This window comes from Schistocerca piceifrons, unplaced genomic scaffold (genome assembly GCF_021461385.2).
Source record: "Schistocerca piceifrons isolate TAMUIC-IGC-003096 unplaced genomic scaffold, iqSchPice1.1 HiC_scaffold_522, whole genome shotgun sequence".
NCBI lineage: Eukaryota > Metazoa > Arthropoda > Insecta > Orthoptera > Acrididae > Schistocerca > Schistocerca piceifrons.
In genome coordinates, this window is record NW_025728758.1 from 10,000 (window position 1) to 82,088 (window position 72,089).

Genomic DNA, 72,089 nt, shown 5'->3' on the forward strand with positions numbered 1-72,089 from the left:
AATTTTTAACAATTAAAATACATTGCCCTTCAATATTCTCATAATTAGAAAATTAATGACTATGTTAAATGCTGACAGGAATGAAACTGGAAGTCATATGTTCTAGATCTTATTTAAAACTAAGCCTCGCACCTTGTTCACTACATAAGAAGATTCTGGAGATTAAAATGTCAGGAATATGAAATGCAGCTAAAAGAATATTTGCAAGCCCTAGAGAGCATACCAGTGTATCTAAATGTATCAAGTACTTCAGGAAATGTCAATTAATTCAGGTATTAAAGAAACCTGCTTTGAACACTCTTATTATTTTATGCCTGTATTATACAGAGGCAGCAGCATTTATATCGTGTATGCTGATGGCTAGCAATAATCAACAGTTGATTTAACAGACCTGTTGAGCAGTAGCAGCTTGAAAGGTAAGTCCTCCCATGGGACAGGGGACGTCTGATGAGTACCGAGGGCAGCTGCGCTTTGTGAGGAACTGTCCACCATTGAAGACATCTATGTAATAGACTGGGCTACCACCATCTGGTGCAGTATCAGTTCTGTAAAAATCCAAATTACCAACAGTCCCAGACCCACAATGCAAGAATGTCAAACCATATTCATATTATTTGGTACTGTGATATCCAAAGTGGAATACAAACAACAGATTCCGTCAGAAAAACTCACTGTAGTGGAGGACTAAGCAGGCACTTTACAACATCTATGTATACACACACACACACATGTACATATTCTAGATCATCCCCCCCCCCCCCCCCCCCCCCCCCCCACACACACACCACACACACACACACACACACACACACACACACACACACACACCACACACACCACACAAAGAGAGAGAGAGAGAGAGAGAGAGAGAGAGAGAGTTGCTTACAATGTTCCATATAGCTACAGCAGCCTTTTCACTCATTGAAAACAACGGGAACAAGCAATGGCCAATACAAAGCGTTCAGTAATGCCTACAGCAACTGCTTGTTGAGTTTTGCAATACCACAAACAACCTAGTGCCAGCTCAATTATACTGATATCTAACACAACCAACACTAGCCAACACAAAATCTTCACATTAAAGTGACTCCACAATAATCAATGTAATATCACCACTGATGTTAATATGACATTTTAACTAGTCGCAGAATATAAAACACAATACTGACCCATAATGATCTCTCCATCGCAATAAGAAATGTGCAGGAAAACTAACTGGTTCACACCTCACACCCAGGCGTCTCGCAATACTTTCAAACAGAATACTAAGAGTAATGGGTATGCCACGTCGATACTTGCAGTACCTGGTTTGTGAAAAAGCAATAATCACATATTAAGAACTGACAACACACAATTACAATATCTAAGCATTGTGAGTACCATTTATAAGTAATTCAAAGACATGGACACATTACCTGATCCAAGCAAAAAGTATCCTAAAAGTAATAGAACACAAATATACCTTAAGTTCTGCTTATGGGCTGATCTGAGCAGCAGTTATATAGTATCAATCACCTGCACTTTTAATAGGAAGATATTTAAGGAATATCCTATTTCAATTTTACAGATTTTCCATTCCCTTTACACTAAATGCAACTGTGTGGATCTTGATTGCAATAGAAAATCAAAGGATGGCCCCCAATAATAAAGGCTTCTAATTTGGATCTGAAAGAAGAGGTATTTGATTTTCTCTTTTCACTGGTAATGATGCATGCATAATAATACACTTTTGTGCATTATTTTCAGAACTATGCAAAAAAATTACAACTCTCTTCTCATTACATAAATAATCCACGTTCTAGGGTAGGCAGGATACAAAACTAAATGTTAATAGCATCCATACAACAAATTTTTATTTTCTAGAATACTGATTGTGTGAACTGTGTATTACATTTAATTAAATCGTAAGTACATCTGAAAGCCACCACATACAATCTGAAAATTAAATTAAAAAAGCTTATTAAAATTGCAAAACCAGAGAAGGAAAGTCGCTACTCACCATATAGCGGAGATGCTGAGTCGCGATAGGCACAATAAAAAGATTCTCACACACACACACACACACACACACACACACACACACACACACACCTGCAGTCTCAGAGCTGAAACTACACTGCAAGCAGCAGCACCAGTGCATGATGGGAGTGGCGACTGGGTGGGGGTAAGGAGGAGACTTGGGCGGAGAGAGGGAGTGCCCTCCGTCTAAACTGCAACACTTCACTGTCTGCCACTCCCACCATTCTATCCCTCCCCCTCCCCACCCCAGCCTCCTCCTTACCCACACCCAGTCGCCACTCCCATCATGCACTGGTGCTGCTGCTCGCAGTGTAGTTTCAGCTCTCTGAGACTGCAGATGTGTGTGCAAGTTGCGTGTGTGTGTGTGTGTGTGTGTGTGTGTGTGTGTGTGTGGGCGCGCAGCGCGCACTGCTAACAAAGGCCTTAATGGCTGAAAGCTAAGAGTGTGTGAATCTTTTTATTGCACCTATCGGGACTCAGCATCTCTGCTATATGGTGAGTAGCAACTTTCCTTATGGTGAGTAGCAACTTTCCTTCTCTGGTATTGTTACATTCCAGCCTGGATTTTCCATTGTTTAATTTTGTAAAGAGACAGGAAAACTGGTCAGTACTTAACCTTCAGGAGGCACAACTCTCAATATTCCTAATATAAACACTTAATATGGGAAGCAGTATGTCTTGCTATTAGAACTATACACTCCTTCCTCAGGGAAGGAGGGGTGACTGGTTGAAGTTCAGAAAGGATTGGACAGGGGAGTGAATTCAGGTCACTCAGTCCTCGCACTAAGGTGTAAGAGCCCTTCCCCTTTTCCTCCCACTTCACTCACACAACACCCCCCCCCCCCCCCCCCGCTCTCTCTCTCTCTCTCTCTCTCTCTCTCTCTCTCTCTCTCTCTCCCCCCCCCCCCCCTCCCCCCTCCTAAAAGGAGGAATGTATAGCTTCGAAAGTCACTATTATTTTCTACTTAAAAAGTTACAATTATTGCTTTCTACTTAAAACATTTCTACCATATTTCTACCGCCAGTTTGTAATTGCACCATTGAAGATAAGCATGATCAGCCTTTCTACCTCTGTAATTGTGGTAACTATCTGAAATATCACTGTTTGCCTTTTATCTGCATGCATAATAAGCACATAGATGGCCTACAATTCTACCAATAAACATTAAGCTCTCCATCCTACCAGATCAATGAGGCAGACAAGTATTCTGCCAGTGTTTACACACTGTATCAACCTAAATTTATGATGATTTACCTAATAGTAGGAGTGATGAGTCATCAACAGACGAGATAAGCTAGCTTTCAGAATACAGTGAAACCTCTATATAACGTTTTTCAAGGGACCACAAATTCTGAACACTATACAGAGGAAAACACTATACAGAGGAAGGCTTCCAAATAATAATTATAGGGCATTACTGAAGATCAGGATACCACTAATCAGCTTTGACAAATAGATGACGTTTTAAATTTTCATAACATATGATATTCATTGCAAATTATCAATGTATCAACTGATTAGTTTTTTAATTAAAACATGGGGCTCGGTAGGTGGATGGGTGAAAGTAAATTGATCAGTTTGTACAGTAAAAAGTTATAACAGATTCTTAAGATTGACATCATTCTCCAAAGCTGACAGGTGGTATCCCATTTTTCAGTTGACCCAATTATAGAATATGAGCCAAATTTTGTTTATGATATACTGAACATATTACATAAAAACACAGTAAATGGGACAGATTAAAAAAGAATTAGATACAAAAAAATTACTTCAATAATTGAATTATCAAATGGAACTTAAATTTGCACAAAACTCTAGGAACCTAAGCAATCTGAAAATAACATACCTATGATTTTTTAAAATATTCAAGCAGGCTTGCTTGTTTTCTGTTTCTCCTAGACTCTATGGCAATCATTTCTTGCTCCAAATGAGCAAGTTGAACTACTGTTCTGTCCTCAAGTCTATGGGCCATCATGTACCTCCTGAATGTTTCAAAGGCTTCAGCTGCCTTAGTATATGAGGGCACAGGGTCATCTTCCTTGTCACTGTCACTTTCACTACCACTATTACTCTCCAAACTTCTCTCTGCAGTCAGCTCCTCAATACTTTGTACTCCTGTGGTTGCCACGTTGTCATCCACAGCCACAAAGTCCTCAAAAGTGACAGAATCACTGCCTATTAATTGGTGAAACTCTTGCAAATCACTTGCAACTTCTTCCACAGGAGCTGCCATCTCATTCTCACAGAATCCCGCTTTTGTGAAACAGTTTTTAATAGTTTCAGCACTTACTTCCCTCCACGAGTACATAATTAAATTTATTGCCTGTAAAATGTTCAGTTTCAGCTGTGAGCTTTGCTGGCTCCCCGGTTGCCTTTGATCCATCAAATTCGAGGCCTTTTTTACAAGGGCTGTCCTATATTTAACCTTAAGGGTGTGTATTATGCCCAAGTCCAAAGGTTGCAGACGGCTGGTGCAGTTGGGTGGCAGGAAAATTACTTTAACATTTCTCAGAAAGGGTACGTCTGGTGGATGTGCCGCACATCTATCCACAAACAGCAGCACTTTTCTTGCAGCACTCCCCATTTTGGCGTCAAATTCTCTTAGAAAACGCAAAAATATTTCACTCGTCATCCATGCCTTGGCATTGTTTGTATATTTGCACGGAAATGTGGAAATGTTTTTGAAGCACCTCGGATTTTTTGGCTTCCCGATAACCAAAGGTTTCAGTTTTTCACTGCCATCAGCGTTTGTACACAACAAAACGGTAAGACGTTCCTTGCTCTTCTTACCGCCATGGCAATTTTCCCCACGAAAAGTAAATGTCTTATCCGGCATTAAATTGAAAAACATGCCGGTTTCGTCAGCGTTATAAATGTCACACAGTTTGTAGCCCTGTATCAGATTAGGGAGATTCTGTATCCACTGAGCTACAGTTGGTTCGTCCACACTTTTACTTTCTCCACATTCCGATTTGTACACAACACCATGACGCTGTCAAAATTTATCAATCCATCCATTGGACGCCTTAAAATTGTCCATTCCTAGCTGAAGTGATATTTGAAGCGCCTTCTCCTTCAAAATAGTTCCGTTTATAGGAATGTTTGCAGCACGTGCTTGCTGAAACCAGGTTAATAAAACTTTCTCCATTTCGTCGTAAGTGGATTGTTTCAAACGTATACGTTTCGAATTTCCACAATTCTCAAACCCTTCTATTATCGACGATCTGTTTTTCATGATAGTGTTGAGTGTTGAAGGGGCCAGTCCCAATTGCTTCGCTAGCTCCACGCGACTCACGCCAGGAGATGCCTCCACTTTTTTAATAATAGAAACCTTCTCTTCCAGAGAAATATTCTTCCGCTTTTCACCCATGTCCACTGATGAAAGCTTTAAAAAAACGTTATACCGAAGACACACACGCTACTAAGTACTAATACAAAGCATCGACTGAAATGGCGCCAAAAAGATCGCAAGCAGAATGTGCGTCACATGTCACGTGACCGGGTTTTGCCGCTGACATATATGCTGAGCGCGGGCTTCCCGAGCCAGTGCAAAAAACCACATAACGGAAAACGATGCGTCTACATCCAGTCACTTAAACGTTACAAAGAGGTAAATAATTGACCAGTGTTCCAAAAATATGAGCGTTACATGGAGGGAACTGTAATACAGAAGAAACGCAGTAAAGAGGAAAATTTAACATTGTTTATATGGGCTTTTAGTCGGGACCGAAAAAAACGGACGTAACATAGAGGAAAACATTATATGGAGGGACATTATAAAGAGGTTTCACTGTATACCCTTTGTCCAGGCAGTGTGTGTATGTGTGTGTGTGTGTGTGTGGGTGTGGGCACACACACACACACACACACACACACACACACACACACACACACGGCAGGGCACGTACACAGGCCAGGCATTCGACACACACAGTTACTGAAGGCTGTGAGGTGTGGTGCACTATGGAGATGACTAAGGCACGGATTTGAAGGCGTAATAGGACAGAGAAAGGGGAAACTGTTGGGCAGAGTGTGTGGGGACAGTGGGTTAGTGGAGATGGAAACCAGAAGTGTTACAGCAGAGTGCCGTGTCAGTGCATGGTTAACTTTGTCCTTGACCAATTTGGCAGCAGCCATTCATTCTGGTGAAAAGTTGCTTGGTGGTCATGTCCACATAAAATGCTATACAGTACTTGCAGCAGAGCTAGTTATGGCACGGCAGCTCCCACAGGTGGTCTTGCTTTTGATGGTATAGGCTATGACTGTGTCAGGGCTTGAGTGGGATGTGCAGGGTGGGTGAATCTGGTAGGATTTGCATCTGGGTCTTCCACAAGGCTATGATTCCTGTGGTTGGGAGTTGAGAGTGGGAGTGTGACTAAACAAGCTGGGATATTTTTACTTCCCCTCTTGTTTTGCCATCTGTCTCCTTAAAATTCCTTTTTCATTATGAATTAATTACCCTTAACATACATGAGTATAATCTACATTTTCATAGATGAGAAAGATTGGGCCTAGATGAGAAAGATTGGGCCTCAGTTCTAAAGAATATAACACCAGGTCTAATTTTGTGCTTAATTTTATGTATGTCATTTATTTTCTAAATTATTTTCACTATTACTAGTTAGTATCTTTCATTACAGAGCGAGATCAGCAATTGCTTCGTAACTTAAATTCTATTGCTGACTTACAAATAAATATAAATTCTGTACTAATTATAAACATTTGGAGGAACAACTAACAGTATTCTTGAAGGATCTATCTGGCTCTATTTGAAAACATGTTAGCGAAGCCAGCCCTTAATTCCAAAGTAATTAACAGTTTTGTCAAAAGTATTGTTTGTGTAACTATATATGTTAATTTCATGATTTAAACAAATAATTCAGCTTAACCCTTTTAGTAGAAGAAACTACAAAAAAAGAACCAATTTTTTGATGTATTCAGTTAATTTAATGAATTAAGTTTTAATTGTAATTTCTGCAAATTAAACTTTGAACAATGTGTAGTTTCAGAAACTATTACTGTAAGGCTATATAAGGGCCCGATTTCTGGTCCCGAGTCAGTCAGTCCACGGCCAAGTTTCAGACAAGAACCTGTGTTGGCTGAAACAACAACAACAATGCATCAACTTAACTGTGGAATAAGTTTAACAATTATGCAGTGTGTTAAACCAATGACAGACTGTGAAATGTGTGGTTAGATTTTTACTGCTTGTAGGTGTTCAACAGTAATCTATTGTAGCAGTATGTGGGTGTTTGCCTGAGAACTATTAATGAGGCTTTTTGAAAGTTAAACAATAGCACACTGGCCATATAGCTGTATATTATTTGGTGGTTGGGGGGGGGGGGGGGGGGGGGGGGGGGGTTGCGAACAGTGAAAGTAAAGAACCATGAAATGCAACTGTGCACCTGTCTGCTACATTATTTACAGTAGTCAGTGTCGAAATTACAAACCCATATGTCAGCCAATGTAGCAACGCAGTACATTGACACTGAGGACAATCAATTAAGAAATAAAGCAGGTCACTGTCACAATGGGTCAGGACATTGTGTAGGTTGGGTGGATGGTGGAATATCCCTTCAGGAAAGGTGGGAGGATCTTTGGCAGGGCAGCCCTCATTTGGGCATGGCTCCAGAAGTATTTACATTAAATTTATGATACATCTTTTACTCCTGACTAAAATGTCCTGTACTAAAATGGGAGGGGGGTAACTTACACAGAGGACACTGACAAAGTGCTACACACCAAAGGGTGACAAGTGCAAAACCCTTTTCACAATAATTGTGCTCATTTAACTCCATGAATGTGACTGTAGCACCATAAATAACTGTCTTAATAGTTGGCTTTACAGGTGCAACTTGTCTGTTAGAAGAATGAAAACCAAAATTTTTAGCAAATTGGTAATTTGAATGTTCAGAGGAACATTCTCAATAATCCTCATCACACACACTCAAAGGAACACAAGACAGACAAACATCAAAGACGTCGAGCAGATGAGAATCTTCCCCTATAGCTGCAGTTCATCACCTCATGTGCATTTTGGATGTTCTACATCCTATACAATATTCATTTCATCGCACTGAAAAAACCTAGGAGATAACTACATTTCAGAAACACCAACTTTGGATGAAAGTTTTGCTGCAGTTAGGTATAACAATTCATATATAAAATCATGGTAAACATCTGAAGTACAATTAAAAATAGATTTATAATTCTTTACTGTGAGAATACAGTACCTCATTTTTTGTCATTTCTGACAACAATGTGTGATTTTTTAATGACAAAAAGCATCTACCTACATGATACAGATAAAAATTGGTACTGGCCTTCCCGAGTATGGATTCTAAAAGTTTTTGTTTCATGTGAGTTATTTACAGACAACCACAGAAAACTATTTCCAGAGAAACCACCTCACAGAATGGGGACTCATAGGTCTGTACTAGACACCAGACAGGTTCAACAAGCACAGGTTATCAGAATACTTCCTTGTGTATGATTGAACACCACTTCATGAGAGGTGGGAAGGATTTTGTGTAGGATGTCCCTCAGTTTAGGGCATCATGATAGGTAATCAATGCCCTGACAAAGGATGTGGTCCAACTGTTCCAGTCCCAGTGGTATTAGGGTGACGAGATGAGTGCTCCTTCGTAGCTGGTTCTTGGGGGTGGTGGGAAATTTGGGAGTGTGTGAGAATGACTTGGGAAATCGTTTGCGGATTAAGTGTGGGGGATAGTGTCTGTCTACGAAAGCCTTTGAGAGACCCTCAGCATACTGGGCAAGGGAGTTCTTGTCGCTGCAGATATAACATACCTGGATGGCCAGGCTGTATGGGAGGGATCTTTTGGTATTGAATGGATGGCAGCTGTTGAAATGCAGATACTGTTGACGGTTGGTGAATTTAATGTGGGCAGAGGTGTGGATGGAACCATCACAGATGAAAAAGTCAACATCCAGGAATGTTGCACACCGAGTTAAACAGGATCAGATCATGAAAACAAGGTGTTTGGAATTTTGGAAGGCTAGGAAGGTTTCCTCTACATGACCCATAAAAGGTGGCCAACAAGGGGTACCATTTGGGTGCCCATGGCTGTGCCACAGATTTGTTTGTATACCTAAACTTCAAAGGAGTAGTAGTATTCTGTTACAATTAAGTTGTTAAGGTGTACGAGGCATGAGGAACTGGGTTTGTAGCCTCAACGATGCGGGGAAAGGTAGTGTTCAACAGTTGCAACACAATGGACACAGTGTATGTTCGTGTATATGGAAGTGGCAAGAGTATGGACACAGGAGGTGAAGGGATGGGGTTGGCTGAGAGTCTGTGAATTAAGTGGTTCTTATACTTGACATGGGAGGCTACATTTCGGGCAACTGGTTGGAAGTATTGGGCAATGAGGGCCGAAATGTTTTCAGAACGAGCACAATATCCAGCTACAATAGCAATTCCAGGAGTGTTGGGTTTGCAGATTTTGGGGAGCATGTAGAAAGCATGTATGTGGGGTTGTGTTGTATGAGGAGGGAAATTTTATGTTATACTTCTGGAATGAGATCACTATGACGGAGTTTATAGGCAGTGGACTCAGACATCTGGCTAAGGTCTTCTGCCAGGTAATCACGGGAATTCATAATGACAGTAGTGGAACCTTTGTCTACAGGTAGAATGATCAGGTCGGTATCTGTTCCGAGGCTGTGTATGGCTGTCCTTTCTTCTTCTGGAAGCTTAAGTGTTCTTAGGAAGGGTCTTGAGGAAGGACAGCGAGGCCCAAGTTGGAGGTAAGAAATTGCTGGAACGTGACCAGGGGGTGGTTACGTGGGGGTGAGGGGAGAGGATCACAGCTGGATGATGGTATGAACTAGAAGAGGTGGGGTTCATTGTTGGAATTAGGTTGGCTTTGGATGGAGGGACTAGTGGCAGAGAAGCGTTTCTATTGCAGGGGTTAGGAGAAGGGAAGTAGATGTTTTATAAGTCCAAAATGGTTAACCTTGGGTATGAGGCTAAATGTCAGGCCTCTGGATAGGACAAACTTCTGTGGGGCTGAGATTTTGGTGGAGATGTTAACAACAGTATTCTGGGAATGTTTCAGCTCTGGATTTAGTCGAGTATTGGTAGAAAGTTTTGGGGAAGCAGCAAGTTGAAAACGTCAGTTAGGCAGGTGTTATGAGAGGTTGATGAGGAGGAACACTATGGGTAGGATAGGGACTGGATAATGGTGCCTCAAGGCAGCAGTAGGATGTCAGCAGGCTGAATAACTTATGGAGGTGGTATCTAGAATGCTCTTCCAGGTGCTGAAGAACACGGGACTCAGAGATGGGATGTATGTAGTAGGGATTACAGAGCAGCAGTATCTTACAGAGGGAGCAGAAAAAGTTCTGGGATTCCTGGGTCATGGATGTGTTTTCGCAGACCAGGTTTGCGAGGGACAGGGTTGGCAGAAACTGGAAAGGTGAAGGTCATTGTGAAAGGAAGGGTGGAATCCAGCTAGGCCATTGGGGATTCATGCTTTAAGCAGATTTAAAGAACAAGATTTATGATTATTTTAGCTAGGAGAAGGAATACTCTTCTGAACTGGTGCAGAAACATAGAAAAGGGATCCACTGAGGCAGGGATGGCATTGGAGAAACAGGAAATGATTTAGGAAATGGGCAAATGAAGGTGTAGCAGTTGTGAGGGAAGACGGAATAACAAAACGACAAGTAAAAATACATACAGATACATAAAAAGACACAAATTCATAAAAAACGTAGTAAAAGTGGCAGAACAGATGAAGTATGGGAATATGTGCAGGGTGGGATAAGTGAGGAGAAAGAGAAGGGGTGGGGGAAATTGGTTAAGGCAACATTCGCAAATTAGTGTGGCACAGGTAGAAGAGGAAAATAACACACAACAACAGAGAAAGACGAGGGAAGAAATGTGATCAATAGGAATAATTATGACCATCAGCTGGCAGAGATACTGCCCTGACCACCCACATTGTCACACAGTGGTGTGTTGAGTGTAGACGAGACTGTTGGTTCAGTGTTGCTTGGACATCAGAGCAATTTCAGTTTGGAAAGCAATTAAAATACACAGGAAGGAAGATAACGAACAGACAGTGAGTAATAACAAAATAAACATCACTGGGTTGTGGGATGGAAGGAAAGCTGTTAGGCAAAATCAAACAATGTAATACTGTCACATACTGAGCATCATGCACCATGACCACTCTCTCCAGCCAGAAATGAACTGTGTAACTGAAGCAGCAGGAAGAGTCCAGTGGGTGTATTGGCAGAGAATGGTGTACAATGGGAGTGAGGAGACATGAACTGGGAGGGGGTTGATAGGAAAAAGGGTGTGGAAACTGTTGGATGGAAGGTGTGGTGACCGTAAATACTCTTATGTTGACACCACGGTGATTCTGGAAGAGGAGAATGTGTTGTAAGGATAACTCCAATCTGCACAGATCAGAAAAGTTGGTAGTGGAGGTGAGGACCCACATGGCCCAGGTTGTGAAGCAGCCATTGAAATCAAGGATTTGATGTTCAGCTGTATGTTGTATATGCTAATAACCTACTATGAACTCCAGGCCCGTGACTCCAATTCCAATTACATTTCCATAATTAGCACATTGCAACTCTATGTCTACAATTCTGATAACATTCTTGAGATTAATTCACATCATGTTAATGGCGTACACTCATTTTACTCTTAATCCGCAACTGAGCACTCCAAATATGGTCTCCTACTGCAGGTATACTATCCACACAACTTAAGTAAATACTCACCACTGCAGGTACAATAAGCCACCGTCTAGAGCTGGCATGGCTATGAATTTGGCTCACGAGTCATGCCCGAAATGAGTGTCGTAGCACTCAGCCTTGCTGCATACTTTCCCCACCATCATATCATGCTGTCTGAACCTGAGGGGCTCGAGCAGAGGGCGGGGGGGAGGGGGGGGGGGGAGGACCATTTAAATGCCAATGCAGTCGCACTGCACAACTTGGTTTTATACTTCACATCCTCCACAACATAGGTCACAAACAAAAAAGATCTTCAGTATTATTTTCAGTGAACTGAAAGCATAACATAATTTTTATCTGGTACAAACTGTCGGGATATGGGCAGCCATAGGCAATTTCTCTCAGGTTGTCATGTATGATTAATATGGTTTCATAATTGATAAAAGGTCTTTCACACAAATATGTTGCTCAAAATATTGTACCACATTTGCAACCTCATTATGGAGAATTGGAAACTGTACCTGAGAAAAGCAATGTGGACACTTTTAATGCAAAAGGATTTGTCATTAAAATCGGAATTACTTAGCAAGTCAATCAGCTATATCTGCAATCCACAGGGACACCTTCAAGTGGAACAGCAAACAGTCTCAAAAAAAAAAAAAAACACCTTGAAAACAGAAAAAAAAAAAAACCTTGAAAACAGCCATCATCAGAATGGCAGCGACCCCAAAATTTTCACGAAACTATTATTTTAATTCTTTCAAGGCCACAATAAAGCCTTTAAACATCACATTTTCACCTCATGACAGTAAGTTAAATGAACTGGAATGCATTTTCCAGTATGTCTCTGCTCTATAATGGAATTCTCTCTTTAAATTTGCTGTCATCAAATCAGTAAGAAATTTTTCACCTTGCTATGTCTTACTATAGGCAGTGTGCAATCAAGTCCAATTTAAATGTGACATTTCCAATCCATTCTAATAATTCTACTTTTCATTCCTGCACTCTTTTCCTAGTTCACACATTCAATAACATCGAATTTTAAATCTAAAAGTAATTTGAGACATGCCCTTTCACTTGACCAATGTACTTTTCAGTAATATATAAAATCTCCATATTCCACTCCACTGAAAATGGCTACAACTGACAGTATAACAATGAGTGTGATTATGAAAACTTTACTATTCATATCACTAATTTCATCAAGTGCTGCATGCCTGCAAATTTATCACAAAGTGCTTTTTGGTGTACAGAACAATGAATCTTTTTTGTCAAACACTGTTTTCATTGTCAGCTAATTCTTTAAACTCTTTCTACTTGGTATTGTAACATTGTTTCATAACAACTCTGCAATACCTGTCACCTATGCAGTTGCATTATATACGCTGAGAATTTTCATCCCTTTATTTCGTAATTCAAATAAATTTTTTAAAACCTTACGATGACAGATCACTAGAGTGCCTCTTTTAGTGCAAATAGTAATCAGACCTGTTAACATGCTTCATACCACAAACAAACAACAGAAAATCCAGGATGGAGTGTAACAATATTAGGAAAAGGAAAGTTGCTGCTCACCATATGGTGGAGATGCTGAGTCACAGACAGGCACAACAAAATGATTGTCATAAATAAATAAAGCTTTCGGCCATTAAGGCCTTCATCAACAATAGATGTAGACAACACAACATAACGTAGTGGAAAAGGAGAGAAGTAAAAAGACTGAGTGTGGTGGTGGAATGAAGGCTGTGTAGTGCTGGAATAGGAACAGGGAAGAGGCTAGATAGGTGAGGACAGTGACTAATGAAGGTCAAGGCCAAGAGGGTTAGGGAACATAGAATGTATTGCAGGTGCAGGGAGAGTTCCCAACTGCACAATTCAGAAACGCTGGTGTTGGTGGGAAGGATCCGTATGGTACAGGCTGTGAAGCAATCATTGAAATGAAGTATATCATGTTTAGCAGTGTGTTCAGCTACAGGGTGAGCCACTTGTTTCTTTGCCACAGTTTGTCGGTGGCCATTTGTACAGATCGACAGCTTGTTGGTTGTCATGCCCACATAGAATGCAGCACAGTGGTTGCAGCTTACCTTGTAGATGACATGACTCGTTTCACAAGTAGCCCTCCCTTTGATGGGATGGGTGCTGTTTGTGACCGGCCTGTAATAGGTGGTGATGGGAGGATATACGAGACATGTCTTCTAACTGGTCCATTATAGGCGTATGAGCCATGAGGTAAGGGGTTGTGTAAGGATGGTGTAGGTTTGGTGGACAGCGAATACCACTGTGGGCGGGGTGGGGAGGATAGTGGACAGAAAATCTCATTTCCGGGCATGACGAAAGGTAAACAAGGAGCAAGTGAATTACATTCTCTGTCAGGGTATCTACTACCTTTCGCCGTGCCCAGAAATGATAAGTGTCCTGCCCACTATCCTTTCCAACCCTCTCACAGTGGTATTTCTCTGTCCACCAAACCTTCACAATATACTCGTCCATCCTTACACAACCCCTGCTCCCAACCCCTTACCTCATGGCTCATACCCCTGTAATAGACCTAGATGCAAGACCTGTCCCATACATTCTCCCACCACCACCTACTCCAGACCAGTCACAATCACCACCTATCCCATCGAAAGCAGGGCTAACCTGTGAAGCCAGTCATGTGATCTAGAAGCTAAGCTGCAACCACTGAGCTGTATTCGATGTGGACATGACAACCAACAAGCTGTCTGTCCGCATGAATGGCCACGAAACAAGTGCAGCACCCAGTTGCTGAACACGCTGCCTAACATGACATCCTTCATTTCCATGAGTGCTTCACAGTGTGCCATATAGACCTTCCCATCTACACCAGCTTTTCTGAATAGCACAGGTGGGAACTCTTCCTGCAATGCATTCTATGTTCCCGTAACCCTCCTGGCCTCAACCTTCATTAGTCACTGTCCTCACCCATCCAGCCCCCTTCCCTGTTCCCATTCCAGCACTACACTGCCATCATTCCACCATCACACTCAGTCTTTTTACTTTACTCCTTTGCCACTACTTCCCCCTCTCCCCTGCCCTTCGTCTAACATGCAGCCCTTCACTGTCTGCCCACCCCGCATCCCACATACTATCCCTCCCCTCTCCTCACCTGGCTCCTCCTTACCCCCACCCAGTCACCACTCCCATCATACACTGGTACTGCCACTTGCAGTGTGGTTTCAATTGCCTGAGAGTGTGTGTGTGTGTGTGTGTGTGTGTGTGTGTGTGTGTGTGTGTGTGTGTGTGTGTGTGTGTGTGTGTGTAGGGCGGGGGGGGGGGGGGGGGGGGGGGGGGGCGGGCACTCGACACTCTTTATTGTGCTTATCTGCGACTCAGCATCTCCGCTATGGTGCACAGGAACTTTCCTTTCCATCATTCCATGAACAAATAGCTGAGGGTGAACGGTGCTGATAAGACAATTCTCCCAGACCAAAGAGTGTTTTCTCGCCTGAAAAATCCCATACCACAATACTTAACAAAATGTTGCACTGTAGCAAGTATTTCCACGAAGGAACGAGTGAAGCCAACAGGCTGAGCCAGGTCCACATGTGGCCTGCAGACCCAGTCTGTCTGAAGTTTGTCACAGTGTAACCAGGCCTGGCCTACAGGCACTAGCACACAACAGCTTCATTTTGCTTGCAAATGGCTCATACCAGTGTCTTTGGGATGAGTGATTTGTATTCTAAGTGCATTTTTGAGGGGTTTAAGCATTCAGCATCATTAATTTCCCTTGTTAGTATTTCTGTTGCAATTCATTTTTCCTCACCCTCATAATTCTTTCACCCTCATAATTCTTAACATTGCTATAGTTTTTCTAAATAATGCTAGAGTTTCTCGAGAAAGGGTGATCTGTATCTTCACAGTGACCTTTAAATTTAGACTGACAATCTTTGTTCTCCAATGAACAAGCTGCCCTCTGTGTACCCGCCAGCAGCTTTGTGACTCATCATAACCAATTGTCATTTCAACTGTCCATTTTTTGGGCAGTGGCTGTCCACCTTAGGAGAAATTACCATGAACTTTCACAATGGAGCAGCCATAAAACTCCACAACCTTGTTTTCCCAATCTTCACTTCAGCTCCCTGATGTTCATGAAGCCCCAGTGAATGTTTTACTTTTAACAGTGCTAATAGTGCCTTTTTTTCAACACAGATAATAATAAAATGAGGTGGCACCACAGGTGGATAAGTTAACCACAAAGCTCAGTTCTGATTTGTTTCCACTAAGAAATATCCCATTCTGTTGCCTGCTGGTAGGGCTGCTAGCACAGGTTGCATACTTTCGCTCAACAATGCCCACAGGAATACTCTTCTTGGGCACTATAATTAAGGTCAAAGACCATTTTACAGAAATCTGCAGTAAGAATATTGCATGAAGTTCATAACCAAACTTTTTATGTAGTCTCTTCAAAGCCTCTGGTGAATAAGTTGAAAGCTGCAATTCAGAACTTAAATACCAGTAATAAAAACAGAGATCATGTAACTGTATTTCGTGTTCCGAATACAGTTTTATATTATGGTGCAAAAGTATACACAAAAGGTTGCTGTATACATCAGGCAGGAAGTTTGAAACACCCAAATATCGAAAAAAGAAGTAACAGAATATCTGATTAGCCAGCCTTATAATTTACGAGAATAATTAGCCCCTTGATTGTAAAATTTCATTTAACTATAATGATATGTACTGAGCAGATCTTGACTTTACCAGTATATACACTATTTGATAAAAAGAATCTGGACATCTATCTAGTAGTAGACATTAACAAGGGGTGTGCCCACCCTTCAACTTTACAACAGCTTGAACTCTACTGGGAAGCATTTCAATTAAGTGTCTGAATATACGTGGAGGAATGGCATCCCATTCTTCCTCAACAGCCAAAGCCAGAAAAAGTAGTGATGCCCAATGCCAGGATCTGAAGCGAAGTTGACGTTCTAACTCATCCCAAAGATGGTTCACTGGGTTCAGGTCGGGGCTCTGGGGAGGCCAGTCCATGTCAGGAATGTTATTATCCACAAACCAATGCTCCACAGATGCTTTATTGGAGAAGATTAATGTTTAATGTCCCGTCAACAATAATGAGGTCATTAGAGATGGAGAACAAGCACGGATTAGGAAAGGCTAGGGAAGGAAATTTGCAGTGCCCATTCAAAGACCCCATCGCAGCATTTGCCTGAAGCGATTTAGGGAAATCACGAAAAACCTAAATCAGGATGGCGTGTTTGAACTATCATTCCCTCGAATGCAAGTCCAGTGTGCTAACCAATGTGCCACCTTGCTCGGTCAGATGCCTTATTACAGGCTGCATTGTCATGCTGATACAGTCATCATCTCTGGATTGTTTCTTTACTATATGCAGCACACAATATTATAAAATGTGTTCTTATCCTTCCTCATTTAGCATTTTCTTAATAATATTAAAAACAGACCACATCACAGCCATGAAGGACACTCCTATAAAGTAACACCAAAACCACCATACTTCACTGCTGACATTACACACGATTGCAGGTAATGTTATCCAATCATTTGCCAAATCCAAACCCTTCCATTCGATTGCCACAGGGTATTGCCCAGTTCATCGCTCCAAATCACACTTTTCCTGTCATCCACTATCGAGTGGCATCATTCTTGACATCATCTCGTGTTGCTTAGCACCAACTATAGAAATTTGTGGTTTATTGTACCACATTCCTTTTAGCTCTTTACAGTCTCTGTGTCAGCTGGATTGCTGGTAGCACTTTGGAACTCTCAAGCAATTCCTTTAGCCAATTTCACATGGAATTTTTTTTTTTCAGTCGCCCAATGCAATGCTTGGCAGTCCCCGTCCACCAGTGTATAAGGGCTGCTTGGTCTCTTTTTAGCTGCAACTGTTCCTTTGCATTTCCACTTCACAATCACATTACCAACAGTCTATTTTGACATCTTTAGAAGGGATGACGTTTCGCTGACAGATTTGTTGCTCAGACGGTATCCAATGACTAATCTACATTCAAAGTTACCGAGACCTCCTAATTGACCCAATATTCTATTACTGCTTCTCTATTGGAAACACAATACTCTCGGCCTCTTTTTTATATGGGCGGTCTGCCTCACAACATGCAGTGGTCAATTGCGCACTACATAGGAGCGTCTGGATTGTAGAGGTCTACGTTGCATAAATGCTTTGTCTGAACTATTAGATAAAAAACAGCTGAGCAGAATAGGCAGAAGAGCAGTACATTTCTTTCAAAGCTGTTCTCCTAGTATTTATAAGCATGTACAAAGTAATCTAGCAGTAATTCCCATAATTATCACTGTGTAAGATCAGCACTGGTCATAATTTGTCATTACTATATTTGATAGAAGTAGCTAGTAGTTAATGTGTCCACATCCCTGAAGATATCTTTCACAATGAAACTGACTGAACACAAAATATGAAAGAATCTATGAACGAATGAGTACACTTTCAGGCTGAAATACTTACACCATTATTTGGCATGCAGTCTTTATCTCTCTTGTGTAATATTCCCAACAAATTGCAGAAGACAAAATTTCTATGGCTGAGTTGCTGCCTTTTTTGCAACATGGCTGAGAGCTAGGTGGTCTAACAGAGACTCAGTTCATAAAGCAGAACATCTTAATCTTTTCCTTTTTTAATGGAGAATTAGCCAAAGCATCATTAAGCAAATTGCTGAAGGTAATTAATTTGAGCTACATTTTACCAATAGACTTTGCAAATTAATTTCAAGTTATTTGATTCTAGAGATGAAAAGGCTTTAGAATAAAGAGCAATTAAAAAAAATATATTTTTTTGTCCTCTCCCCTCTCAACAGGTTCTAGGAACACACATTAACATTTATAACCAAAATATTCAATGTTTCATAATGACCAGTAACTGTAACTGTGAGCACACAAAATTCACCAATCATAACTGGAGCAAACCACTTTTCTCTAAATTTGCACCTTTAATTTTTGAGTTGCAGCCTTTTGCATGTGAGGAAAAACCACAAATATTTACCTTGTCAATGTAAGAATTATCTGCAGAATAATACATTGTACTGTTGCCATGGAATCCCATCTCCTGGAACAGAACATGGCATACAGCACTGAGGACTTCTTGTGATTCACTTGGCTTCCACTGATTATCTGGAATATTGCACTCCCGGAAACGGTGCAGGTCCTCAACAGATGCTGATAAAAGGGGATGATTCGGGTGTTCTTCTTGCAATACTTCTTTAGCACGAGCAGCTATTGAATCAAGCTGTGTAGCAATAGACTGGTATGGAACCTGTATTACAATGTAAATCATAGAACATGAATAACAGAAAATGCAGTCAAATAACTATCTGATTAAAGTGAGTTAAAAATTCAACTAAAAATATATGTGTATAAAACAGTCCTCAAGATTACACATTACAACACATTTATTAAAAGAATAATGCAATGTTCCTGGTCTTACATTCACTAAAATACACTCCCATGGTGCACAATGAAAACACACTTTACATATGGCGTACAATATAGAGAGAACTCTTTCTTGTTTAAATAGCGGCGACAAATATAGGGGACCAACTTTGTTTCATCATAATGGTTTGCTCAGGATTTCTCAGATGAAATTCCCAACTCCAATATTGTTGTATGTGAACTCTAGTTTTACTTCAGTAGTTTTCGTAGCTGCAGATGACTATTTCATTTACCACAGTGCTTAATGATTATTCCACAGTTAGCTAAAATTTACTGTTTGATCAACAATTCAGCAGGTTATAAAGTCTTGGCACCCCTGGACATTCCTTCATTAGGATCATCCCTCACCATTTCATGCCATGTCATTTTCTCTTACAATACCCTCAAATATAGATAAAACATCACAAAAACATGCTTCAAATTTTCACCCGAGTGTACTATCAACAAACTTGATAGCAACAACACATCACATTTCAGCCCATATTACATTAAGTATACTTAGCTCCATACATTCATAATGAGGAGATCCTCAAAGACAAAGAACATGTCATAAAACAAGAATACGTAACACCCTTTTAAAAGAAAAAGTTATCCTAACATTCCTTAAACAATCCATAAGTGAAATAAAACTCACAGTTGTGGAAAAAGGCAAAAATCTGAAACATTTTCATTTAAGAAGCAATAACAAATGTGTGATAGAATATGTAAATGTACAACACAGTATAGTTCTAATAGAGGGAAACATTCCACATGGGAAAAATATACCTAAAAACGAAGATGATGTGACTTACCAAACGAAAGCGCTGGCACGTCGATAGACACACAAACAAACACAAACATACACACAAAATACTAGCTTTCACAACCAACGGTTGCTTCGTCAGGAAAGAGGGAAGGAGAGGGAAAGACGAAAGGATTTGGGTTTTAAGGGAGAGGGTAAGGAGTCATTCCAATCCCGGGAGTGGAAAGACTTACCTTAGGGGGCAAAAAGGACAGGTACACACACACACACACACACACACACACACACACACACACACACACACACACACACACACACACACACATATATATACGGACACAAGCAGACATATACAGAGGCAAAGCGTTTGGGCAGAGATGTCAGTCGAGGCGGAAGTGCAGAGGCAAAGATGATGTTGAATGACAGGTGAGGTATGAGTGGCGGCAACTTGAAATTAGCGGAGATTGAGGCCTGGTGGATAACGAGAAGAGAGGATATATTGAAGAGCAAGTTCCCATCTCCGGAGTTCGGATAGGTTGGTGTTAGTGGGAAGTATCCAGATAACCCGGCTCCGTTAATTTCAAGTTGCCGCCACTCATACGTCACCTGTCATTCAAAAACATCTTTGCCTCTGCACTTCCGCCTCGACTGACATCTCTGCCCAAACTCTTTGCCTCTGTATATGTCTGCTTGTGTCTGTATATGTGTGGATGGATATGTGTGTGTGCGAGTGTATACCTGTCCTTTTTCCCCCCTAAGGTAAGTCTTTCCGCTCCTGGGACTGGAATGACTCCTTACCCTCTCCCTTAAAACCCAAATCCTTTCGTCTTTCCCTCTCCTTCCCTCTTTCCTGATGAAGCAACCGTTGGTTGTGAAAGCTAGTATTTTGTGTGACATCTCTGCCCAAACTCTTTGCCTCTGTATATGTCTGCTTGTGTCTGTATATGTGTGGATGGATATGTGTGTGTGCGAGTGTATACCTGTCCTTTTTCCCCCCTAAGGTAAGTCTTTCCGCTCCCGGGATTGGAATGACTCCTTACCCTCTCCCTTAAAACCCAAATCCTTTCGTCTTTCCCTCTCCTTCCCTCTTTCCTGACGAAGCAACCGTTGGTTGTGAAAGCTAGTATTTTGTGTGTATGTTTGTGTTTGTTTGTGTGCCTATCGACGTGCCAGCGCTTTCGTTTGGTAAGTCACATCATCTTTGTTTTTAGGTGGTACATGCAGGGACTTGGTGGGACAAGATAGAGCTGTTAGATGCTGTGTCGGGAGGGGCATTGGGGGGGGGGGGGGGGGGGGGGGGAGTCAGGAGGAAAGGGGAGAAGAAAAAGGAGAGAAATGTGGGAAAGGGAAGGCCTTTTAGTGTGTTGGTGGGATAGATAATGCGTGTAGTACTGGAGTGGGAGCTCAAAGGGGAACAAACAGATAGGTGGGGACAGACCAGCAAAGGTTTAGGCCAGAGGGGCTTCACAAACAATATGCTGTAGGGAAAGTTCTCATCTGCACAAAATTTGGAAAAACTATGGTTGGTAGGAAGAATCCAGATAGTGGGGGTTGTGAATCAGTCAAAGTGAAGCATATAACATTGGCAGCATGTTCAGCAACAGATAGTTCAGCTGTCTCTGGGCCACAGTTTGTCTGTGGGCATTCATGCAGACAGAGCTTGTTGGTTGTCATGCCAATGGAGAGGGAGACTGCAGTTGCAGCTTAGCTGGTCAATCACATGGTTGCTTTCACAGGTGTCCCTGCCTCTCATGAGTAAGACATGCCTGTGACAGGACTGGAGTTGGTGGCAGTGTGAATATGTAAGGGACAGGTCTTGCATTTAGGTCTAGTGCAAAGATATGAGCCATAAAACATCGAGTTGGAAGCCGAGGCAGAGTAGGGACAGTAAAGAATATTGCGTAGGTTTGGTGGATGATAGAATAGCACTCTGAGAATGGAGGGAAGGATAGTGTGGAGGATATTCCACATTCCATGGCACAGTGACATGTAGTCAAAACCCTGGGGGAGAATGCGATACAATTGCTCCCGACCTGGATGGTACTGAGTCATGAGAGGAGTGCTCCTTTGTGGACAGACAGTGGGTATGTGGAAGACAGTGACTGGAGAGATGTGGCATAGGAGGTCTGATTCTGGACAAGATTGGGAGGGAAATTTTGGTCTGTGAATGCCTTCACGAAACCCTTTGCATGTATGGAGAGGCCTGTATCACCCTAGATGCAAGAACCATGGGTGGCTAGGCCATATGGAAGGGACTTCTTGGTATGAGGTGGATCGCAGCTGGCCAAGTGGCGATTTGCTAGTGGTTGGTAATGCTTGATGTGGACAGAGGTACTAATGATGTGGATGTCAACACTGAAGAAGGTGCACCTAACAGCCCCATCCTGTCCCTGTACACTCCACCAGGCAGCACTAGTATCTTATCATCCATATCAGCCATCCCTCTCCACCTCATCCTGCCGTTTTCTTACTACTATCAACACCCCCCCCCCCCCTCCCAGCAGATTGCTGCTTCGTCAGACCCAGTCACAGCTGCACTCTTGTGGCCTGAGACAGTGACCATGTTTGTGCAAGTTGCGCTTTTTGTGTGTGTGTGTGTGTGTGTGTGTGTGTGTGTGTGTGTGTGTGTGTGTGTGTGTGTGTGTGCGCGCGCACGCGCGCAGGAGTATGAGTAGATGGCCACTGATAAATCCTTAAATCTTTGAGGCTTCTCTTAAATTGAGCTTTACAAGTATTTTAACAACTTCTTATGGCTGTGACAAGTTATTGAAAATGTGTTTTCCTGACTAATGGACACAATTTTGGACCAAAGAACATGAATGTAAATCTTGTAAGTCTTTTTTTTTTTTTAATTTATAGTATTAATTCCATTAATTAACCTGTTGGTACGAAAAAGAAAAAGATATGTTTCATTACACAATAAATACACTGCGAAGGAGTTGTTAGTATCCCCTGTTTCTCTAACAGACCACTGCAGCAAGTTCTGAGTTCACACCACAAATCATCTGTGTTACAGGTCTTTGGACTTGGAGAATTATTGCTTGGCATGATGAGTTGTCCTAAAAATGATCCTGCAAGACATTATGTACTGAAAGTACGTGAATTCTGTTAGTATTTCTTTTTATAAAAAATCCCATACGTCTGATAACACCTGCACTGCCAATGATGGTTTGTTTAGGAACTCCAGCAGTTCTGTGGTAGGCTCCTCCCAAATTAATTTACTATGAAGTGGTTTGTCCAAAAATTTAACACTGTCAACCTCTTCTATCTTGTTAAAATCAAACAATGGAAAATCCAGGATGAGATGTGAATATTACAAAAAGGATATAGTGGATATGCGGAGATTCAGACAGGCACAACAAAAACGTTGTCACAAAGTAAGCTTTCAGCCAAGGCCTTCATTGGAAACAGACAAAAAACGCACACACAGTTTCTGGCTGCTGAAGTCAGGCTGCAAGAAGAAGTGCATGATGGGACAAACAACCAGGTGGTGGGGGTAAGGAGGAGGCTGGGTCATGGAGCGGGAGGGATAGAATAGTAGGAGTAGGAGATAATGAAGTGCTGCGTATGTGGGAGCAAATGGAGGTGACGTGATGAGAGTGCAGGGCAGCTAGGTGCCCTACACCATCACCCACAATTACTTATCCTTTGGAGGCATCACCTACAAACAGTTCCAGAATACAGCTATGGACCCCACATGGTGTCACCCCATGACAACCTATTCATGGGCCACCTAGAGGAATCCGTCCTAACCACCCATTATCCCAGATCTTGCAGCTGCTTCAATTCACTGATGACATTTTCGTGATCTGTATCGAGGGTGAGGACACCCTATCTACATTCCTCCCAAACCTCAACATCTTCTCTATTTTTGCTGCTACATTTAGAAAGTGATTGTTAAAAGTACTCTCAACTTGGGAATTATCGGTCACAACATTTTCATTTAGCTTAACTGTTATGGTATCTTGTATACTGATTGGTTGTCCTGTGTGTAATTCGACAATATCGCATACAGTTTTAATCTTATTACCTGCATTATTTATTTCTGTCATGACATGCATACTTCTGGTTATTTTGATGACTTTCCTTTAAATGCTACAGTATTTTTTGTAGTATGCAAGTGATGTTGGATCTTGACTTCTTCTGGTCTTTATCCTTCTTCCTCTTACATGACATTTTAACTCCCTTAGTTGGACTTTTTTAATAACTTTTAGGAAAGCAATTTTCAAATACTGACACAAATTTACCACAAAATAAGTTTGACATTATCATCTCTTTCTACACATGCCTCACCCCATACTACCTATTAACTTAATCTTAAAACATTGTATCCTGTTCTCATTAATTAGCCTCAATTAACTATAAAAATGTTTATGAAAATCTAAGGCTTAAATATTTTTTAAATAAATTCTCATAAAGTAAGGATGTTGTTTACGGACAAATGGTAGCACAAGTTGGGAAACTTCATGGTCTGCCCACATGTGGCAGAAGGCAAGCTGTTTGCAGTTACACAGTAGTGTTAATGACTGATGTAGCTCAGATTGCATTTTAGAGTCATGAGAATATGGCTTTAAATATGTGCCATTGCTAAGTATGACTTCTTATATTAATTAAAATTAAAAAAAAAAACTAAAAGCAACAGCATTAAATAGAAACCTTTGAGGCCAGGGATGTATCTCATAAAATAACAAGCAATTAGCTAGTACTCAAACACAGAGCTGCCTAGGTGGTGCAGAATACGGGGAGGGGGGGGGGGTGGAAGCATCAGAGAGAGAGAGAGAGAGAGAGAGAGAGAGAGAGAGAGAGAGAGAGAGAGAGAGAGAGAATCTTCAAGACAAATTGAACATGCACACATCAGGTAACAACGTACAAGTATTTCTACCAATCACATAATAAACTTTTTATAAGGACTTTTGATTAAGAAATATGAATAGCAAGAGAGAAGCAACGGGTCAACCTAAGTTCGCAGTACCCTCCATCGGCTTTGATGCACGACTTAGCTATGATTTGTTACATGACTACATGTTTGTGTGGCAAATTCAAATGCATCATGTTTGAATATGACATTTTATCATCTGTGGTCCACACTAGATTTGAATGTCTATGTTTCAAAATTTTAAGTGAATAATGTTAGTGAAACATTGACTTAGTACTGCCTATTGCTGTGTTCTGGAAGTTTGTTTTTGTTGGTTTATTCAGAGAGTTACTTTCATGTCATTAGTTATTGGCTACTCATTTGTTTTTGGTTTCAGAACTGTGAAGTTCACTGTGTGGTTATTAGCTGGAAATTTAATTGTTTGCTTTTCCTATGTTACTAGTTATGGATGTTATGATGAAATTCACAATTTATAATTTTTATGTTGCTATGGGCAACAATATGGCCTCTACAAGCAATTTTCTGCATTTGTATGGTACGGCAGAATGTTTTTAAGTGTCAACGGCACGGTGAAGTAATGACATTGAGAAAAGGTGCTGCATCTCTAGTGTAGTAGAACATGTACACGGGGCAGAATTATTATGTAATTATTATGTAAGTGTGTTTTGACAAAAATATTATAAATGTTAATTTTTTTATTTATTATATTTTCATTTGGATATTGTGTCGATAGGCCAGTGGTTGGTATTTATGGGGCTAGGGTTAGCTGGATACAGATTTAATAAACAGTTGTTAGTTTGTTTCCTTTAGTGATCTGTGTGAGGCTGGGAGGAGGGTGGACAAGAGGGGGGCGAGTTTCTTAGTTGAAGTTCACAATATTCAGTTTTTTGTTTTTTTTTTTTTTTGTTGAGGATTTCATCTCAATTTTTGTATTACTTGTTTTAGTATACCTTCATTATAAGGATTCTCATACATTTAGTATGTCTAAACCCCTTAATTCCCACAGTTGTCCCATTAGTTCCATGTTATTTCTGCTATTAAACATTTTTCGCATTATTTGTGTGTGTTCACATGGTGTAACAAATGATGTCATGATTGCCAGGTTGTACAAGCTCAAAACAGATGTGTCTGCCAGACAGATGATGTCACATGTCAAAGCCGATGGGTGGTACTGCAATTTTAAGTTAGGTCGGTGCAACTCTATATAGTTTTGACAGTTGCAGGGCTCATCTGTTCTTAGTAAGAAACTTGGGAAATTAATGCGTCTACCAGAAATTTATATTAGTTCAGACATTTGTGTCCACCTCTGTTTACACAATAATATCTGAGTTAATTTATATTATTAAATGAAGAACTCAACTACTGACCTCTATAAGAGGTTGACACCATTGTGCTACCATTGTTGCCCCACGCTCCAGGATCTGGCGCTCAGGAGGTAATGCAATGAAATTCTTCCACTTCTTAGTCAAATGTGCTTGGCGTACCAAGCGAGTAACCTTCTCAGCATAGTACTTCAAAGTCAGATCTGTGCTACTGTAATAGAAATTCAGTACACGGTAACTTACAATATGTGCAAGATGTCTATGATGGCTGTTTTTTAATTTAGTGTGTCCTGTCACTCATATGAAAGTTACTTATCAGTGGGAAATATGCAAGGCAATCGTATAACATCAAGCCCAATAACTCCAAAGCACAATTTCTTTCGTTACTTTAAATTCATTTATGTATAGTGCATACAATGATATAAATCAACCATGTCAATAATTACTAAGGCTACATTAGCTACAGAAATGTTTTTCTACTTACACACTATGGTCATACAGTATCAGCATCAGTTCACTGATCATGAAAGGATAAGCATGTGGATGATGTTCCAGCAAAGCCCAAAAATCTGACAGCTGTGCATGAGAAATGTCCTCCTTTTTGTAAAACTTTGCAGACATTTGTGATAACAGTTGTCTAACCTTCCACCCAAAGTGGAGTCTGGTTTTAAACTCCGTTCTCCAATCAGCAACATAGTGCCGTTTCGAATTGCAGACAAGTCGTGGCCACCTTCACACACACATACCACTAATTACACACAAGATTCACAAGAACCAGGCATTATAAAATTTCACAGATACCATTAAATATAATTTAATCCTACAACCTTATGTTTTTTACCATTGAAGAAAGTAATATTGACAACAATGTAACATCACTGAATAGAAGCTACCATATTATCAGTTCAACTCTATGAATTGTTGCATAATTAGAGAGCTTAAATCAGCATCAGTACTTAGGTAATAATTTTGGGTGAATACAGTTAAAATATTTAAATGTTATGTTTTAAAGGTGAAATTTATAAAAATTTTTGTTTCATAAATTTACAACCTATCCCAAAATTCAGAACAATCACTATGAGAGCTCAAGATTAACAAATGCGCAGACCCAAAAATTTCTTCACTTCAAGTGCCATAGACTTTATTAGGAACATGGTTTCACATTTGGGGTTTCTTGAATCTTAAATATGCAGGAGTACATTGTTGAGTGCTCAAGCAAAATATGGTATCAACCAATCACTGACAGTTAAAACTCTGCTCACTTTCTATTTTAAGGAGAAGTACGATCAAAATAAATATTAAAAATATACACTACACTCATTCTACTATTATCTGAAATGGCAGACTGGCTTCTATTTAAACCAGTGAAATACACTCGATATGGATGCAGCTGGATGGAGTTATGCCACAGCCTGTTGTAGCCTCACATAACAAAAGTTGTTGCTCACTTACCTATTTTCAGGTAATGTAACAGTTCAACGCCAAGCTAACCGCTGGGTTCAGCACTCTCAGAATCTTATCAAATGGAGAATTCACATCCCAATCGCATTTTATCTACTGGATGAAAGGTCTTGTCATTATCCGAATAAAATCTGCCTTAAGATACTTATGCTTCTTTGGCATACTGAAGGTTATAACAAATCCTGCAATTCGAAGAAGTATGCTATTGATCTCTTCCACTAGATTATGTTCTGTGACACCTAGTTCTCCTTTCAGCAGATCTGAATGCATCTACACCAATTGTATTTCAGTATGTCACAACGCATTTACTGGAGTTATTCCAAAAATTGATAGGTTCTTCCAGTTCCTGTTTCAAGACATTCAACAATAGCAATCATATGAGCAAATCGTCTAGTGTTTGGACTGTGATATGACAGTGATAATCCTAAAGTACTCAAACAGAACAGTAACATCATCTTCTGACGTAGTTCAGTGATGATCCGACAGTACTTGAGTTGAATTACAAGCTGTATAGCTTGTCAAGATCAAATTTTCTTCTCTGACAAGTGTTGTTATATTATTCCTTAACTTATTCTTCAGGGCAGACTTCGAACTCTCCTAGACAGTCTGATAGCTTGAAGTTATTTTAACTGAAGCCTTTGATACCACTTCGCCTAGTCCTCTGGCTACACTAAAAATCGGCCAGCTATCAAAATATATATAGCAAAAAATAAAGGATGCCAAAAATTTGTCACTGTTCTGTTCTCTTCCTGTTTGCATATCTACGATATCACACACTATAATGGAGTTACACCACAGAACGAAGCCGATATCCCGGATCAGCTGAACTTTTGATTTCTGAAAGTGTTCTAAGTTCTACAAAACAAAAAGACAATGTTAATATCACAAAACAAACTGTGATGGTGCAGATAATATTCGATTTCCTAGAGGTCTTTGTAAATTCTAAAATTTGTGCAAGAATGATAATGAGTGGAATTTCGCTGGTAAAACTACATTAAATAAATAATTTTTGCTTGTCACTTGTGACCACTCAATATTATAAAATTTAAATGTTACTAGGAGGATGCGTGGGAACCCTATGATAAAATTACAAGCCCCGTTCAGCCCAAAGAAAACTTTATCAAATTATTCAAAACACTGTCGATTCTTCAACTTCAATGTGGCCATTTGGTGACTAAAATGATGGAATGGTGTCATTTTTAGTTCTCTTCCGTATAGTTTAGCTGCTTCCACTATACGACGTGTATCACTGATTTCTGCAATACAAATTATTCTGCGCCTCTAAATTCCGGCGAATGATGAAAACGCTTTTACTAAATACCGCTGCATTATTGCAGCTCATCAAACAATACATTAACATCACGACATACGTCTCCGTTAAACACATTGTGTGTGCCGGAACTACAAAATCACTAAATGTATAATTGTTGCACTCACATTCAATCATACTAACACGTAAATACACTGCACTAAGTGGGGAAAATAATATAATCATTCCTTGACTTACTCATTACACAACGGGCAGGAAAACAAAAATACTGTGAATCAAGTACAAAAATAGATCTTTTAACACTATTTAAATAAGACCTGTTCTAATTTAAGGACTGAAAATCAGCACCCGTGTTTCTTAATTGAATGACAGTATATTTTGCTTCACTAAATATTTGAGTTTTATTACCAAAAATTGGTATCTATTACAGTCCGAAGCGATGTACTCACGATTGATGAAACTTGATTTTCCACAGCTTATTGTTGTTGATGAGTAGGTTTCTGAATTTGGTACATGTTGCTTCAAAGTTGCATAAATCTTTCGCCGTTAAACATTCACTTTCTAGGATATGTTCTATTATCTCATTGGGTAAGTAAGTTATAGACAAAGCACCATCCATGTCAACTGACTTCAACCATTCATCTTCCCAATATTTACCCTTCTCAATCGCCCTGTCAAAGCTGCCTACCAAAGAACCTCAAAAGAAGATTTCATAGTTCCTCTTATTAAATCCGGCTAAGAAGCAGTAATCCCACAGACAACGAAATGTTGCACATGCATCCTCTGAAGTAATTCGTGCAGGCATACATGTACCCCAGCAGATTGTATGTTGCGAGCTTACAGAAACGCTAGAGGTGATTTACACATGACGTAAGTGTCAGTGGCACAATGTTAGTGTTCTTTAATTTTCTTTACCCTCTGTATGCATTATTGTCGTCTGCCATTGAGTTACATATTACAATTTTGAGTGAGTCTGTACGAACAGACTTACAATAGAGCTTCATTTACTGCACCTGATTACAGGTTATAGGCGCAGGTGAATAAGTGTAGTGTAGTGGCAGAGTTTTTTGGTGATACCGCTAGTAATAGAAAATTTGACTTTACCGTCATAGTGTTGGCATGACACAGTGGAACAATTAACGCGTAAGTATTTGAAGTTGTCTGGAAGGGACAATTGGGTTGTGTGAAAATTCCAAATGGAAGTAACATTCAGAGAAAAAAACCTTTTAGATATTATCAATGACATAGCTATTAAGCCTCCGAAACAGAAAGAATGCGAGGAGAAAACATTACTGCATAAAGACGTAAAGGCAAGGTACTTATTGTGATGCAGATGAAGGTAGCTCATGTAATTTCATATACATCACTGGCATGTGGACTAAACTAAAAAAAAGTATGAGAAAGAGTCAGCCGTGAGCATCCACCTACTTCCGTAAAGGATTTTCTTGCTCCAAGTGCTAACTCGGTGGTTGCAGTTATGACGAAAATATGAGAAATCAACACCAAGTTAAAGCAGGGGTTTCAGAGAAACTAATAATAACCAAGTTAGAATGAAATTTTCGCTCTACAGATTAAAACTGTGTGCCAGACCGAGACTCGAACTCGGGACTTTTTGCGGGCATGCGCTCTACCAACTGAGCTACCCAAGCACGACTCACGCCCCGTCCTCACAGCTTTAATTCCGCCAGTACCTCGTCTCCTACCTTCCAAACTTTACAGAACCTCTCCTGCGAACCTTGGGGAACTAGCACTAATGAAAGAAAGGATATTGCGGGGACATGGCTTAGCCACAGCCTGGGGGTTGTTTCTAGAATGAAATTTTCGCTCTACAGATTAAAACTGTGTGCCAGACCGAGACTCGAACTCGTGACCTTTGCCTTTTGCGGGCATGTGCTCTACCAACTGAGCTACCCAAGCACGACTCACGCCCCGTCCTCACAGCTTTAATTCCGCCAGTACCTCGTCTCCTACCTTCCACACTTTACATAAGCTCTCCTGCGAACCTTGGGGAACTAGCACTAATGAAAGAAAGGGTATTGCGGGGACATGGCTTAGCCACAGCCTGGGGGTTGTTTCTAGAATGAAATTTTCACTCTATAGTGGAGAGCACTTGCCCGCGAAAGGCAAAGGTCCCGAGTTCGAGTCTCGGTCCAGCACACAGTTTTAATCTGCCAGGAAGTTTAATAACCAAGTTGTTGATGTCATTGCCAGAGAGATATCAATATTTCTCTTCAGGATGGGAGTCTGTCCCCTTTGAGAAGCAAACACTTAACGAATTAAGTTCAAGATTGCTTATTGAAGAAGAGAGAAACAATGTCTGATCAGCAGGAGGCAGCTTTGGACAGTGTAAGCAGGCAGAAAAAAATTACTTGTTATGTTTGTGGCAAGGAGCACCAATTTGTAAAGGATTGCAAAAATACAGCGAAGAGAGAAAAGGGAAGCTACAATTATTGTAAGCAAAGAGGCCATTTGAAGTCATATTGCTGGTTGTTGAAGTCGAAGGAAGGCAAAAAAGGCTCAGGATATAAATGCCTTTTGCGTGTGAGTCAAGGAGTTAACCTAGAAGATTATTGGTTCATTGATACAGGAGCTAGAGAGCATATATGCAGTAAGAGAGAACTGGTTAAGAAACCTGACAGTGTGCAAAGATCAATGAAAGTGACTGTGGGTAACAGTAAACTTGGTGGTAAAATTTGGCATGGTACTGTGGAACTGTATGCATGGAACGGGGCAACAGTGCTTAGTGGAGTACTTTTTGTGCCTGAACTGAAATTCAATCTGTTTAAGCAGGTACTGCGTTGGACAAAAGTATGTGTTTAGTTTCAAACAAGGAACGACGTGAATTCTTGAACAGTGAAGTTTACCATCATCCAAATACCTCAATACAACGTATCGAGGTTGTTTTCCCTAACTGAAATACAATCATAACCGTCAATGGTTACTCTCACGCATGCTGTTACGCACACTCTGTGGTTGACAATAATGAGCTTCCATTGGTCAATATTGATAGTGGTCTGGTGAATTTGTGTAAACATGTTGAAAACTTGAATGTTTGGCATAAAAAAAAAAATGTGCCCTCAGAGCACTATACATATGAGGGATTTCTTGTCATGTATAGGAATGGACTTCGTTATCGACTTTGACACTTGTTAAGAGTGTCCGGTGGGTAAACAACATCGCTTGCCTTTCATGAAGTGGTAATACTCCACTTGAAATGGTTCATGCAGAAGTCTATGGACTGATGGAGATGCATTCGCCTGGAGAAGTGAGAAACTTTTGGTATTTGAAGGATGACCACTCAGTTTACCTCAAAGTATTCTTTAAGAAACAGAAGGATGAAGTTAAAGCTTTGAACAAGAACTTCACTGGAAAAGCTCAGAGAGAAACCAATCTGAATATTAAGCATGTAAGGAGTGATAATAATCTAGAGTTTATGAACTCTGACATACATCTACATCTACATCTACATTTATACTCCGCAAGCCACCCAACGGTGTGTGGCGGAGGGCAGTTTACATGCCACTGTCATTACCTCCCTTTCCTGTTCCAGTCGCGTATGGTTCGCGGGAAGAACGACTGTCTGAAAGCCTCCGTGCGCGCTCTAATCTCTCTAATTTTACATTCGTGATCTCCTCGGGAGGTATAAGTAGGGGGAAGCAATATATTCGATACCTCATCCAGAAACGCACCCTCTCGAAACCTGGCGAGCAAGCTACACCGCGATGCAGTGCGCCTCTCTTGCAGAGTCTGCCACTTGAGTTTATTAAACATCTCCGTAACGCTATCACGGTTACCAAATAACCCTGTGACGAAACGCGCTGCTCTTCTTTGGATCTTCTCTATCTCCTCCGTCAAACCGATCTGGTACGGATCCCACACTGATGAGCAATACTCAAGTATAGGTGGAACGAGTGTCTTGTAAGCCACCTCCTTTGTTGATGGACTACATTTTCTAAGCACTCTCCCAATGAATCTCAACCTGGTACCCCCCTTACCAACAATTAATTTTATATGATCATTCCACTTCAAATCGTTCCGCATGCATACTCCCAGATATTTTACAGAAGTAACTGCTACCAGTGTTTGTTCCGCTATCATATAATCATACAATAAAGGATCCTTCTTTCTATGTATTCGCAATACATTACATTTGTCTATGTTAAGGGTCAGTTGCCACTCCCTGCACCAAGTGCCTATTCGCTGCAGATCTTCCTGCATTTCGCTACAATTTTCTAATGCTGCAACTTCTTTGTATACTACAGCATCATCCGCGAAAAGCCGCATGGAACTTCCGACACTATCTACTAGGTCATTTATATAAATTGTGAAAAGCAATGGTCCCATAACACTCCCCTGTGGCACGCCAGAGGTTACTTTAACATCTATAGACGTCTCTCCATTGATAACAACATGCTGTGTTCTGTTTGCTAAAAACTCTTCAATCCAGCCAAACAGCAGGTCTGATATTCCGTAGGCTCTTACTTTGTTTATCAGGCGACAGTGCGGAACTGTATCGAACGCCTTCCGGAAGTCAAGAAAAATAGCATCTACCTGGGAGCCTGTATCTAATATTTTCTGGGTCTCATGAACAAATAAAGCGAGTTGGGTCTCACACGATCGCTGTTTCCGGAATCCATGTTGATTCCTACATAGTAGATTCTGGGTTTCCAAAAACGACATGATACTCGAGCAAAAAACATGTTCTAAAATTCTACAACAGATCGACGTCAGAGATATAGGTCTATAGTTTTGCGCATCTGCTCGACGACCCTTCTTGAAGACTGGGACTATCTGTGCTCTTTTCCAATCATTTGGAACCCTCCGTTCCTCTAGAGACTTGCGGTACACGGCTGTTAGAAGGGGGGCAAGTTCTTTCGCGTACTCTGTGTAGAATCAAATTGGTATCCCGTCAGGTCCAGTAGACTTCCCTCTATTGAGTGATTCCAGTTGCTTTTCTATTCCTTGGATACTTATTTCGATGTCAGCCATTTTTTCGTTTGTGCGAGGATTTAGAGAAGGAACTGCAGTGCGGTCTTCCCCTGTGAAACAGCTTTGGAAAAAGGTGTTTAGTATTTCAGCTTTATGCGTGTCATCCTCTGTTTCAATGCCATCATCATCCCGTAGTGTCTGGATATGCTGTTTCGAGCCACTTACTGATTTAACGTAAGACCAGAACTTCCTAGGATTTTCTGTCATGTCGGTACATAGAATTTTACTTTCGAATTCACTGAACGCTTCACGCATAGCCCTCCTTACGCTAACTTTGACATCGTTTAGCTTCTGTTTGTCTGAGAGGTTTTGGCTACGTTTAAACTTGGAGTGGAGCTCTCTTTGCTTTCGCAGTAGTTTCCTAACTTTGTTGTTGTACCACGGTGGGTTTTTCCCGTCCCTCACAGTTTTACTCGGCACGTACCTGTCTAAAACGCATTTTACGATTGCCTTGAACTTTTTCCATAAACACTCAACATTGTCAGTGTCGGAACAGAAATTTTCGTTTTGATCTGTTAGGTAGTCTGAAATCTGCCTTCTATTACTCTTGCTAAACAGATAAACCTTCCTCCCTTTTTTTATATTCCTATTAACTTCCATATTCAGGGATGCTGCAACGGCCTTATGATCACTGATTCCCTGTTCTGTACATACAGAGTCGAAAAGTTCGGGTCTGTTTGTTATCAGTAGGTCCAAGATGTTATCTCCACGAGTCGGTTCTCTGTTTAATTGCTCGAGGTAATTTTCGGATAGTGCACTCAGTATAATGTCACTCGATGCTCTGTCCCTACCACCCGTCCTAAACATCTGAGTGTCCCAGTCTATATCTGGTAAATTGAAATCTCCACCTAAGACTATAACATGCTGAGAAAATTTATGTGAAATGTATTCCAAATTTTCTCTCAGTTGTTCTGCCACTAATGCTGCTGAGTCGGGAGGTCGGTAAAAGGAGCCAATTATTAACCTAGTTCGGTTGTTGAGTGTAACCTCCACCCATAATAATTCACAGGAACTATCCACTTCTACTTCACTACAGGATAAACTACTACTAACAGCGACGAATACTCCACCACCGGTTGCATGCAATCTGTCCTTTCTAAACACCGTCTGTACCTTTGTAAAAATTTCGGCAGAATTTATCTCTGGCTTAAGCCAGCTTTCTGTACCTATAACGATTTCAGCTTCGGTGCTTTCTATCAGCGCTTGAAGTTCTGGTACTTTACCAACGCAGCTTCGACAGTTGACAATTACAATACCGATTGCTACTTGGTCCCCGTATGTCCTGACTTTGCCCCGCACCCGCTGAGGCTGTTGCCCTTTCTGTACTTGCCCAAGGCCATCTAACCTAAAAAACCGCCCAGCCCACGCCACACAACCCCTGCTACCCATGTAGCCGCTTGTTGCGTGTAGTGGACTCCTGACCTATCCAGCGGAACCCGAAACCCCACCACCCTATGGCGCAAGTCGAGGAATCTGCAGCCCACATGGTCGCAGAACCGTCTCAGCCTCTGATTCAGACCCTCCACTCGGCTCTGTACCAAAGGTCCGCAGTCAGTCCTGTCGACGATGCTGCAGATGGTGAGCTCTGCTTTCATCCCGCTAGCAAGACTGGCAGTCTTCACCAAATCAGATAGCCGCCGGAAGCCAGAGAGGATTTCCTCCGATCCATAGCGACACACATCATTGGTGCCGACATGAGCGACCACCTGCAGATGGGTGCACCCTGTACCCTTCATGGCATCCGGAAGGACCCTTTCCACATCTGGAATGACTCCCCCCGGTATGCACACGGAGTGCACATTGGTTTTCTTCCCCTCTCTTGCTGCCATTTCCCTAAGGGGCCCCATTACGCGCCTGACGTTGGAGCTCCCAACTACCAGTAAGCCCACCCTCTGCGACTGCCTGGATCTTGCAGACTGAGGGGCAACCTCTGGAACAGGACAAGCAGCCATGTCAGGCCGAAGATCAGTATCAGCCTGAGACAGAGCCTGAAACCGGTTCGTCAGACAAACTGGAGAGGCTTTCCGTTCAGCCCTCCGGAATGTCTTTCGCCCCCTGCCACACCTTGAGACGACCTCCCACTCTACCACAGGTGAGGGATCAGCCTCAATCCGGACAGTATCCCGGGCAACCACAGTCGTAGTCCGATCAGGGGAAGCATGGGACGAGCTGGCCGTCCCCGACAAACCCCATCCGGACCCCCACAGTGATTCCCATTGGCAACAGCCTCAAGCTGTGTGACCGAAGCCAACACTGCCTGAAGCTGGGAGCGAAGGGATGCCAACTCAGCCTGCATCCGAACACAGCAGTTGCAGTCCCTATCCATGCTAAAAACTGTTTTGCAAAGAACGTCTGAACTAATCTACAGAGAGCGCAAACAAATCGACAAAATTTAAACGGTTACTAAAATACAAGATTGCCTAGTAAATGCAGTAATGCTGCTACTTGCGCACTGCTGACACTGCTCGGCGGCGGAAGGAGACTACGCGATTTTACACTATTCAGGTACTAAAACGCGATGCTACACTCTCAAATACTATAATACGCCCGAAATTTATGAATTAAGCAATGCAAGTACCAAAAACACGCAAAGAAATTAAGAATTAAACTATTAACAAATGAGTGAGCTAGGAGTATACGTCTTGCTGCTGCAGCTGCTTATCCAACGGCGGCAGGGAGCACACTGACTGTGACCAACTGACACTGGCCGTTCAAAACAAAAACAGAAGACAAACGACTACGCGAATTTACACTATTCAGGTACTAAAACGCGATGCTACACTCTCAAATACTATAATACGCCCGAAATTTATGAATTAAACAATGCAAGTACCAAAAACACGCAAAGAAATTAAGAATTAAACTATTAACAAATGAGTGAGCTAGGAGTATACGACTTGCTGCTGCAGCTGCTTATCCAACGGCGGCAGGGAGCACACTGACTGTGACCAACTGACACTGGCCGTTCAAAACAAAAACAGAAGACAAACGACTACGCAAATTTACACTATTCAGGTACTAAAACGCGATGCTACACTCTCAAATACTATAATACGCCCGAAATTTATGAATTAAACAATGCAAGTACCAAAAACACGCAAAGAAATTAAGAATTAAACTATGTAACAAATGAGTGAGCTAGGAGTATAAGACTTGCTGCTGCAGCTGCCTATCCAACGGCGGCAGGGAGCACATAGGTATATAGTGAACTGGTCCAAGTCGTGTCAGAGGTAAAACTACATTTTAAGTATTTTATGCCAGAGAATTGCACTTGGAAGATTTGAAAATATTACTTAGAGGATAAAGAGTTGGGCCTGTGTATTGCAGTGAAAGGTGATGACCGCAGCACCTACATTGAAGTGATGTCTCATAGTGATGATGAAAATGGGAAAGATGAGATAGCAAGGGAAAATAATATGGAAGAAAATAATATGTGGGATCATACATTGAAGCCAAATGATTGTAATGTTATTGACACAAAGTGAGGTTTTAGGCAAAAAAGAGATGAGAAACGAAATGTTGTTTCTTATAAAGCTCATCTTATAGCTAATAGTTTCTATCAAAGATTGACTTATTCAGAAATATACAACCAGTATCAAAATTAACTTCAGTGAGATTTCTCAGTCTTTTTTCGATTTTTTTTGTATTGAGGATAACTTTAGCACCTATGCGCTTTTTTCTATGGAGAGATAAGCGGTGACACTTATGCTGAATTACCTACTGGGTATTTCAGTAACATGAATGGTAAATTTTGTGAACTTGAAAGGTTCTGGACTCACCTAAAACTAGGATGTTAAATCCAACACAGTTATAACTGCCTCAGGATTGGTAAGAACTGATTTTGAGTATTGCTTGTATATAAAGATAGAAAATAGTCATAGAAAATAACTTTTTGTTTACTCTATATGACCTGCTGATAGCTTCAAATTCCCAGACTGAAACTGATAATTCAAGTGAACACTTTAAAATGAAAGATTTAAGTCTGATTCGGAAATATTTGGGCATGAATATTGTTCAGAAATTACAGGAGGGTACTATTACTATTTTTCAAATTATCTATCTTGAAAAAGTGTTGAATGTGTTTGATATATTTGAATGTAACTCCGTTTTAGCTCTTATAGAGGAAAATTTTGATCATAGTGTGTTAAAAAGAGAAAAATCTGAAAATGAAGACGTTGAGAAAAGATGTAAAAATTAATATTGCACCGATGTATGCCATGTTAGGTTCCAGCCAGATATTTGTGCAGCAACAAGTATTTTAAACAGGTGCCAATCATGTGCAAGTCTGGATTTATGAAAACGTACAAAACATGTGTTATGTTAAGGGAACCCTAAGACTTAGTCTTGGGAGAAAAGTTGTACCAATCTCATAATTGGTTACGTTGACTGTGACTGGGCTGGTAGCAGAGTAAATAGAAAGTCCACAAATAGTTATCTTTCCAAAGCTTTGGATTGTAGCGTTTCATGGTTATCCAAGAAGAAACCCACAGTGCTTCTGTCATTAACAGAATAAAATTTGTAGCCTTAAGCATAGCAGCTAGCGAGTAATTTGTATTGTAGTCTTTCTGACAGTCAAATAGCTATTGTACTTTATGAAGACAATATGCCAGTAACAAACGTTTGCAAGAACCCACAGTTCCATCGTAAACTAAAGCATATAGAAGTCAAAATTTTACTTGTGATTGGGAAAGATTTTGCTATGAAAGTTATGTAAAAGCACTTTAGCACAAATGAGCAACAAGTTGATGGTCTGACATAGTCACTACAAAGAGTAAAATCTGACAAATTTGGAGCCATGTTAGGACTTGCTTAAAGTTTGTAATTTTGTTTTTGTAACACCGATAATTAACATTGACAGAGGGTGTTAATGGTACAATGTTAATGTTCTTTTGGTTTGTGTTAATTTACATTTGTCAGGTGCTTTTTTTACACTCTGTGTGCATTATCGTCATCCACCATTGAGTGTAAACTACACTCCTGGAAATTGAAATAAGAACACCGTGAATTCATTGTCCCAGGAAGGGGAAACTTTATTGACACATTCCTGGGGTCAGATACATCACATGATCACACTGACAGAACCACAGGCACATAGACACAGGCAACAGAGCATGCACAATGTCGGCACTAGTACAGTGTATATCCACCTTTCGCACCAATGCAGGCTGCTATTCTCCCATGGAGACGATCGTAGAGATGCTGGACGTAGTCCTGTGGAACGGCTTGCCATGCCATTTCCACCTGGCGCCTCAGTTGGACCAGCGTTCGTGCTGGACGTGCAGACCGCGTGAGACGACGCTTCATCCAGTCCCAAACATGCTCAATGGGGGACAGATCCGGAGATCTTGCTGGCCAGGGTAGTTGACTTACACCTTCTAGAGCACGTTGGGTGGCACGGGATACATGCGGACGTGCATTGTCCTGTTGGAACAGCAAGTTCCCTTGCCGGTCTAGGAATGGTAGAACGATGGGTTCGATGACGGTTTGGATGTACCGTGCACTATTCAGTGTCCCCTCGACGATCACCAGTGGTGTACGGCCAGTGTAGGAGATCGCTCCCCACACCATGATGCCGGGTGTTGGCCCTGTGTGCCTCGGTCGTATGCAGTCCTGATTGTGGCGCTCACCTGCACAGCGCCAAACACGCATACGACCATCATTGGCACCAAGGCAGAAGCGACTCTCATCGCTGAAGACGACACGTCTCCATTCGTCCCTCCATTCACGCCTGTCGCGACACCACTGGAGGCGGGCTGCACGATGTTGGGGCGTGAGCGAAAGACAGCCTACCGGTGTGCGGGACCGTAGCCCAGCTTCATGGAGACGGTTGCGAATGGTCCTCGCCGATACCCCAGGAGCAACAGTGTCCCTAATTTGCTGGGAAGTGGCGGTGCGGTCCCCTACGGCACTGCGTAGGATCCTACGGTCTTGGCGTGCATCCGTGCGTCGCTGCGGTCCGGTCCCAGGTCGACGGGCACGTGCACCTTCCGCCGACCACTGGCGACAACATCGATGTACTGTGGAGACCTCACGCCCCACGTGTTGAGCAAATCGGCGGTACATCCACCCGGCCTCCCGCATGCCCACTATACGCCCTCGCTCAAAGTCCGTCAACTGCACATACGGTTCACGTCCACGCTGTCGCGGCATGCTACCAGTGTTAAAGACTGCGATGGAGCTCCGTATGCCACGGCAAACTGGCTGACACTGACGGCGGCGGTGCACAAATGCTGCGCAGCTAGCGCTATTCGACGGCCAACACCGCGGTTCCTGGTGTCTCCGCTGTGCCGTGCGTGTGATCATTGCTTGTACAGCCCTCTCGCAGTGTCCGGAGCAAGTATGGTGGGTCTGACACACCGGTGTCAATGTGTTCTTTTTTCCATTTCCAGGAGTGTATTTCATACTATTACCTGTGGTGCTTCCTGGAGCAAGACCACTTCTCCAGTTGATTCGAAGTTCCTCACCATGCACCACACAGCAGGTGGAGAAAGAGTACTCTTCCATAATCCTTTCAGCCAGTGATGTTCTCGAAGCGCAGCTGCAGCATTACTGTTGTTTTGATAACAGACTTCCACCAATTATACACTGCTCCTATTGTCCAAGCTCATGTCGACATATCAACAAGTGAGCTGCAACTGTTCAGTTGAATGAGACTGTGAATCACGATTACTGATCACGGCAACTGGTGGCCATAGTTGGAACTGGACGATGGAACTGTGACACATGGAAATCATGCATCCCATAATCTGGACATTAATGTTACCAAGTTTGGTGCTCATACAGTAATTAGTTTCCATGTTATAAAGTGTTAAATATGGGAAGTTTAATCATAGCTACCTGGCATTTCAATAAACTCTGTGCAAACAGGCTTATAATGGACCTTCATGTACTGCAACTGTTTACAAGAATAGAACATCAACACAGCCCACGCTGCATATCAAATGGCAGTGTTCCTATAGGCTGTTAACAGAATGGAATGAGACATGAACATTATGATTTCTTGTAGAGGTCTCTATACCCAGATCAGAATAACAAAGTGATTGACACTGAAGCACAGTTGAATGTGGAAGTGGGAGAGTTGTCAGTTTATCGGTGAATGTGTGCGCATTATGGCTGTAGCCTGTGCAAACAGGCTTATAATGGACCTTCATGTACTGCGACTGATTACAAGAATAGAACATCAACACAATCCATACTGCATGTCAAATGGCAGCGTTCCTATAGGCTGTTAACAGAATGGAATGGGACATGAACATCATGATTTCTCGCAGAGGTCTCTGTATCCAGATCGGAATAACAAAGTGATTGACACTGAAGCACAGTTGAGCGTGGAAGGGGGCGATGCTGTCAGTTTGCCGGTGCGTGTGTGCACATTATGGCTGTAGAAGCAATAGCTGTACGGCTCCTTACTGAACTACCCTCTCACACCACCTTTTAGTGTGTGGTATTGAGATCACTCTACAGAATTGTTATACCCTTAACCCTCAACAAACATACTTCTGTGTATAAAATGATATCACGTTCCTATTATTTGTATATCTCAACAAAAGCAACAAGAAGCATACTGTTTTTACAATAATCAGAATGAATCACATTCAATTATCGTATTCGATCTGGATCTGAATCGTTCATGTAATAGAATAACTAACAACAATAAAATAATATAAACTGCTTGGGTACTTACTAATCACTGTAGTGTGTATGTTTGTGCAGAGGAGTACTTCTTAATAATTAGATGAGATTTATTGTGCAACTGCTGTACACGCCATTCAGTCAAAACTAAGGAATACAAACACAAAAATAAAGACTAGCTAAGGCAAAGGATAAATGCCTCTTAGTTTAGAATCACTTTCTCACTCAACCCTGTCGTTATCTGGACGAGCCATTGGAACTGTCCAAAGATATAATTATATCTTCATATTACTCTCGACATTCGCTTCAGTTTTCCAGGCTTTTTTAACAACTGTTTCTGTGTGGCGCATATTTCTCCACTTCTCTGGCGTTATTTGTGGCACTGCTTCCTCTAACAGTCTTTGAATTTTTGTGTCAGTGAAACTATCGATATTTGTTGCCATGTAATTTATTAATATGTGTCCAAATCATTTCGATGGCGTTAAAGAGGCGTGGTATGGTGGAAGCCCAAGAGGCCTGTGGCCATGTTCTTTAGCTAGCTCGTCCACAACATACTGTCGAAACTGTGGCTTATTTTTCTCTACTATTTCCATGAGCTCCGCCTTACATAAATCGTACTGAATTTTCACATTGTGGCGTTTCAACCACTCAACAAGGTCGGAGTTTTTCGTTGCCATCGCTGGAACTTTTTCTTTTGTAACTGAATGGTACGGGGCATTATCCATTACAGTGACAGATATCCGATTTAAGTTTTCCAGAAAACTGTCGTGGTTCATCTCCTCATTGTAGTAGTTTGTTTTCCTCGATTTGTAAACAAGAAGACAGGTACGAAACCAGATGAAGTTCCAGCACGCAAGACAATAATTCCTGCGCCCTTTCCCACTGGAACAGCAGATCTTCCACATATGCTATCATCTGTCCAGTCTTTTCTGACTGAATGACCAGAGTTTATCAAGGTTTCGTTGAGCCACACAATGTCTTCAAATGGCACTTTAATGATATTTCTTAAAAATCGACACCGTCAAACTACGATATCACTTCTTTCCATTATAATTTTCGGTCCATTAATATTTTTGTACCGAAAAGGAAGGGCTCTGACAACCGTTAAAAACACGTTTTGCTGCTGTTGAATAACTCTGCCTCACGAAGAGTAACTCACAGATTTTTATAGTTGGATGTTCTTTTCTTTTGTAATAATATATATATGTACAGCATTTTATTGAAAAGAGTAAAAGTTTGTTACATGTGGTTCTGTCCTCCTCTTCGTTCCGGCTGACCGCAGTTTCGATGAACCAGGCTCTTCCCCTTCTGCACAGTATTTCGCCTTACAAATTTTGACGACAGTATTTTTGTGTATCTCCAAGGTGTCTGCAGTTCTTTCGACTACCTTTGTTAAATGCAATAGAGTTACACCATTCTCTCTCTCGTTTTCGAAATATTGCCCTCACCAAGCACACAAACTCACGTGTCTGACCACACGAAACATGTGTAGATCGCTGAACTTCCCGTTTAGCAGCCACACAAGCTTCAGACATTCTGCAGCGCAAAACAAACTCACCGCACATAGAAATAAAGCACATAACAAAAAGGACCACAGCTGTTTACGTTTCTAGTCGCTAACGTCGTCTACAGCTGGCTACAGTAGCTGTTACCTGCTATACCGATGCTTCTTCTAAGGCTGTTTCTTCTTCCTGTTGTGTGTGTAATGAGCCTTACTACGTCGCAAATCGTTCTAATGAATTAATTAAGCTGCTGTACAGTGTTGGTAGGCAATGTAATCAACAAGGTGATACATGTCTCAGTTCAAACTGGACCCCGATATTTTGAATAAACTTCTGGTTCAATTTTTGTCAAAATCAACACTTGTCTCAAAATTAATTTCCAACTTCGTGCATTAAGTCCAAACGCATTTGCAATTATTGTACGCACTTTACTGGATAACTCGATCACGCACTGGTGTGTAGCGTATTTCAAATCGAGTGGACATGTTTCAGTTTTTCCTAATGGGCTGAACGGCTCTTTTGATATAACATGATGTGTTTATCTCATGTATAGGTTGAATTAAACTGGATTTACTCTCCATTCGGGTCAAGATCACAAATAAAATTCACCACATAGGTCAGCGAACTGTACGTGTGCACTTTTAGCACTCTAAGTGATGATTTGTCTCAGAGTAAAATCCACACATAAAATGACACTTTTTTTGCATACAAAATTCAAAACCCTTTATAGTACACAAATAAATTATGGCATGTAATTACTAATTAAATATTTCCAATTATGAATAAACATCAAGAACTTGTATTTCATAATCAATAAAATTTTATTGCCTGAGAGAAATTATTATTTTTAGTCAACTAGTGTCTGAACGATGACATAACGAATCAACACTTGGTGGGAATGAACGAAATACCTGTACTGAAAAATAATGTCCTTTGAGTAATTTACTGACTTTTATAACAAAGTTGGTGCCCCTTTCATTGCGAAACTGCCTTCCCCCCCCCCCCCCCCCATTTTGTAATGTCGCGATAAGATCGAAGACGTTACAGGATTCACTGGAGCGTACTAGGGTTGTGTACTGTGCTGTTATACCTTAGTTCAGCTATCCCAAGATTCGTACCACAAGTTGTAACATGTACTTTACATCAAATTTTAAATAATAATTGTAAATTTGAATTTAAATTTAAATAATAATTGTAAATGGGGGCCTAACAGAAATTGCCCGTTTAAATGAATCTTCAAAAGTCAATCAATCTGTTCGAATTTCACTTTCTGACACAATGCACTTCACGTTTACTACACAACACACACACAGCTATTCACTATTTGGTGAGAAGCCCTTTCAACTGCCGGCAGCCGAGGTCGAGTGGTTCTAGGCGCTTCAGTCCGGAACACGTGGCTACAACGGCAGCAGGTTCTAATCCTGCCTCGGGCATAGATGTGTGTAAGGTAGTTCTAAGTCTAGGGGACTGATGACCTCAGAAGTTAAGTGCCATAGTGCTTAGAGCCATTTGAACCATTTGAATCCTTTCAACTGGCTGCAAAAGGCAGGGATTGCAGCCAGTTCTGATAGAAAATGGATACAACTGTGGCCTCCACCGATCTGTATACATAGCTATAGTCGGCTCGGTCGTCTTCTTTCTTGGGATGGCTGAACCATGTACATTGTTGGGTCGCATGACATATCAGCTGGTAACATCATCTCTGCTTCTCCACCGTGTGTCTTGCGATTCTCTCTGGAGAAAGTGCTGTGTCTTTGCCTGAAATTGTTTTTTCAACAAGAAAACGAAGTGAATGCGAAATTCTTCCAGTTATTCGGCGAATGTGTTTCATAATTGTTTTAATAAAGATTATTTCCTTGAAATTTGGATTACAGCATTTCTTGTCTGTTTCACAGCTTGAAGCTGCTTACTGCAGGTTAGGAATATTCTCATTGATATGTGTATCGTAATATATTCCTGTGTTGAAAATGTTTCATTCATTAACCGTCAAGTGCTGGCTTATTGTTATAAAAGTGAGGTACAGATTTGCTTATGCGTTTTTCCCTTATTGTGCAGATTTGCGTCTTCATCATAAATACTGTGGGTATTGTTCACCTGTGCTTGCTTTGGTGCCTTTTTTCTGTCATATACATTGTCATCCAGTATTGAAGTTTCTTCCGTCACATAATTGTCCCATGTTTATGTTTGACAATAGTTCTTCCATCTTCCTACCATTGTACCTTCATTAGATTTGTATTCATTTTCCTTACCACAATGGTTATCAGTTCATCATGAAATTCAAATAATTATTTCCATATACTTTCATTGTCTTCAACACCTGGTTTTCTTCTTATTATGTTTTCCAGATTTTACATCGATTAGACAGTTACATCAGCTTCCTTTTCATTCCTTTCTCATATTTCCTTTAGCTTTGACCATGCTGATTATTCATACATGAAACATACTTCAATCATTAATACATATAAAATTTCTTCAACAATTCATAAACATAAAATACTTATGCTTCTAGGGTAGCATCCCTTTAAATTTAACTGACTTGCTTTCTCTTGTTCTTCAATCTATGAACGGCTTCTTTCTCTTTTCAGAAATTATCTTTTCTGCAAACTTTTTCATTTTAATCTTCTAAAATTATATTATTGTGGCATGTTTGCCATAACACATACATTATATTTAATAATAATTGAATAAAATAAGCCTCGTAACTATATATAAAATAATGAACAAAATAATGCATCTTGTAGTTCATCCTGTGTTTCAAGTCTAATATCAGTGTCCTGTTAGTAAACACTCTTCTCGTTCTCTTTTCCTCCATTTTCTCTTCACAAATTGTACATGTCTTCTCATTGATAATATTTCTTTATCTCTGTGTGGTGGAATAAACCTTTTATCACATCACAGTTACAGTCAGCAAGTATATAACTTCCTTCTTGGGGAATTTGTATCATTCTGTATGGTCAAATATGTAAATATTGCCGTTTCTTATTTAACTTTTTCTTTATCGAGGCCTTTGGATGCTTTTTCACCAATATTTCTTCTCCATCAACATAGGTTAATACCTTCTTCACATTTTTATCGAATTTTGCCTTTCATAATTGAGCTTGCTGTTGTAGATTTAAGTAAACGTTCTTCAAAATGTCCTTCTTAGTGAGATTATCTCCTTCAATTTGTGGCCAAACCTTTAGCCAGTCTTGAGAATCATACTTGCCATACATCACTTGGTTGGGAGAATATCCTTTAGAAGAATGAGACAAGTCGTTATAAATCCTTTCAAATTCTGATAACCACTCGATCCATTTGTAATGTTGCTGTGTGGCATAGGTATTACGAATCGATTTAATTCGTGGAACAATCTTGCAATTGGATTCCTGCAGGGATAAAAACGTGACGTGTATATATATATATATATATATATATATATATATATATATATATATATATATATATATCTGTGTGTGTGTGTGTGTGTGTGTGTGTGTGTGTGTGTGTGTAAAACAGAAGTAATATCCAGCCCGGTGTTCCCCAAGAAAGTGTTATAGGCCCTCTATTCTTCCTGATCTATATTAATGATATAGGAGACAATCTGAGTAGCCATCTTAGATTGTTTGCAGATGATGCTATCATTTACTGTCTTGTAAAGTCATCAGATGATCAAAACGACTTGCAAAATGATTTCGATAAGATATCTGTATGGTGCAAAAAGTGGCAATTGACACTGAATAAGGAAAAGTGTAAAGTTATTCACATGCGTACTAATATAAATCAGCTAAATTTCGATTACGTGATAAGTCACACAAATCTGAAGGCTGTAAATTCAACTAAATACTTAGGGATTACAATTACAAATAACCTAAATTGGAACGATCACATAGATAATATTGTGGGTAGAGCCAACCAAAGACTGTGATTTATTGGCAGAACATTTAGAAGGTGCAACAGATCTACTAAAGAGACTGCTTACACCACGCCCTATTCTGGAGTATTGCTACATGCTGTGGGAACTGCATCAGGTGGGACTGACGGATGACATCGAAAAAAGTACAAAGAAGGTCAGCTCGTTTTGTATTATCGCGAAATAGGGGAGATAGTGTCACAGACATGATAGTGAATTGGAGTGGCAATCATTAAAACAAAGGCGTTTTTCGTTGCGACAAGATCTTCTCATGAAATTTCAATCACCAGTTTTCTCCTCTGATTATGATAACGTTCTGTTGGCACCCACCTATATAGGGAGAAATGATCATCACGATTAAGAGAAATCAGGGCTCGCACAGAAAAATTTAAGTGCTCGTTTTTCCCGTGTGCTGTTCGAGAGTGGAACGGTAGAGAGACAGTTTGAAGGTGGTTCATTGAACACTCTGTCAGGGACGTTATTGTGAATAGCAGAGTAATCAGGTAGATGTAGATGTAGATGTAGATGTAGATGTAGATGTAGAATATTGTATTCCTTTGTAGTCTCTCTCCAGATTCTGCTGGTGAAATAGGCAGCATTGTCTGTTAATATCATCTTTGGTTTTCCAACCTCTGTTTTGAAATCATTGACAAATTTCTCTAACATAGGATTCACATGTAGATACAATTTCACATACTTCAAAAAATATTGTGGAATGCCAGAATATACTTAAATCTTCCATGAGCAATAAAACATAGTCCACTCTCATCACAAGATATCAGTGTCAAAGGTTGGGGTGGTATGACTGGATGAAATTCAATTTTTTCGGCAATAGTTGATGGGTTTAGTTTTCTGGCAAATCTCACCCAGGAGGATTCCCTCTTTTATGGGTCTATGGAATGAATAATTAATCCAATCTAATTTAATCTAGCCAAGTGTTTCTAAGTTCAGATGGTAGCAATATTGGGCTAACATGGCTTTGCATTTTAAAGGTCCAAACTGTCCCCACTTCAGATGTGTATACCACAGTAATGATTCCAGATGTTCCTTTGGAATGCATAGATTCCATGGTTCGTCATGAGTTTTTCTTCGAAATTATTGGAATTTGCGCAGCTGAATAAGTATTAAGGAGAAAAAAAGGACATTTTACTAATAACTATATTTGCACATTCAAGAACAAAAAGAAATTTACGGCGAACACAGCAGAATAATTAGCGCACCCAAAGAGTGTTAGACAGTGCCAAAGAGGTCTATTTTACACACACACGAAACATATTGTTCACACAATTCCAAAACCCTCCCTTGAACTTATATTTTGTGTGTTGCTTCCACAAGATAAACCAAATAGTCCCACAATCTTCTCAAACTTCTCCTTTTCCAAGGGTTTGGTCAGAAGGTCAGCTAACATGTCTTCTGTGCACAGATAGTCCACGGCAATTTTCTGTCGCTCTATGTGGTCCCGAATGAAATGGTACCGTATATCAATATGCTTTGTCCTAGCACTAGTAACATCATTTTTAGCTAGGTTTATGGCTCCCTTATTGTCACAGAAGATGGTTGTAGGTTCCTCAATTAAATTGGGTTCTATTTCACTTATTAATGTTCGTAGCCATAATGCTTCCTGTGTGGTGTAAGATAGTGTCATATACTCAGCCTCTATGGTGCTCAATGCAACAGTTTTTCCTTTTGACAGGACCATGATGTGAGGCCTCCCATTAATTTAAAACAGTAGCCAGTGGTGGAGTATCTGTCTCCCAATTCACTCCCCCAGTCCACATCGCTATATCCCTCTAGTTTTGCGTTACCATCTCTATGGTATTTTAACTCATAGTTTGAGGTTCCTCTTAGGTATTGGAATATCCTCTTTACAGCTTTCCAGTTCTTTTCCTTTGGGTCTCTGCAATATCTTCTCACTGCATTGGTGGCAAAAGCAATGTCGGGTCGTGATGTACAGGAACAAACTGTATTCTTCCTACACTCTTTGCACCATGACCATGTCAGCTTTCTCTGCATTGGTAAATTCCACCGTCCACTCACAGTCTACTGCTTCGACTGTCGCACACTGACTAGCAATTCGTGATGCACTCAAGGAACACGCAAGCACAATGTAAACAAACATAACAACATCGTACCCAGCAACTACGAAGGCTGAATGGCACCAGCAAGTGTCAGTGTAGAAACTTTTAGAAACCAGATCCTTCGTAAATGACTCTCACTAGAATCCAGCACAAACACTATTGACATTCTTATTCATCCTACTTTTAGTTTATTAATCTCAACAGGCATTGTCCTATTTAGAAAACTGTATGTTTGTACAAAAAGTACACTTTGTAAGTATTATTACAATCTTTTTATTCGCTAACAGTACGAGCCCCTGACTACCAATCCATTCTGTGAAAACTACACATCAAAGCACTTTCTATTTCCGCAATATTTGCAGTGCAAGGTTTAGGTGATTCACCCTGTATAATGCCAAGAGATAAATTTCAAAACCACATTTTAAACTGTAAGGCGTTTTATAGGGCAGATGCAGACTCTGGCCAAACTTGTTGGTTATGAACTGCAGATTAAAGACAATGTTAATAAATTAAAGACAACAGATCTCGAAAAATTGAAGTAAACATTAGCTACTAGGCAATGTTTGACTGAAACAAGGAAAAAGAATACAATAGAAGACAAATCAGTAACACTGAAGGATGAAATACTGATGGCAATAGAAGATCACATAGGACAAAGGAAAAGGTCTAATGGAGATCCCTGGGTAACACAGAGACTGAATTTAATTGACGAAGGGATAAAATATAAATCTGTGCAAATAAAGCAGGCAGAAGGAAATGCATACGTCCAAGAACTGAGACTGACAGAAAGTGCAAAACGACAACGCAGAAATGGCTAGAGAACAAAAGCAAGGCTGTAGCAGAGTGCATTACTAGGGGCAAGACAGCTGCCACCTGAAACGAAATTAAAGAGAACTTTGGAGAAAAGAAAAACACATGCCTGAATATCAAGAACTTAGATGGCAATTCTGTACGGAGCTATGAAGGGAAAGATAGTGGGAATATATGAAGGGTCTATATTAGGGGAACAAACATCATGATAATTTTATAGAAAAAAGAGAGGAAGAAAGCGAGACAGAAAAAGTATATCTATGCCGACTGTTGCACATTTCTCGGTGCATAAGTATCATACTGAGCTTCGTATCGTACCCATGACATCACACAGGCAGGTTTCCTATACACAGGGGCAGGAGAGTGGCGATATGATCTATCAACAGTAAACTGTCACAGATTCACCAGCAAAGCACACACACACGCACACACACACACACACACACACACACACACACACACACACACACAAGCGCACGTGCTCGCACACAGAAATGTACGTACAAAATTAAGTGTCGCAATGATATTTCCATACCTGAAATGTCTTTGACACGAATGAGCTGAACTGCATAAATGAAACAACCAATCAGAATGTAACTCCAGAGCAGCCATCTTGACCATGTCTCCAAAAGTATCCAAACCATCTAAACTGCAAAATTGGCGCTACTTTCAAGGGCATCCAAAATATACACACAATCGAAATATTTTAGAACTTGTAGCTTCAAACAGACATGATCTTATCGATAATGTCACTATTGAGACAGGCATTAGTGATAAGGATGACATCATAGCGACGATGGTTACTAAACTCAATCAACCGGCCAAGAAGGCTAGAAGAGTATTTTTACTAGAAAGAATAGATAAGCAGTTATTAGTGTCCCGCTTAGAAAATGAATGGACGCCAATGTAGTTCCAGTGTAATGGATGTAGAGGAATTATGAACAAAATTTAAGCAGACTGTAAATCGTGCTCTTGAGAAATATGTGCCGAATAAGTGCATTAAGGACAGAAAAAACCCTCCATGGCTTAATAACAGAATTCGGAAATCGCTGAGGAAGCAGGGACTGTTGCACTCTCGTATCAAAAAGAAGGTGAAAATTACGACAGGCATCAGTTGGCAGAAATTAGTGCATCTGTGAAAAGATCGATTGACAAAGTATCATACCTTAGCACAAGTCCTTGACGAGAAATTGAGAAAATTGTGACCCTACGTAAAATCGCTAAGAGGGTCGAAGTCTTTTAACCTGATGTGGCAATAGTAGACAGCAAAATGAAAATCGAAGTTTTAAATTTCGCATTTAAGAAATCATTCACACAGGGGGATCATACAACATACCGCCGTCTATCATACAGACTCCCAAATGGAGGACATAGTACCAGACATACCTGTTAAAAAAATAAGTCACCGGGTCTGGGGGAAACCTCAGTTCAGTTTTACAAAGAGTATTCTATGGCATTGACCCCTTACTCAGATTGTATTTATCATGAATCTCGAAACTGGTGCAAAGTCCCAAGCATCTGGAAAGAGTGTAGGTGTATAGGGACTGTAAAACAACTGTCCTGCAAAATTATAGACAAATATCCTTAACATCATTTTGCTGCAGAATTCTTGAACATATCCTCAGTTCGAATAAAATAAACTTACTTGAGACAGCAAAGCTTATGTTCACAAATCAGCGCAGATTTAAAAAGAATCGCCCTTGCGAAACTCAGCTTGCCCTTTTCTCACATAGTATTTTGCAAATGATGGATGAAGGACAGCAAGCAGGTTCTATATACATGGATCAGGTTCCCAGATACCTGAGTAGCTTGAGGACTTCTTAAGCAAAGGATTCATTATCTTGTCGTTCATGGCAAGTGTTCATCAGAGACAAGGGTACTGTCAGGGGTGTCCCAGGGAATTGTGATAGGACGGCACTTATTCTCTGTATACATAAATGATCTGATGGGCAGAATGAGCAGCAATCTGCGGCCGTTCGCAGCTGATTTTGTGGTGCACAAGAAGATGTTTTTATCGAGTAACTGTAGGAGGATAAAAGATAACTTTCGAAAAATTTCTAGTTGTGTGATGAATTGCAGCTTGCTCTAAACGTAGAAAAATGCAAGTTAGTACAGATGAGTAGAAAAAACAATCCCATAATGTGCGCTGCTTGACTCAGCCATACGATTAAACATCGATGTGCAACGTTACAAACTGATATGTAATTGAACGAGCTAGTGGTCGACTTCAGTTTACTGCGAAAAGTGCGGTTCTTCTGTAAAAGAGACCGCTCACAAAACACTACTACAACCCATTCTTGAGAACTGCTCGACTGTTTAGGATCGCCACTAGATCTTCTTATGATGCTGTGGTATACAGGAAGATGCTATTGTTGAGTGTCTGTAGGAAGATACAAGATAACTTAGACAACATTTCCAGTTGGTGTCATGAATGGCAGCTTGCTCTAAATCTAAAAAAATAAGTTAATGCAGCTGATTAGGAAAAGCAATCACCTAATGTCCGAATACAGCACTTGTAATGTGCAGCTTGACACAGCGATGTCAATTAAGTATCCTGTCATAACATTGCAAAGCGATATGAAATCGAACAGGCACGTGAAAAAGGTAGTAGTGAAGGCGATTGGTCGAGTTCAATTTATTTATTTTAGGAAAGTGTGGTACATCTGTAAAATAGTCCATGCAAAGAACACTACTGCGACCCATTCTTGAGTACTGATTGAGTGTTTTGGATTCTCATCAGATCAGATTACAGGAAGACATCGAAGCAAGTCAGAGGTGGGATGCTAGATTTATTACCAGTAGGTTCGACCAACAAGTGAATATTACTGAGATCCTTCACGAACTCAAATGGAATACTCTGGGAGAAGACAGTATTATTTTCCTATAACACTACTGAGAATATTTAGAGAACCTGCATTTGAAGCTGACTGTAGAACTGTTCTACTGCTGGCAATACATTTCGCATAATGTAACGTCAGATCCATAAAATTAAAATTTCTTCTGCATCCAGTGATCCATTTTGACAACATCCGACAGTTAGCCCATTTCTGTGTAATTCACTACACCAATTTTGCTCCTCATTAGTTTTATCTGATGTTTACTTTTCCTTCATCTCAAGTACGCATGTGAGGGAATCGGGTGGTATCCGAAATTGCTCTCCAACAGTATTAGATTCAAAACACATTTGATTTGATCTGTCATATAGATACGCCAGGAGCACAGGCACTGTTGTAAAAAGGTATGTTACATGCCATCTTGCATTCTGAGAAGAGAATTAAAAAAGAGATACAGAATTGTCCTGTGTTACTTATTTTTAGATAGATATCATGGAATGCACTCACCATTTTATGTCTGATCTCTTTGTTTGAGTTTATATCCATTGCAAGGTGCGTGTTTCTAAGAACGAGGTGTAGTGAAAACATCATGGAAAGTACAATGTAGAAAAACACACATCTACACCCATTGTCAAGCAAAATAATGAGAGAGCCTAAAAGCAGTCTTTGTTGAACATTTATCATTATAATTCTGTTATACGACTGTAATACAACAATTAAGTTTATATTACTGATGTCAGAATACTATATATATATCCCCAAACATCGACACTACTTTATAAGGCCAGTCATTGTTTAATCTTGTTACCAAAAACCTCGAAAATACTTGACTGATTAACTTCAAGTTTTTACACGAAACCCTAATGAATATTCCGACGAACAAAGGCTATATATTATAAATCTGTGTGTTATGTAAAGAATATGTAATAAAGAGGGAATGTTGTTAGCAAAAATCTCAATAGATTCTTGACTAGTTTACTGGAAAATTTTACATGTCACTCTGATAAACATTCAGAGAGACATAGGATGCAGATTTTTAATGGGGAAAATTTATCAGCAACAATCTCAAAAAGTTCTTGACTAATTTGCATTAATTTTTTACACGATACTGTAATAAAAATTCGGATGGATTCAACCCTTACAATACCAGGAGGGGCAGGGTGGGGTACTTTGTGCCCACCCCATGAAAATATCATAATGTAGTTTGTTACTTTCTACTTTAAAATTTTGAAAAAATATCCATTGTTTTAATGATTTCCTATGTCAATTTCATAACTGTTTTAAATTTAAGTGTCAATGATAATGTGCATTTCACAACAGATATCATATTCATAGTTTTGGGTTCAGGACCTTCGTTAGACATCTATGTAACTTGAAAAGCCATGATACAAATGAAAATCAACGACAGTTAACGAAATTTGTATTTTTTTGAAATTTTAGTGGTGATCATAAATACCCCTCCATTCAGTGTAAACATTATGGAAAATGTGTTGGCGCTGCTAGGATTTTCAGGTTCTCTACCCTACTTATGCATCAGTAAGTATTTAAAAAGTATGTTATCAATAAAAGTTAAACCCGTTAAAGATGTTTCGTTTTATTTGAGGTCTTTTTGGTGGTTGGCACAAAGTAACCCCCTTCTTACTTTTCACTATGGAAAATTCGATGGTACTCCTAGGGTTAAACAAGGATGTACAAGTTTTCTGTTAAAACCGACTATAAGATAGAAATGCTGTGAAAATGTGTTATTTTATTTTTTGCCTCACTGTTGATTTCCACAGGAAAGGTGAAAGTTGCATTTATGTCTTATCAGCTTATGATTGTAATACCATTACAGAATCCGAATTAGCAATAACAGGAAGCAATACTCAAGGCCAGAGAGAAGGGAAAAAAAGATGGATAGAGAAGAAGAGAGGAAATGGACATAGAGAGGGGGAACAAAAAGATGGAGAGAGAGAGGAGGAGAAAGAGATGGACAGAGAGAGGGAGGATAAAGAGATTATATGGGGATTAGGACACATATCTAATTTCCACTGATATTAAGCAATTGAGAAGCATTACCAGGCTTGCTAGCATATCTGTATTTTTGATCAATAAGAAAATCATATCACCTTTAATATACTGAAAAGACATTGATCACCATGTTAAAGAACTCGATAATTGTTTATTAGTCTTTGTGTTATTTCCACAAAACCCCAATTCCAATCGTATTGAGCTTATGGAGATATACCAATCTAGAAGGAAGAGAAAGAATTCAAGATGAGCCAGCTGATAACTTCTGTCAATGGATGTGTAAAAAGTCAGAATTTTCCCTTATCACTAACCACTGAAAAGATTCTCTAGGCTGAGATCAAATACTTGAAAACCAATTCATACACTGTATTTAATAAAATTATTCAATTTATTAATGCTGTAACAAAGATTCTTGAAGATACCAGTCAACTATCAGTATCTGCAGAAAATTAATCGGTGTGTGAACTCTTTGAACATACACTTAACGTGAGTTATTGGCATCATAAAGGTGACTTGTTGCTGTAGAAAGAAAAGTCCAAATCCTGATACAACAATGACTGACCTAAGTGGACAAAATACTCACATTAATTCATGCATCACATGGTTTCGAGTTTCAATGTGATGTATTTCCTAGAAGTTACTCAAGTAATGAAACAAGCCATATCACAACTGACCTAAACTAACTCAGTGTGTGCCTCTAAGAATCGATTCGATATTTACAAATCAGATTGGCATGGAGGTCACCTTGAAAGATTGAACAAAACTGGCATCCAATAGCGGACTCACAAGGCCTAATATAGATTTTTCTACAATGCTGCTGATTGTTATAACAGAAAACCAATGAAAGACAATGCATTTTCAAAGATATTGGAATAGAAAAGAACATAGTACAAATCATAAAACATTATATGAGTCTTGTTACACAAAAGTCTCATTTACGAGGAAAATAGATATGTAAATATAAAAATATGTACCGCATTTTAGTGGATTACATGAAACATATCAAATGTAAATTCTTCCTAGCATGTTTTCAAGCTTCAATAAAAATGTATTTCATTTTAGTAATAACAATCTTTCGAAAAATAGTTGGGAAGTTCCTTAAAGAAGTTTGATAACATTATTTGCAGTTATAGTTCCTGTTAATTACAATAATTAAATTTCACACAGGCAGGAACAAGTTCTGCAGTTACATAGTGAGACTCAGATTTTAATATAATTCAGTTTTCTACTTTCAAATAACATAGGAATTACAGCATCTGTCATGGACATGATAGTAGCTTATTTCATCGTTTTTAAGTAAATAGTATGGTTTCAAACATTCCTACCGAATACAGTGTCTACTTGAGGCATAAGGAATACTTGGTTTATTTTATGATAACAATTCCCAATGGGTGGTATTACTTATGTTGCCCATATTTCGCTATGCTTATGATTGTGGTTTCAAATAATTAATGCGGATGAAACTCTGGTGGTAGCAAACTTTAATGAAGAGGAAAGGTCTAACTGTTACATTTCGCCACATTTCTACACAGGGCAGTAGTATTTTTTTTTCGAAATTTTTCTGCATGGGGAAAGTTACTTATAGACATCAATTTGAGCATTTATGTGTGATAGTAGAAGTAGCACACCTAATGTAACAAGCTGTAATGTTAGAAGCACCATTAGCGTGTTTCATTTTGTAACTAGGCATCATAATGTGGTATTTGGCTACAGAAGAGAAGATTTCTCATGAGAAAACATAAAGCAATGTAGACCTGAGTGCTTGACAAGTTCGAAAATTAATTTTTATCATCATTTTGTAGAATGTTAAATGTTCATTTTTTTACTATCATACATAATGGAATCTGGTTCTGAAAAACAGTGACAGGTTACACACTCCCATTAGTCAGAGAGACGAAATGCTAAGAAAGCTCTTAACACTGACTCTATCCATGAGTAAGGTTCTGCAAAAGCAGCAACAGACTAAATCAGAATTAGTTTCAAACATTAAGATATTTGTATTGCTCAGCAAGAAACTGGGCATTCAGGATGAGTTGTTCACCGTGCAAGCTAATTTAGTTACTGAAATTAAGGAAATTATACACCCTCTGCACATGTCAGCAGCACAAGCGCTCTTAATTATTTAGATAAACGAAATTTCTGTTGCTCAGAAAAAAACAGCAAATTCACAAGATCAGAGCAAAGGCGAAACTGAAAAAGCAGAGTGTGAACTTCTAAATAAATTATTGTTCGTCAGGATAGAAGTCAGGAGCAGAGGGCGTTGTAAAATGAAAATTAATTGAGTGGAATGGACCCAGTTTATTCTTGTAATGATGGTACAGTGGTGCCTACATAGGGCCGAGCAGCCCCAAGAGGGGTTGCCGTCTGCTCATCAGAGAGGCAGAGGCTAGAGGAGTGACTACTCAGGGCCGAGGTCAGAAGCTAAGAGAGCGCGGAGCTGTTTCCAAGCCGCCCTCGCCGCTCCTGGCCGCGTCCCCACGTGATCACACGATTAGTCTCTGATTGGAGGATTGATTCCGCCAACGCGCCTTGCTAGTAGCTAGTAGCGTACCCCCGTCAGCGCAACCAACCCGTGGGACTTGAGTCTGACCGAGGAGCACGTGGCAGGAATGTGCCGACCATGGTCTTCCGGCCAGCACCTTCCACCACAGTATGCCCAAGCCGGCTACGGCCGAACATTATACATGGAAAATTTTATTTAATAAAACTTTGTCGGCAATGATCCCTGTTGGGGGGTCTCCTCCCTGCACATTATGCTACTGAACAGGAGAAAATAATAACAGTGCTTGCAGTTTAATTGTCATCATGAGTTGGTGAAAGGAGATATAGCCAATTGTCTGGAAGAAAAAAAAAAAAGAACAATTTCATCGAGAATAAGTTTTCCGGTGGGAACAAAAGCAGCCAAGATGGAATACATCTGCATGCCATGTATTTATGCAGGAAGCTAACAAGTGCATCAGCGAGAGAGTTTACTACCATTAAATGGGACATAGAAAAAATTAATCAGGTAACAGATGATGATGACTCATCCTTTATTTCAGTTAACAATGCATCTGCATCGACCAATATTTCTATACTATGTGCTGGACCAAGCACAAAGCAGTATCCTAACACTGTTAGTGATGTAGTGCACAAAGCCCTCCATTATTTGCGAGTACAGTGCTAGAGGAGAACATGATGCGAATTTAGCATATTGATGTGTTTTCGCCAGAAAAGAGGTCAACACACCCCATTGTATTAATTTGCTCATTTAGTGGCATATTACTCACTTACGGAGTTATATGTAAAAGCTGAAAATTCGTTGGGGGCCTTATGCAAAATGACGCAGCTGTCTGGATTTGGAAGCTGCACTTATATGTCAGACACATGAGTCTGAATGTTCCTCCTTGACCAAATACTGCTCAACTTGTGTTCAGGAAGGATTGTGGAAGAAGTATTTGACCATGAACCTTACAATGAACATCAAGGAAGTCCAAACCAGTAAGCAGAAAAATATGCAAATAAAATGAAGTACTGGAACGAGACGATTCGGCTCGCAATGTGCTACGAATTTTGAAAGCCAATTTACAAATCGAGATATATGAGAAACTCTTGAATGCTCTGGATGATGCGAAGATAGGCATGATCGAAACCACAATTTGAGACTGCCAATCTGACAGTGGTATGATCGCCATCTGGATAGGAGCAGAAACGGGTCATGTGGCTGTGAACTAGGAGTGAACATAAGTGAAGTTCACTGTGCTGATTTTGACACAAAGCGGTCAAACTAATTGAGGCCAGCGGAAGCCCTGTTGGTTTGGTCTTGGCAATCTGTAGGGCGTGAAAAATAGTCGATATCGTTTGAAGTTTAATGATGGAATTAGCATGACAGACGTCACAAGAATGCAGTGGGTGCAGTAGCCATGTAACACATGATATACATGTCTCCATTCGCACCATGGTAAATAATTTAATGGTAACTATTATTTTAGGTATTGTTCCATAATTGAGTGCCCCATTGGCCGGATTTTATTATGAAATCAGTGAGCCTACACAAACACATGCGCTTAGGGTAAGTGAGTGCAAGATTCTTGGAGCTGTGAGCTGAAGATCTAAACCTATTATGTTCCAGGCCATGCTGCATGTCATGGTGGGGGAAATGAATTGTGAATACCTGTTCATCTACACAGGTGGACTAACAACCAAATGCATAGCACATATAGAGTCTTGACCTAGATGGGTGCAATAAAGACCTGGCAAGCTGGAAGCTGAAGTAGATTGTAACTGGCAAGTCATGCAATGAAAATCAGTGCACCCATCTACAGCAAAAATATCCATTTGAAAATACAAGAATCAGAATATCTTCATACCATCCAATAATCATACTTAGAGCACGTACTAACTGCCTAAATCTCACTTTTCGATTAGTGTCCCCGAATTAGCTAAGGCAATGAATGTAAACCTGATGTTCACCCCAATGAAATGTACTGCCACGCCTCATGCAGTGTCCTCTGGACTAGGCAGCCAGCTGTTACTAAGGAAATGCACAAGTTGTTTGACTGGGGTATAAGTGAGTCTCGAAAACGTCACTACAGCAGTTGGCTCTTTGCTGTCATGAAACCAGATGGCAATGTGTGGCTGCTACTCGATGCCGAATCTATTAATAATATATTAGTTCTGGTCAGAAGCAGAGTGGAAAACCCAGAAGGGGAGTTTCAGTGTCTAACACAGACCTCCAATCGTCATACTGGCATATTTATCTTTCCAAAGAATTGTGCAAATATTGCATTTATAGTGTTACCCTTTGGCCTTAATGTGAGCTCTGGAGCATTCATTTCTGCCTTGGGCACAGTACTAGTACTGGAATTACTAGACTGAGTTACCCTGTTGTGGATGATTTGCTGATTGTCACTTCCCCCTCGCAAGAACACATTGATATTTTACGACAAATGCTACAAAGGTGCAAAGATGCCTGTGTTACTGCAAATCCACAAAACCAAAGATCAGACATAGACACAAAGAATCCCTTGCCCATATAGATGGATAAGAGGAGGCTATACTAGAGACATAACAATTAAGTGCTGTATTGGATTCTCATGTGCCTCTATCACTAAAACAACTAAAATCATTCCTGGGTCTAGTATCATTTTATCGTCATTTCTTTCCTGAACAGTTGTTGAACAATGAGCCATTAACATAGCTGCTGAAAAAGTAAATACAATGATACTCATAAAAGGAATGTTAGTGAGATTTTGAGAGCATAAAGCAAGTGCTTTGTCAGGCTGACATTTTATACCACCTAGATATGGCTAAGGATTTCTGCTTGTCAACAGATGATTCTAATTTTGGTGTGGGGTTGGTTCTATTTCCAATGTACAGTATAGAATGTGAGCTTACCATGTGCACCATTGGATCTGCAAGTAGGGTACTCACAAATTGTGAGTCATAAACAACCATAGAACTTGAATATCTGGCTGCAGTATTGGCAGTCAGACTTTTCCATTACGATCTGTATGGCCACCACACTGAAGTTTATTGTGACCACCAGGCGCTCAGTTTCCTACTGAGTTGAAAGGTTCGTGAGATGTCTCGTGATATGGTCCTTATCCTCGCAAGAAAACAGTGTTGAAATTACTCATGTCAGGAGCTAAGAGAATGTTGTGGCTAATGCTTTGTCTTGGCTATCTGAAGGCTTACAAAATATAACTCTTGCCATAATCAAAGATGTGATATTAATACTTAGCTAATGAAATATGAAACCATAAAGGATATTTCCTACATCTGTGCAAAACGTTGTCACAGACACAAGAAGCTGATTTAAACTGGTTTCCAGTTAAGCAACTTTCCCATGACAACCCACCTGCAAAGCTTCATGACCATTATCAATTGCACAATAGAGTGCTATTCTATCAAAAACATCTTAACTCAGATTCATGGCACATATACATACTGATGAAGCTATAGAGAAAATCATTTGGTATACCCATTACGCCTGGGGCCATTGTGGCCTAGTAAAATATACTCACAAAATCATAAAATACATCTACTTTGATAACCTGAGGCACAGGCTAAAACAAGCGTTATGGGCATGTCTCCTTGTCAAAAGGCAAACCCCCCAAACACATGATAGAAGGGATAACTACATTCCATTTCACTGATTAAACCATTGCAAGTCTTTGCCATTGCTGTTATGGAACCTCTGTTGGAGAGTAGTATAGATGTAAAGTATGTAGTTTTATTATAAGATATCTTTTGGAAATATTTGCAGATATCTACAACATGGACAACTATTAGCAAACTGATTATGAAAAGAATGCAGAATGATTTCATTCCCAGATTAGACAAGCCAGATGGAATTTTATTGGACAGCGTACTCCTTTCACTAGTCACCTTTGAAAGAAGTTAATGCAACATAATGGCATTAGGCACATTTTATTATCAAAATGCCGTCCTGGAGCAAACCCTGTAACACGGTGTTTTGTAAATTTAATCGATTCACGCTACTGCCATCAGAAAGACAGCACCTGATTCCATCACCTTTAATTTCTTGAAGACATTGTAAATGATCAACCACATACATCTTCTAATTGCAGGCCTTAGGAACTAATGCTAAATCGCCCAAGAGAGCAATGAAAGATACCTTATAAAAGTGTAGTATGGAAAGAAATAGTACACCAAGCTGTCATAACACTAGCTGAGAAAGCCAGTCAGTGAAAGAAAATTTTTGACTCAAGAATAAATCAGAAACATATCTGTCAGCCTGGTAACAAGATTTAAAAGAGATAGCACCGCAGGTCATGATTCCTGACGAAGTGTAGTAAGAAATTGCGACCGTTAGATTCTGGGTGCGACATCATGGCCAGAATACCAAAACCTGGCTGCCATTTACTAGCCTGTCCTGAATCAGGAAAGGTAAAGGATCTACATACTTTTCAACATTTAAAACTGTTCCACAAATAACACATGTAATACACACAGAGAATATATGTACACATTATGCAAAGAGATATGAAGACATGCAGTGGCCCTACATGATTATGTATGCCTTTCATAACATATATACACATACTGGAAATAATTTTTCTTCTACAATTATAATGTAATGTAACATATTTCACTTATCAAACACTAGTCTCCAGGTCTTCGTTTAGTGATACACACAACTGAGAACTTGAAATATTTATTACACATCTAATACTCATACATTTTAATCAGACACAATCATGTCGATCAGTGGCGAATTTCAGTTAGCATTGCTACAAATAAGATAGCTGATAGGTTGAAATTTGCATCCATGAAAATTTTCCTGTGTCGAAATACCATGAATTGTTTTCATCATCTTGAACACTTGTATGAATTTCAAGAGCTCAGATGGCAGCCCAGTTCCAAGCAAAGAAGGGAAGGCAGAAAGGTGGAAGGAGTATATAGAGGGGTTATACAAGGGCGATGTACTTGAGGACAATATTATGGAAATGGAAGAGGATGTAGATGAAGACGAAATGGGAGATAAGATACTGCGTGAAGAGTTTGACAGAACACTGAAAGACCTGAGTCGAAACAAGGCCCCGGGAATAGACAACATTCCATTAGAACTACTGATGGCCTTGGGAGAGCCAGTCATGACAAAACTCTACCATCTGGTGAGCAAGATGTATGAGACAGGCGAAATACCCTCAGACTTCAAGAAGAATATAATAATTCCAATCCCAAAGAAAGCAGATGTTGACAGATGTGAAAATTATCGAACTATCAGTTTAATAAGTCACAGCTGCAAAATACTAACACGAATTCCTTACAGACGAATGGAAAAACTGGTAGAAGCCGACCTCGGGGAATATCAGTTTGGATTCTGTAGAAATGTTGGAACACATGAGGCAATACTAACCTTACGACTTATCTTAGAAGAAAGATTAAGAAAAAGCAAACCTACGTTTCTAGCATTTGTAGACTTAGAGAAAGCTTTTGACAATGTTAACTGGAATACTCTCTTTCAAATTCTGAAGGTGGCAGGGGTAAAATACAGGGAGCGAAAGGCTATTTACAATTTGTACAGAAACCAGATGGCAGTTATAAGAATCGAGGGGCATGAAAGGGAAGCAGTGGTTGGGAAAGGAGTGAGACAGGGTTGTAGCCTCTCCCCGATGTTATTCAATCTGTATATTGAGCAAGCAGTAAAGGAAATAAAAGAAAAATTCGGAGAAGGTATTAAAATTCATGGAGAAGAAGTAAAAACCTTGAGGTTCGCCGATGACATTGTAATTCTGTCAGAGACAGCAAAGGACTTGGAAGAGCAGTTGAACGGAATGGACAGTGTCTTGAAAGGAGGATATAAGATGAACATCAACAAAAGCAAAACAAGGATAATGGAATGTAGTCAAATTAAATCGGGTGATGCTGAGGGAATTAGATTAGGAAATGATACACTTAAAGTAGTAAAGGAATTTTGCTACTTAGGGAGTAAAATAACTGATGATGGTCGAGGTAGAGAGGATATAAAATGTAGACTGGCAATGGCAAGGAAATCGTTTCTGCAGAAGAGAAATTTGTTAACATCGAGTATAGATTTAAGTGTCAGGAAGTCGTTTCTGAAAATATTTGTATGGAGTGTAGCCATGTATGGAAGTGAAACATGGACGATAACTAGTGTGGACAAGAAGAGAATAGAAGCTTTCGAAATGTGGTGCTACAGAAGAATGCTGAAGATAAGGTGGGTAGATCACGTAACTAATGACGAGGTATTGAATAGGATTGAGGAGAAGAGAAGTTTGTGGCACAACTTGACTAGAAGAAGGGATCGGTTGGTAGAACATGTTTTGAGGCATCAAGGGATTAGAATTGGAGGGCAGCGTGGAGGGTAAAAATCGAAGAGGGAGACCAAGAGATGAATACACTAAGCAGATTCAGAAGGATGTAGGTTGCAGTAGGTACTGGGAGATAAAGAAGCTTGCACAGGATAGAGGAGCATGGAGAGCTGCATCAAACCAGTCTCAGGACTGAAGACCACAACAACATCTTGAACACTTTCCTTCTGACAGATATTACTCAGATATTACCAGCTGTGTGCAGAGATTTAATGTATCAGTGAAGGCTAGCTGTGATGTTCTGTTTCCAAAACAGGTCACAACTGTGTTGACTGCAGTTGTCAGGCAGCTGTAGTGATGGCATGAGCATTCATTTGTAATTTTATGTGTTTAACAACTAATTAACCATAGATGTACCTAGTTAAGTATTGCTATTGAACTCGAGGGCGTTAACAACTATTTTAATTTCATTATTATTAGTATTATCATTTCTCTTAAAGTCAATGACATTAAAAAATATCCATTGCAATGATTTGTCTCACAAAATTTAGTGGTAAGCTGTATATACAGACAAATTGTGGTGTGAAGTTGAAGAAACTCTGGTACTCTATGCTGCATGTCATAATGCGTTTATCTAAATCAACTGTGAGCAGTCCTGGAACGATGAGTAGACTTTGCTTCATGTTGTTGCATGTTAAAAATATGAAGGTACTACGCACTCAGAGAAGGATGTATGGTGTACAATCAAATGTGCAGTTGATGATTTTCTGTGGAAGGTTATCCATATTTGGAAGAGTCGTGGAATCACACACAGATATGCAGAAGATGCTACACGCCCATAAACGACAACGGAAATAATTGTTTCACTGCTAATTCGTTCTTGTGAGACTGATATATCAGCGCAACAGAGTCACAAAAGCTGCACAATTTGGTGTGAAATCTGTGTACTGCTTCGATCAAAAGATTATAAACAGCTGATGTCAGTCCACATCTACGTACCTAACGCCAGCGCTTTGTGCATGGAATGCAAATTACGTTCAGCTTCCAGTGCTGCAGAGGGATGTGGCTGTGGCGTACTTCGCTGTGTTAGAGCACATATTTTAATTAAATAAATAAATTAATAAAATTAAAAAACGAGTGTCACTCCTGAAACTTTAAACAACGTCCTCAGTGTAAGTGACCAATAACCCAAGTGAAACCCAGACACTAGTATTGAATAGCACTATTCTTTTACTAAATATTGTGTGGCTGCTGATGCACCAAACGATTATATATCAATATGTATGGTATTTTCCAATGCTCTTTGTTCATCTCTGATTATAAGAGAGAATGTTCTAACTAAATGAACTTTCCTTTTAAGAAGAAAACTACGTTTTATGCATCTAACCATTGAAATACGATTTATTCTTATATTTCATGTTATGTCATCTCTGAACCACTGCACATAATCAGTCCACTCACTCAGTTTCACATACCTGATGTCACTCCAGTTACTTTGTCAATGACCACTGTTGGTGTACCCCAGATGCACACAATCTCAGAATCTCCAGACGCAACATATTCCAAAAGTGAAATAACTACATGAAGAATATCCTGTCCCAGGCTTTATTGGTTTTTCTGTGGGACTTGGAAAAATGCCATGATATAGCCTTTCCAACATATGCTTCAAGGCATTTCCATCATTTGGTGGCATGACGAAAGGTGATTTTGTTACTTCCAAGTTACCTAGAGTTTGATGTAATGTAAGAAAGGAAAGGAAATAATTTTTACCTTTTTTTTATTGGAATGTTATATGAGATAAATTTTTTAGTTCTTACTTATATATCAACAAGGCTATTCTAAATGATCGAACCTCAATATGTAAATAATGACACCTATAAATTATTGCTCATTATTCAAGTTATTACTATATTGTACAATTCTAAATGTTCTCTGTACATATATATTATAGTTACTTTTTTTCATATGTATTAGCAACTAAGATAGAGGCACAAGGTAATCCACTTGCTACAGTGCTGCAACTTGTGTGTAAAATCTTTGTTTTGTCAGTAGATTAATTTATGTAAATCAACATTTATTTTATTAAGTAGTGAACATGTATGATTATCTTCCTACCTATACACCCTGATAGGTACACTATAGAGCACACCACTTGTTATACTGGTAGTTACAATGTGTAATGACTTCAGTTTGCCTATAGGACAAATGAATTTATATGAACACTATAATTCAGTGTGAGTGTTGTTGATCCTAAGTGACTTTTACTATTTTTACCCTCCAACCAGAAGTTATTAATATTGCCTAGTGCACTTTCTGTATTGACATGAAGTTTTACATGAGTAACAAATGCGATCCACGTAGCTCTTAGGTGTATTGTAAAGCCAAATCCATAAAATTAAGTAGCTTTCTTCTCTGTCCAGTTCCAGCAATAGAAGACAATTAGCTTTTTTCTGTGTATTCACTGCACTGATTTCGTTCCTCATTTATGATATCTGATGTTCACTTTTCTCTGTCTTCTTGTCCTTCTTCTTGAGTTGACATCTGAGCGAGTTGGACAGAATCTGCAATTGCTCTCTGTCACTATTCAATTGAAAACCCATTTGATTTGATCTGCTAAACAGACAGACCAGAAGCATAGACACTATTGTAAAAAAATATATCGCCCTTCCAGATGAACAATGATGTAACAATCAAAACGAAAAGTTTACATGAGATGCAGAAAACCAAATGACATTGTTTAAAAACGTCACTGAACAACAGTATAATTTACATAGAATTGAAAGTCGATCTGATTGTGACACCAAGTGTTCTCTACAAAATATAAAAATTATTTTTGCCAATTAGCAACCCATTCGTCCCCTGGCAACCCTTTTGACAAGTATGTCACTGCTCTTCTGACATTATTAACCAAAGTAACAAATACAGCCAAAAACATTGTATGAGAAAAATTTTAACATATCTTTTAATCAGAATTTTTTGCTTATTCTTGCAGAATTTTATTGTTCTATTGTTGTTAATGTTGTTGTTGTTGTTGTTGTTGTTGTTATGGTCTTCAGTCCTGAGACTGGTTTGATGCAGCTCTCCATGCTACTCTATCCTGTGCAAGCTTCTTCATCTCCCAGTACCTACTGCAACCTACATCCTTCTGAATCTGTTTAGTGTATTCATCTCTTGGTCTCCCTCTACGATTTTTACCCTCCACGCTGCCCTCATCACTTTTAATTTTTACTTCTTAAAAACGTTATAAAATAATACATTGACAGAAACAATTAAAAAATGACAGAAAAAGAAACAAATAACATTTATGTGTAAAGAAAATCGTAGGAACACTTGTAAATTTTTTTAGTGATGTTGCTGTTAACCAAATTGATTAAATCTTGGATTTTAATTTCTGAGAAGGGAAATTTTCGTAGTACAAGCAGGTTTCAAATCTGAATAACTTTCATTCACATTCCCTGTTAAAAATCTATTTTTATCTTTAAACTGAACTTATCGCCGCTCAGACTGTTTGTAGCTATGCTTATATTGAAACAAATCACTTTGTTTTTCACATTGAAATAATTTACTATCAGACCTTTAAATTAATTCCTGTCAATGTCATTGGACATCTACATCTACATGGATACTCTGCAAATCACATTTAAGTGCCTGGCAGAGGGTTCATTGAATCACCTTCACAATTCTCTATTATACCAATCTCGTATAGCGCGAGGGAAGAATGAACACCTATATCTTTCTGTACGAGCTCTGATTTTCCTTATTTTATCTTGGTGATCGTTCCTCCCTATGTAAGTCGGTGTCAACAAAATATTTTCGCATTCGGGGGATAAAGTTGGTGATTGGAATTTCGTGAGAAAATTCCGTCGCAACGAAAAACGCCTTCCTTTAAATGATGTCCATCCCAAATCCTGTATCATTTCTGTGACACTCTTTCCCATATTTCGTGATAATACAAAATGTGCTGCCTTTCTCTGAACTTTTTCGATGTACTCAGACAGATCTGCTAAGGATCCCACACTGTGCAACAATATTCTAAAAGTGGACGGACAAGCGTAGTGTAGGCAGTCTCTTAGTAGGTCAGTTACATTTTCTAAGTGTCCTGCCAATAAAACGCAGTCTTTGGTTAACCTTCCCCACAACATTTTCAGTGTGTTCCTTCCAATTTAAATTGTTCGTAATTGTAATACCTAGGCATTTAGTTGAATTTACGGCTTTTAGATTAGACTGATTTATCGTGTAACCGAAGTTTAACGCGTTCCTTTTAGCACTCATGTGGATGACCTCACACTTTTCGTTATTTAAGGTCAACTGCCACTTTTTGCACCATTCCGATATTTCTTCTAAATCGTTTTGCAGTTTGTTTTGATTTTCTGATGACTTTATTAGTCGATAAACGACAGCGTCATCTGCAAACAACCGAAGACGGCTGCTCATATCGTTTCCCAAATCGTTTATGTAGATAAGGAACAGCAAAGGGCCTATAACACTACCTTGGGGAACGCCAGAAATCACTTCCGTTTTACTCGATGACTTTCCGTCAATTACAACGAACTGTGACCTCTCTGACAGGAAATCACAGATCCAGTCACATAACTGAGACGATATTCCATAAGCACGCAATTTCGTAATTTCACTACGAGCCGCTTGTGTGGTACAGCGTCAAAAGCCTTCTGGAAATCCAGAAATACGGAATCGATCTGAAATCCCTTGTCAATAGCACTCAGCACTTCATGTGAATAAAAAGCTAGTTGTGTTTCACAGGAACAATGTTTTCTAAACCCATGTTGACTGTGTGTCAATAGACCGTTTTACTAGAGGTAATTCATTATGTTCGGACACAATATATGTTCTAAAATCCTGCTGCACGTTGACGATATGGGGCTGTAATTTAGTGGATTACTCCTACTACCTTTCTTGAATATTGGTGTGACCTGTGCAACTTTCCAGTCTTCGGGTACGGATGTTTCGTCGAGCGAACAGTTGTATATGATAGTTGAGTATGGAGCTAATTGGTATACATTCTGGACCAGAAGACTTGCTTTTATTTAGTGATTTAAGTTGCTTCACTATTTACTTTTTCGTTACTCATGATAGTAGCTGTTCTCGATTGGAATTCTGGAATATTTACTTCGTCTTCTTTTGTGAAGGTACTTCGAAAGGCTGTGTTTGGTAACCCTGCTTTGGCAGCACTGTCTTCGACGGTATCTCCATTGCTATCGTGCAGAGAAAGCATTGATTGTTTCTTGCCACTAACATACTTCACATACGACCAGAATCGCTTTGTAGTTTCTGCCAGGTTTCGAGACAAAGTTTCGTTGTGGAAACTGTTATAAGCATCTTGCATTGAAGTCCGAGCTAAATTTCGAGATTCTGTAAAAGATCGCCAATCTTGGGGATTTTGCGTCCGTTTAAATTTGACATGTTTGTTTCGTTGTTTCTGCAACAGTGTTCTAACCCATTTTGTGTACCAAGGAGGATCAGCTCCGTCGTTTGTTAATTTATTTGGGTATAAATCTTTCAATTACTGCCGATACTATTTCTTTCAATTTAAGCCACATCTGGTCTACACTCATATTATTAATTTGGAATGAGTGGAGATCGTCTCTTAGGAAGGCGTCAAGTGAATTTTTATCAGCTTTTTTGAATAGGTATATTTTTCGCTTATTTTTCGAGGATTTGGGGATTACAATATTCAATCTTGCTACGACGGTCCTGTGTTCACTAATCCCTGAATCGGTTTTGATGCTCGTTATTAACTCAGGATTATTTGTTGCTAAGAGGCCAAGTGTGTTTTGAAAACCGTTTACTATTCGCGTGGGCTCATGAACTAATTGCTCGAGATAATTTTCATAGAATGCGTTTAGCACAATTTCGGATGATATTTTATGCGTACCTCCGGAATTCAACATGTATTTTCGCCAACATATCGAGGGTAAATTAAAGTCACCACCAACTATTATCGTATGATTCGAGTACGAGTTCGAAATCAAACTCAAATTTTCTTTGAACCTTTCAGCAACTGTATTATCTGAATTGGGAGGTCGGTAAAAGGATCCAATTATTGTTTTATACCGGTTGCCAACAATGATATCTGCCCATACTAACTCACAAGAAGTATCTACTTCAATTTCGCGACAAGTTAAACCACTTCTGACAACAACAAACGCGCCTCCGCCAACCGTGTTTAGCCTATCCTTTCGGAACACCGTTAGGTTCTTCGCAAAAATTTCGGCTGAGCTTATATCCGGCTTTAGTCAGCTTTCAGTGCCTATAACGATTTGACCATCAATGCTTTCTATTAGCGCTTGAAGCTCTGGTACTTTCTCAACATAGCTACGACAATTTACAACTGTATCTACGTTTTACCTGTGTTCATCCTGCACCCTTTCTGACTGAAGCCCTTCTTGTGTTTTCCCGAGATCCTCTAACCTAAAAAACCGCCCATTCCACGCCACGCAGCCCCTGCTACCCGTGTAGCCGCCTCCTGCGTATAGCGAACACTTGACCTATTCAGCGGAACCCGAAACCCAACCACCCTTTCGCGCAAGTCTAGGAATCTGCAGCCTACACAGTCGCAGAACCGTCTGAGCCTCTGATTCAGACCCTCCACTCAGCTCTGTACCAGAGGTCCGCAATCGATCCTGTCGACTATGCTGCAAATGGTCAACTCAGCTTTCATCTTGCAAGCAAGACTGGCAGCCTTTACCACTTCTGTTAGCCACTCCGAAACCCGAGAGAATGTCTTCTGATCCAAAGTGACACACATCATTGGTACCGACATAAGCAACCACTTGCAGTTGGCTGCACCCTGTGCTCTTCATGGCATCCCTGAGGACCCTTTCCACATCTGGAATGACTCCACCCGGTATGAACACGGAATGCACATTGGATTTTTTATCCTTCTTGTCAACCAAGTCCCTAAGGTGCCCTATAACGCGCCTAACGTTGGAGCTCCCAACTACCAATAATCCCACCCTCGACGATTACCCAGATCTTGAAGGCTGAGTGGTTTCCTCTGAAACAGGACAGGCGACAGCATCTGGCTCAGCGACAGTGTCAGCCACAGACAGCACCTGAAACCTGTTTGTCGGACAAACCAGGGAGACCTTATGTGCGGCCGCCTGGGAAGTCTTTCGCCATGTGCTTCGCTCCGGGGTGACCTCCCACTCGACCACAGGTGAGGGGTCAGCCTCAGTGCGAGCAATAACTGGGTTGGCCACCGATGAGGACCTGTCGGACGACTCTGACGTGCTGGACGTCCGTTGGAACCCCACAGCCGGCCCACAACAGTGGTGCGCATCCACTGCAGCCTCAAGCTGTGTAACCGAAGCCATCACAGCCTGAAACTAATAGCGAAGTGTCACAACTCGGCTCGCATCCGCACACAACAAACGCAGTCCCTGTCCAAACTAAAGACTGTGGAAAACTAAACTATGCAGATAAACGGACTGTCAGCACGTGCTGTGCAATTCTACTGTTTAACCTGCCAAAAACGCACGAACTGTGTCTAGTAATACACAGATATTCAAAAACCTAACTACCGAAGTACTCAGGTGAAACTAAATAATTTGAGCCTGATTTGGAACTTGTAATATGTCACACAATCGGTTTACTTTCTGACGCAAATGAAAAACGCGAGAACTGTGGCTATTAGATGTTAAATTTACACACAGAAACTCAAGAAACTAAACTATTAAAGCACACAGATGATATAATAAAATTCGCTCCTGGTTAGGAACTCGTAAATGACAAATGTGGTTACTTATCTGTTGCTGCGTCTGTCACTGTCAGCTACTGCTGCCTGTCTGTAAGGAACCCTCTCACCATGCAAAGCTTTAATGCCCTTGAAATCTGAAAAACCCATTCCTCTAAGATGTAGAGGATTACCTTCTTTTTTGCATTTTGGATGATTGATATGTATTGATTGGGTACATAAATTGGACCAACTTCTTAGCACTCTTAACTGATCTTTCAACAATCCTTTGAATTGTGTCTCCCTAGTTTTGGGTGTGAGCATGAATCAATTACTTGTGCATTATGGACCGAATATTCAGCCATTTTACAGCATACAAATACACAGCCATCACATATCTGTAATAGAAAATGAAAATTTTAATCAATGTGATTTTTACAACAGAAACATTTTGTTACACACTTTCTCCGAATCACAGTCTGAGTTTTTGGTACTTACTCGTTCTTCTATTGTCCTCCACAGCTCTCGGAGTAAAACACAACGTTTGTCCCAGGAAGGTTCTCAGATAACTCTTCAAGATATTGTAAGACACAACTGCTGTTTCTATGATGCCTCTGCTCCCAGTTGCCTCATGCCAAAAAATAAAAAAAGCGAATACTTTTGGCAAATCCTGTCTCTGACACAAACTGCAAAAATAAGTAATACAGACTTCAAGAGTAATAAAAGAGTGTGAAAACAATGTGTGTATGGACACTTACTGTGAAATTGTAGCTGCTGAGGCACGAACTTCAGAAAAAGGTCGATGTTTGTCCTGTTGGCACTGGTAAGACAGCTTGTAAATCATAAATAGCTAGTTGTATCTCCTTAGTTTGAGCCAGCTGCTTGTCCTTGTTTTCCTCTGTGCATCTCAGTTCTTTTTTTCCTATTCTTGAAATGCATTTTGTATCTATACCTTCTCTTCATCTGTAGAGTTTTTGGAAGCTTCCTACTGATGACGCTGATTTCGGTG

At 40.1% G+C, this 72,089-nt stretch overlaps 1 protein-coding gene across 1 annotated transcript; it reads right to left on the reverse strand.

Annotated features, from left to right (window-relative positions):
- Positions 1 to 391: 391 nt before the first annotated feature.
- Positions 392 to 29,550, reverse strand: LOC124753079 (F-box only protein 21-like). The gene is made up of 6 exons (XM_047249012.1): positions 29,313 to 29,550; positions 26,617 to 26,862; positions 26,178 to 26,343; positions 18,747 to 19,016; positions 1,170 to 1,304; positions 392 to 545 (listed from the first exon to the last, which is right to left on the reverse strand). The coding sequence occupies exons 1-5, from the start codon at positions 29,480 to 29,482 to the stop codon at positions 1,266 to 1,268; spliced, it is 891 nt and encodes a 296-aa protein (XP_047104968.1). The 5' UTR covers positions 29,483 to 29,550; the 3' UTR covers positions 392 to 545; positions 1,170 to 1,265.
- Between the last annotated feature and the right edge of the window lie 42,539 nt (positions 29,551 to 72,089).

Excerpts from the sequence above, each read along its gene's own strand:
- LOC124753079 (XM_047249012.1), bottom strand. The coding sequence starts at position 29,482 with ATGGATGGTGCTTTGTCTATAACTTACTTACCCAATGAGATAATAGAA. Across the intron at positions 26,863-29,312 it reads AAAATCAAGTTTCATCAATC|GTGGCCACGACTTGTCTGCA; the intron begins GTGAGTACATCG and ends GTGTGTGTGAAG. Across the intron at positions 19,017-26,177 it reads GGTGTCAACCTCTTATAGAG|GTTCCATACCAGTCTATTGC; the intron begins GTCAGTAGTTGA and ends ATTGTAATACAG.